At 49.9% G+C, this 66,596-nt stretch overlaps 7 protein-coding genes across 23 annotated transcripts in view; 4 read left to right on the top strand and 3 right to left on the bottom strand.

Moving 5' to 3' along the window:
- Positions 1–7,546, bottom strand: part of CIDEC (cell death inducing DFFA like effector c) — a 15,170-nt gene extending 7,624 nt beyond the window's left edge. The window contains exons 1-4 of one of the 4 annotated variants that reach the window (XM_034996579.1): positions 7,442–7,523; positions 6,263–6,350; positions 5,898–5,975; positions 4,590–4,743 (exon numbers count right to left, since the gene is read on the bottom strand). In XM_034996579.1, the coding sequence (XP_034852470.1) occupies positions 4,590–4,743; positions 5,898–5,975; positions 6,263–6,267 (237 nt within the window). In that variant the 5' untranslated portion in view covers positions 6,268–6,350; positions 7,442–7,523. Of the gene's footprint in view, positions 1–4,589; positions 4,744–5,897; positions 5,978–6,262; positions 6,351–6,426; positions 6,517–7,441 lie in introns of those variants that run through there. The other 3 variants (XM_034996580.1, XM_034996578.1, XM_034996582.1) reach the window with 3 other exon arrangements.
- A 6,935-nt stretch (positions 7,547–14,481) lies between these two features.
- LOC118005251 (intraflagellar transport protein 20 homolog) lies at positions 14,482–15,612 on the bottom strand. Its single transcript, XM_034997087.1, has one exon. It carries the CDS (start codon positions 14,914–14,916, stop codon positions 14,569–14,571), a length of 348 nt encoding a protein of 115 aa, XP_034852978.1. The 5' UTR covers positions 14,917–15,612; the 3' UTR covers positions 14,482–14,568.
- A 2,647-nt stretch (positions 15,613–18,259) lies between these two features.
- Positions 18,260–21,376, top strand: JAGN1 (jagunal homolog 1). Its single transcript, XM_034998394.1, has 2 exons — positions 18,260–18,484; positions 20,428–21,376. Exons 1-2 carry the CDS (start codon positions 18,396–18,398, stop codon positions 20,888–20,890), a joined length of 552 nt encoding a protein of 183 aa, XP_034854285.1. The 5' UTR covers positions 18,260–18,395; the 3' UTR covers positions 20,891–21,376.
- Positions 21,377–26,450: 5,074 nt separating this feature from the next.
- On the top strand, positions 26,451–38,538 carry IL17RE (interleukin 17 receptor E). Of its 5 annotated transcripts, XM_034998380.1 has the most exons (16): positions 26,459–26,858; positions 27,209–27,224; positions 27,800–27,919; positions 28,742–28,839; positions 29,087–29,246; positions 29,342–29,481; positions 30,346–30,414; positions 31,348–31,414; positions 32,364–32,539; positions 32,625–32,672; positions 32,755–32,800; positions 32,972–33,120; positions 35,371–35,439; positions 35,939–35,990; positions 36,075–36,173; positions 36,690–38,530. In XM_034998380.1, the coding sequence occupies exons 1-16, from the start codon at positions 26,727–26,729 to the stop codon at positions 37,283–37,285; spliced, it is 2,037 nt and encodes a 678-aa protein (XP_034854271.1). In that variant the 5' UTR covers positions 26,459–26,726; the 3' UTR covers positions 37,286–38,530. The 5 variants fall into 5 exon arrangements, with proteins under 5 accessions (XP_034854272.1, XP_034854269.1, XP_034854268.1 ...); XM_034998377.1 differs by having other exon boundaries at positions 26,453–26,858; positions 32,755–33,120; positions 36,690–38,536; XM_034998378.1 differs by lacking the exon at positions 27,209–27,224 and having other exon boundaries at positions 26,452–26,858; positions 32,755–33,120; positions 36,690–38,537.
- A 58-nt stretch (positions 38,539–38,596) lies between these two features.
- Positions 38,597–50,203, top strand: IL17RC (interleukin 17 receptor C). 8 transcript variants are annotated; one of them, XM_034998382.1, is made up of 19 exons: positions 38,598–38,904; positions 39,195–39,216; positions 39,414–39,566; positions 39,853–39,927; positions 40,019–40,128; positions 41,083–41,194; positions 41,533–41,577; positions 43,285–43,424; positions 43,649–43,708; positions 45,468–45,522; positions 45,609–45,790; positions 45,887–45,937; positions 46,796–46,841; positions 47,005–47,126; positions 47,313–47,435; positions 47,956–48,004; positions 49,220–49,315; positions 49,407–49,445; positions 49,541–50,203. In XM_034998382.1, the coding sequence occupies exons 1-19, from the start codon at positions 38,800–38,802 to the stop codon at positions 50,158–50,160; spliced, it is 2,205 nt and encodes a 734-aa protein (XP_034854273.1). In that variant the 5' UTR covers positions 38,598–38,799; the 3' UTR covers positions 50,161–50,203. The 8 variants fall into 8 exon arrangements, with proteins under 8 accessions (XP_034854276.1, XP_034854273.1, XP_034854279.1 ...); XM_034998386.1 differs by having other exon boundaries at positions 38,599–38,904; positions 47,376–47,435; XM_034998385.1 differs by lacking the exon at positions 41,533–41,577 and having other exon boundaries at positions 38,597–38,904.
- A 169-nt stretch (positions 50,204–50,372) lies between these two features.
- On the top strand, positions 50,373–58,537 carry CRELD1 (cysteine rich with EGF like domains 1). 3 transcript variants are annotated; one of them, XM_034998391.1, is made up of 11 exons: positions 50,373–50,462; positions 50,984–51,176; positions 51,410–51,492; positions 53,860–53,970; positions 54,304–54,395; positions 55,102–55,278; positions 55,363–55,458; positions 56,361–56,444; positions 56,651–56,746; positions 56,952–57,086; positions 57,895–58,537. In XM_034998391.1, the coding sequence occupies exons 2-11, from the start codon at positions 51,003–51,005 to the stop codon at positions 58,107–58,109; spliced, it is 1,263 nt and encodes a 420-aa protein (XP_034854282.1). In that variant the 5' UTR covers positions 50,373–50,462; positions 50,984–51,002; the 3' UTR covers positions 58,110–58,537. The 3 variants fall into 3 exon arrangements, with proteins under 3 accessions (XP_034854282.1, XP_034854284.1, XP_034854283.1); XM_034998393.1 differs by lacking the exon at positions 50,373–50,462 and adding an exon at positions 50,492–50,549; XM_034998392.1 differs by lacking the exon at positions 50,373–50,462 and adding an exon at positions 50,631–50,784.
- A 617-nt stretch (positions 58,538–59,154) lies between these two features.
- Positions 59,155–63,272, bottom strand: PRRT3 (proline rich transmembrane protein 3). Its single transcript, XM_034998376.1, has 3 exons — positions 62,252–63,272; positions 61,883–62,038; positions 59,155–61,297 (listed from the first exon to the last, which is right to left on the bottom strand). Exons 1-3 carry the CDS (start codon positions 63,270–63,272, stop codon positions 59,532–59,534), a joined length of 2,943 nt encoding a protein of 980 aa, XP_034854267.1. The 3' UTR covers positions 59,155–59,531.
- Positions 63,273–66,596: the final 3,324 nt, after the last annotated feature.

The following is a 66,596-nucleotide window of genomic DNA, read 5'->3' as shown; positions in this document are numbered from 1 at the left end:
AAGCCCTAGTAAACTAATAGAGTGTGTCTGTCTTTCTTTATGTCAATACCACAGAGTTGATTACTGTAGCTTTGTATTAAGTTTTGGAATCAGGAAGTGTAAGTCTTCCAACTTTGTCTTTTTCCAAGATTGTTTTAGCTATTTTTGGTCCATTATATTTCTATATAAATTTTAGCATCAGCTTGTCAATATCTACAAAAAGAGTAGCTGGAAGTTTGATGGAGATTGCATTGAATCTACAGATCCAGTTGGGGAGTATTGCCATCTTAACAACATAAAGTCTTTCAATCCTTGAGCACATTTGTCTGTCTGTTATTTAGGTCTTCTTTAAGTCTTCCTTCAATCTAATTTATTTTACCAATGTTAATTTTCAATCTAGAAGTCATATATTTTTGTTAAAGTTATTCTTAAACATTCTATTCTTATTGATGCTATTATGCTATTATCACTAATTTTTTTTTTAAGGTAGGCTCCACACCCAGCATGGAGCCCAACACAGGGCCTGAACTCACGACCCTGAGATCAAGACCTGAGTTGAGATCAAGAGTCAGACGCTTAACCGATTGAGCCACTCAGGTGCCCCCTCATTTTCTTAATTTTATTTTCAGATTATTTATTGCCAGTGTATAGAAATACAATTGATTTTTGTATATTGATCTTATATCTTGCAACCTTATATCATGCAACCTTGCTGAACTCATTTATTAGCTCTTATTGTATGTGTGTGTGTTCTATAGGGTTTTCTAGCTGCAAATAGGAATAGTTTTACCTCTTCCTTTTCAATCAGGGTGCCTTTTATTTTATTTTCTTGCCTAATTAGCCTGGCTAGAACCTCCAGCACCATGTTGTATAGAAGTGGCAAGAGCAGATATCCTTATCTCATTCTTGATCTTAAGTGGAAAGTTTTCAGAATTTCCCATTGAGTATGTTGTTAGCTGTGAGTTTTTCATAGATGCTCTGTATCACACATATGTAATTTTAAATTTTCTAATAGCTGCATGATACTTGTAATATATTTAATTCCATCTAAAATACAATTTCAACATAAAATCAGGATAAAAATTTATGATTTTACATTTTTTTATATTAAGTCTTCAAAATCCTGTATGTAACTTATAATTAAGCACATCTCAGTTTCAACTAGCCTCATTTCAAGAGTTCAGTAACCACACGTAACTAGTAACTACTGCATTGGATAGTGTAACTCTGGAGTTAAAGAGACCTGGGTTTGAATTCTAGCTCCCTTACATTATTATTCTGAATTTAGGAAAGTTATCTCATGAATCTGAACTCGTTTCATCATCCAAAAAGTTGAGGCAAGTATAGTCTTAGAGTCTTCACAATGGTTAAATGCAAAAGTGTATGAGATGACAGCCTGGGTTTAGATCCCAGTGAATGAACCTGGCTTCTGCTTCTAGAAAATGAAAATAGTAGTAACTCCCTCAGGGTTGTAATTACAAGAAATGCTATAAGTTACCTAGAAGAGTACATCATCTATAATATGCATTTACTAAATTAACACTGTACTGATTAAAATGGAAGGAGGGGGGCGCCTGGGTGGCTCAGTCGTTAAGCGTCTGCCTTCGGCTCAGGTCATGGTCCCAGGGTCCTGGGATCGAGTCCCACATTGGGTTCCCTGCTCAGCAGGAAGCCTGCTTCTCCCTCTCCCACTCCCGCTGCTTGTGTTCCTGCTCTCGCTCTCTCTCTCTCTCTCTGTCAAATAAATAAATAAAATCTTTAAAAATAAATTAAAAAAAATAAATAAAATGGAAGGAGGGGCGCCTGGGTGGCTCAGTTGGTTGGGCAGCTGCCTTCGGCTCGGGTCATGATCTCAGGGTCCTGGGATCAAGCCCCGCATCGGGCTCCCTGTTCAGCAGAGAGCCTGCTACTCCCTTTCCCTCTGCCTGCCACTCTGTCTACTTGTGCTCTCTATCTCTCTGTCAAATAAACAAATAAAAAATATCTTTAAAAAAATAATAAAATGGAAGGAGACCCATGACCCATTCATGCTAGAGAATGAAAAATCAGGCAGCATACTACATAACCTCATTTAAGTAAGTGATAATATAAGGATAGACTATTTAGGACATTCACAACCACATCATTAGCTATCTTGGGATCACAGAATTCTCACTTTACTTTTCTTGCTTGGATTCACTAGAGAGCATGTGTTTCTGCTTAAAATCCTTCAGTAAAGTTCTGGGATCAGCAACACATCAATAACAATGAACACACCTAACTCTCAGATCTTGGTTTCTGAATACCATTCTCCCCTAAAATGAAGCGGATTTCCTTAGGAAAAATGGCCAATTAAAGGGCTGGGGCAGGTAAAGTACAAGATGAGCTTGCAATACCTCGTTGTGATTGAAAGTCAGAAAGCACTGAAGAATGATAGGGACATGGGAAAAGGACAGTAGTTGGGCTGAAGGGAGTCCCACTGGCTAAATCTTGGACCATTTGAGCATCAATAAATAATCTGTTACCATCCTCATATCCCATTAAAATAGGAATATTTGAATCCCTTCTGATATAAGTAAATGAGGAAATTAAAAGTTGGATGCAGAATGAGATGTATATTTAATACAAAGTACCTCTCTAGAAAATAATTAATACAAAGGGAAAAATAGTAACTTTACATAGGGAAGCCTGAATATACCTCCTTATTCAGATAATCAAAGTTAAACAGCAATGTGACAAATCAAAATCATATGCAATTTGGCAGTGACAACCTATTTTTATCATATTCCTGCCAGATATACAGGCTGAATGGAGAAAATAAGCAATTCCAAACTGAAGAACAGTAAACAAAACAAGAGGCTTATAATATTCAAAACAGTCAAGGCCATGAAAGTTCAGGAAAATTGATGAACTGTTCCAGATTGAAGGAGACTAAAGAGACAATTAAATAAAATACTCAATCCTGACCTGGATCCTTTTGCTATTAAGGACTTTATTGGGATGATTAGTAACACTTGAATGAAGTCTCAGGATTAAATGGTAGTCATGTAACATTGGATGTTTCCCGATTTTGATGGTTGTAATTTCAATTATATAGGAGAATATTCTTGTTTGTAGAAAAGACACACTGAAGTATCCAAGAATAGAAGCATCAGGTTGGCAACCTCCTCTCAAGTGATTTAGGAAGTCTTATATTGTTCTTACAACTTTTGTTAGTTTGAGATTCTTTCAAAATTAATTTTTAAAAAATCCTCCAAAGGTTTACTGTGGTCTTTTAAAATGAATCCCCTCTGTTCTTTGCCATGGCCAATAAGGGACTAATAATCTGGTCACTGCCAACCATATCAATTTGCCCTTTTCCCCTCACTCTCTCTGCTCCTTTCTTTATATTGCCAAACTTGGAAAAGCAGTCTACACAGGTTGATGTCCTCCCTGCTTGACAGGTGAGATTCACCTTTAACCTTTGTTCCATGCTGGAAAGATGGACCCTCACTGTTGTTCCTCCCTGCATCCTTTGGAGTTAGGACTCTAACTTGGGGTCCCCAAACTCAGTGGATAAGAATCTCCTAAAGAACCTGCTGAAAATGACAACTCCTGAGCCTCACTCATGACCTAATCAGTCCCAGGGAGTGCAGTCTGGGAAGTCATGTGCAACAAGTCCATTTTGGTACAGGAGGTGGTCGTCAGACCTTAGGTGAAAAACACTAGCAAGTCTAGACTCAAGTGCAAAAGAGACTTTCTGATTCAGGGCATAAGAAATTGGTGTGTCCAGCCCCAAGCCTCACAAGAGGGGAAATGGGCTCTCACAAAGAAAAAACAGACCTAATTCACAGAAACAGGGGAGGGACTCTGGAATAGAGGTTTAGGTCAGCTATGATTTCTATATGTTAAACTCTAGACTCTAGTAATCAGAAGCCTAATCCAAATGTATGATCTGTGCCAGACAACTGGGCTTGCATAGGAACAGGGAGCTTATTAGCTAACAAGCTAATGGGGCAGTGAGGCACAAGATTAATACGGAACCAGATTAGATGAGGCTGTAGGAAACGCAATGGGAGAGAGGAAGCATGGAAATGGGGAAGGGTGTCATTCTTGCCTGCTATTAACTGCTATCCACAAGAGCCGTGTGTCTTTGGTTTCCTGCTCTGGAAGCTTACCTGATCAATAGTTTGAAGAAAATCTTACACAGCAATTAACAAAGCCTTCCATGGAAAGCCAGTGTAGGAGATGGATTGAAGACCTGCCCTGGCTGAAGGGAGAAGATGAGGAAGAGAATCTCTAAAATCTCGCCTATTTCCCCAACTTCCAGGTGTGTGTACAATGGAAAAGGGAACCTAAGCGTCCTCCCAATAAGAAAAATATACTCTGAAAATACCACTGGCCTACTGTTAGTATAGGATGACAATATACTGCCTTCCCCTGTCACTAATCCACTGAACAGCACTCCAGGCAGGCACTACCAACTCATTCGGGCTGGCATCAGAAAGGAAATCTTCTCACCATCCAACTCATGCACTCCATCCCGGCTGAACTCCCAGCTCATGACCCAGAGGACAGAGGTAGCTGGCAGGGCCAGCTCTCAGCCACGGTCCCAGGGGTTGGGCTGTGCTGAGGGCAGTCCTGACCCTCACCTTGTGCTGGAGGTCCTTGAGACTGTGCGCCATGATTCCCTTCCGCACACTCCGGTCAGCAGTGCTTACTCTGCAGGGCCGGGCCTTGGGGGCCTCCGGGCTGGACTCAGACAATAGCTCCTGGGTCACCCCTGAGGTGCTCACGGCCACATGCCTGGGGACAATTTGGAGCATTAGAATGAGCTGTCTGCTGCCTCCTAGCCCTTACCCCACTGCAGGAAACTGACTCCCCTACTCCTGTAGGTTGAGCTCATCATATTTCTCCTCCTCTACCACCCACCAGGCCTGCTCTAAGTCTTACTAGTCTTACTCAAAGGCTGCTAGATCAGTACATCTCAAACTTTAGTGAACATATATGTCCTCTGGGGATCTGAATCTGATTCAGTAGGTCTGGGTGGAGTCTGGGATTCCAAATGTCTAATAAGTTTTTTTTTTTAAGATTTTATTTATTTATTTGACAGAGAGAGACACAGCGAGAGAGGGAACACAAACAGGGGGCAGGGAGAGGGAGAAGCAGTCTCCTGCTGAGCAGGAAGCCCAATGTGGGGCTCGATCCCAGGACCCTGGGATCATGACCTGAGCCGAAGGCAGAGGCTTAACAACTGAGCCACCCAGGCGCCCCTCAAATGTCTAATAAGTTCTGAAGTAGCATTGACGCTGCCTTTTGGCACTGATCATGATGAGTAGGGGACACATCCCACATTCCGCCAGTACCACTTTCCTCTCTTGGCCTCTCTCTTCCCACCTGTAAAGTGAAATGAAGTGGCGAAGGGGCCTGGGTTTTTGAGTCAGACCCAAGCCTGCATCCTGGCTCCACTACCCATTTGCTAGGAGATTGAGAGCACCCACTCTGTACCTCAGTGCCCCCATCTATTAATTTGGTATAATAATCCCCACTTCCCAAAGTTGTGATCAGGTTTAAATGAGATCCAGAATGTGGGTGCCTGGGTGGCTCAGTTGGTTAAGTGTTCCGACTCTTGATTTCAGCTCAGGTCATGATCTCAGGGCCGTGAGATTGAGCCCTGCTTTGGGCTCTGCGCTGAGTGTGGAGCCTGCTTAAGATTCTCTCTCCCTCTCTCTGCCGCCCCCCCACCCCCGCCGCTCAAGCATTCTGCTCTCTCTCTCTCTTTCTCTCTAATTAAAAAAAAAAAAAGGGTGCAAAATCTTGGGTCTCACTCCAGACCTACTAAATCAACATCTGCATTTAACAAGATGCCCAGGTGACTTATGAGCCCATTGAAGTTTGAAAAGGTCTGCCTTACAGCTCACAAGTAGCTCTCCTTTGCTTCCACCCTTGGCTCTCCTCACCTGGACAAGGACTTGGGGCAGAGAAGGCTAAGGGACTTCATGGCATATTCCATCCTTGTCACCTGGATAGTGTTGGACCTGGGAAGGAAGCAGAAAGCTAGTTAGGGTAGGAATAGAAGGCTCCCTCTCACTCATCATTTGACATAGTGCAAATGTGTCATTCCTACCCCCCACCCCCCACCCCCCACCCCCGCCCAATCCAGCTAAACTCCACTCTGGTCTCTCCTCTCAACTCCCACACACACCTTTCCAGCCCTTCTCTGGTCCAATCCCACACATGCCAACTGGGACCAAGCTGGAAACCCCCTCAGGGCCCACGCTCAGCCTCACTCAGCGGCTGCTCCTCCCTCCCCAGGACTACTCACTCCATGTTTCTCTGACTCTGGCTCTGGTCACACTGATCAGGGATCCCCAGTTGGGGCTGAAGAGGCCCTGCCTGGTTGGGTCCTGTCCCTGGGGGCAGAGTCCATGTTATGCTGACAGGAAGTGAGTCACATCACCCCCCCTCTTCTGGAGACTGTTTCCTTACCTATAGCCCAGAGACCTCAAAGGCCAGGCTCACACAGGCTCTCTCCTGTGTCCTTAAGCAATCCGGACCCCTTCTGAGGCTTCCCACTGGCCAAAGGGACTCTGTGATGATGGATGTTGGAGATGTTCTATATCCTTTCTCCCCAGTACCAGAACTGCTAGGCTTCACTGGCTACTGAGCACTTGAAATGTGGTTAGTACAACTGAGGAGCTGCATTTTTAACGTTGTTTAATGTTAACTAATTTAAATTGAAATAGCCACTGTGGCTTACGGCTACTGGCAACCACTGGCAACCATCCTGAACGCAGAGATAGCTGATACCTGGGCGCACCTGCCGCTTTCTCTCCTTGAACCTCTCTGCATCAGCTCTTGCATGCTCCAAGCCTTTGCCTGGCAGCTCTCACCGCCTGCAGTGTCCTCTTCCAGCTCAGGGCTAAACATATGCAGCCTTGAAGCCCTGGTTTCACTATTTTCCACTCTTTGGAAAGCCTTTTATTATTTTAATTAATTAATTAATTTATTTATTTATTTATTTATTTTTTACTGATGAGAAAAGTTTTACATGGACAACACGGACCGGACAAGAACACTATAAACGAAGGAAGCAGAGGCTCTGGAAAGCCTTTTTAGATGGCTCCCACAGTTCCCCCTTCGTCTTGCCCTTCCTACTTCCAAGCCAAGCGTGCCTCAGTGTCTGTTTCTGCCTTAGCCCCACCAATCCTTGGGTGCCTCACCCTGAGATGTTCTCTCTATTCCCAGTACAGAGAGGGCCTGGAACAAGGCAGGGAGCTCAGGGAGTGGTCATGGAACAAGGAACCCCCTTCCCAGTCGGGTACAATCACTCTTTCCTTCTAACAATTTGGGGAATTTCCTAGGCTAGCCTATCTGTGAACTCCCCCACTTAGTACTACCCAAGTCCGCTTGTCTCAGCCTCACTCTTCACTCCCCATGCCAAGCCCACCTCACCTGCTCTCCAGGAGCCCCCTCCCCCCAAATCCCAAAACAAAACACTTACCTCCCCCTCACAGCCTCCAGTAAGACAACTCCAGTAAGATACTGCCCAGCACAGCCCAGCCCTCCCTCCATTTTATTTCCAGCGCCCAGGGAAGCCCCTCCCCTGGCCTCCAGCCCCAGCTGGGGTAAAGAGCGTGGGGAGTGAGTGTGTCTAGCTCTCACCCTTGGGACTTCAGGCCAGCCTAACGTCCAGAAAAGGCCCGAAAGGAGGGGAAGAGGCAAGTTTCGAAAGTTTTGGGACAGGGTATGGCTCAGGACGTGATATCAGGCACAGAGGGCACAGAAAACAGGCACAATGTGGGTTGTGGTCCCAGCTGCATTAGAGTTCACTGAGTGTAGACAAGCTGCCTCCACTTCTGTGAGCCCCAGTTTCTCTCACCTGTATAACAGCGACAATGATTTCTGTGTTAGGGGATTGAGGTGAGGACTTGTGATAATAAAAGTAAAGGGCGGGGGCGCCTGGGTGACTCAGTTGGTTAAGCGACTGCCTTCGGCTCAGGTCATGATCCTGGAGTCCCGGGATCGAGTCCCGCATCGGGCTCCCTGCTCAGCAGGGAGTCTGCTTCTCCCTCTCCCGCTCCCCCCTTCTTGTGCTCTCTCTCTCTCACTCTCTCTCTCAAATAAATAAATAAAATCTTTAAAAAAAAATAAAAAATAAAAAAATAAAAGTAAAGGGCGTTACAACAGAGATAATTCATAGGTAGAAGTGAATATGAGTGTGATAATATAATTATTTAATAACAGTAGAGACTAAGGCTAGCTGAAATGTGTAGTGGTTAATAGTGTAAGGTCTTACCCTTGACCCAGCAATCCTGCTCCTGTATACATTATCCAAGAGAAATGAAAACATATGTCCACACCAAAACATATACACAAATGTTCATAGTGTTATTCACAATAGCTAAAAGACAGAAACAACTCAAATGTTCATCAATTGATGAACGGATTTCTTAAATGTGGCATATCCATAAGTGGAATATTATTTGTCAATAAAAGGATTACATGCTACTACATGGATAAACTTTGAAAACATGCAAAGTGAAAGAAGCCAGTCACAAAAGAACACATACATATTTATATGATTCCAGTTATATGAAATGTCCAGAACAGGCAAAACTATAAAGACAAAATAAATTAGTGGTTGCTTAGAGCTGGGGAAGAAGAAGGGATGGGGAATGATTTTAATAGGGAGTGATGGGGTTTCTTGTAGGAGAGACAAAAGGGTTCTAATCAATTAATCTAATCACAGTCCATTTTGGCTACAGTTGTACAACACTGAAAATATACTAAAAACCATTGACTTGATCACTAGAGTGGGTGATCTGCATTATATCTCCAAAAAGCTGTTATTTTTTTTTTAAGATTTTATTTATTTATTTGACAGAGACAGAGATAGCGAGAGCAGGAACACAAGCAGCGGGAGTGGGAGAGGGAGAGCAGGCTTCCCGCCGAGGAGGGAACCCGATGTGGGACTCGATCCCAGGACCCTGGGATCATGACCTGAGCCGAAGGCAGACGCTTAACGACTGAGCCACCCAGGCGCCCCAAAAAGCTGTTATTTGTTTATTTCTACTTTTATAAGTGATCCATAAAGCTGTTAAAAAAAAAAAAAGAGTTTGGGCGCCTGGGTGGCTCAGTCAGTTGGCGTCTGCCTTCGACTCAGGTCATGATCCTGGAGTTCCAGGATCAAGTCCCGCATCAGGCTCCCTGCTCAGCCGGGGGTCTGCTTCTCCCTCTGGCCTTCACCCTGCTCTCTCTCACTCTCTCTCTCTCTCTCTCTCTCAAATAAATAAATAAAATCTTAAAAAAATAAAAATAAAAATAATTTTTAAAAAAGAGTTCAAGCTCATCTTTTTTTACCTTAAGGTGTTTCATTCTGTGTGTCATCACCTAGAGATCTTGATAAAATTCATATTGCTGGGCTCCACCCCAGAGTCTCCGACTCAGTATGACTGGGGTGGAGCCTAAGAAACCACTTCTAAGAGGTTCCTAGGTGATCCTAAATGTGTGACTGCTAGGAACCCCACTCTGAGGGCCAGAGGTCTAGCATTGGCTGTGTGACGTAACTCTTCTAAACTTCAGTTGAATCTGACAAATAGGGATTAAAAATAGCTCCTACCCCATTGGGTTGTCATTAAAGGTTGAATGAGATAATCATGAAATGTACCTGCTGCAGAATTTAGTGCATCCTTTGGGCTCAATAAATCACTATTGTTATTATTATTATTTTAAAGATTTATTTATTTATTTGAGAGAGAGTGAGCATGCATGTGAGCGAGTGAGCGAGCAAGCAGAAAGTGAAAGGGAGAAGGAGAGAAGCAGACTCCATGCTGAGTGTGGAGCCCGATACCAGGAACCAGAGACCACAATCAGAACCGAAATCAGGAGTCGGACACCCAATCAAGCCACCCAGGTGCCCCTATTATTAATATCTAAACCCCTCCCTGGACAAGCTCCCAGACAGCCATCATTCATTCATTCAGCAAATATTTATTAGGCACTTACTATGTGCCAGCCCTCCCAGGGGCTGAGAATACAGCGGGAAAGAAGACAGCCTTGTCCCACACTTCAAGGAGCTGACATTCCTAGGGCAGAGGGGAACTCAGATCTTGTACAAATATGCAAATAAACAAAAGGATTTCAGATAATGATGTTCTAGGAAAAAAAACAAACAAAGTGGCATGATAATAAATGGCTAGAGAGCTACATTGGCTTGTGGGTTCAGGCAAGGCCTCAAAGGAGGTGAGCTTTGAGCTAAATCCTACTGCTGAGAAGCCAATCTTTTGAAGTCCTGGGGAAACATTCAAGGCAAAGGAAACATCAGTGCAAAGGATCTGGGATAGGAATGAGGAGGGTTAGGAGACAGCAACACAAGTCATTAAACTTGAAGGCAGTCCAAGAGCCAGAAGAGAAGTACAAATACTTCAGATAAGAAGTTCTGGGGAACAGGTTGGGCCCCTCCCTTGGACATTCATGCTTCAAACATTTATTGAACATCTAACATGTGATTGTGCGTCAATGGATGACTCAGAAGCAGTCAGGCCCTGATGATGAACTCCCAAGGCATCATGGGAAGCAGACACAGATTTTAAAAAAGATAACTGCAGGCTAAAGCCAAAGGTCATCTGCCTTGGGGCTCCATGAACCTGAGGATTCTTCGCAGTACTTAGGAGAAGAGGATGGTTTTGAACCAGTTGGGATTTACTTATTCAACAAGCATTTTCTTGAGCATTTACACTATGCCAGGCACTATGGGCTGCTGGGGACACAGATGACTCAGTTCTTGTCCCTGTCTGGGGACCTTACATTCTAGTGGGAGAGGCAGATGTCTGAGCATGGTTCTCAAACCTTAAAGTGCCTAGAAATCATTTGAGATACCTCGGAGTGGAGAAGGACTTTAGCTATGACTCAAAGTTGAGAAGCCATAAAAGAAAAGATTATGCATTCAAGTATATTTAAAAAGTATTCTGGGGGCACCAGGGTGGCTCAATCGGTTAAGCGTCTGAGTCTTGATCGCAGCTTGGGTCTTGATCTCAGGGTTGTGAGTTCAAGCCCCTCATTGGGCTCCACACTGGGCATGGAGCCTAGTTAAAAAAAAAATGTATTCTGCATGTTCAACTTGTCATACCTGAGCAGAGTTAAATGACATACAAAAAGAAAGCTATATTGCACCTAAAATAGGCAAGATGCTGATCTTCTCTCTCTCTTTCTCCTCCTCTCTTCCTCTCTCCCGACCTCTCTCCCTCTCTCTGTCTCTATCTTTCTCTCCCTCTTCCTCATTCTGTTCTCCCTCCTCAGGGAAATGAAATACAAATGATCCTTAAAAATATGAAAAGACATTTAATCCCACTTATAGAAATAAAAAAAAGAAATAGAAATGCAACATAAAACTACGCAGAGATGTGATTCTTCACTCATCAGACTAGCAAATGTTGTTGGCAAAGCTGTGGGAAAGCAAGGAGTCAGACGCACCCACACATTGTTGGTGAGAATGTAATTGATCTAACCTCTGTGGAAGGCAATGTGTCCAGATCTAACAAAATTACAGACACCATATATTCTTTGACCCAGCAATACCACTTCTGGGATTCCAGACTATAGATCTACTTGCCCATGAATGAAATGATACATATACAAGGTTATTAACTGAAGCTGTTTGTAATAGCAAAATATTGGAAATGATCCAAATGTCCTACAAGAGAGACAGGTTAAATAAATTATCTTATATTCATATAATGGAATAACCCTAGGAAGCAAAAAAAGAAAAAAAACAGTAAGGATGTTCTTTATGTACCGATCTGGGGAAAATCTCCAAGATATATTGTTACATGGAAACAAAAATCAAGGTCTTTAAGTGTGTATAATACAGTACCCTCTGTATTTAAGAAAGAGTAAAATAAGAATATAACTTTACATTTGCTTGTATGTGCTTAAAGAAACTCTGGAAATACATACAACTACACTAAAAAACCCACAAAGTGTTTCCTTGGTTGGGTGGAGTCGGGTGGACTGGGTTGAGACCTGGGAAGATGGGGAGCAGAGTTGAGAGGAGGAGTTTTCACTGCCTATACTTTTTTAAATTGGAGAAGTTTATTTTGATACAATTTGCTTTCACTGTAATCTTATATATTTTATTTTGTACATTCAAAAACTTCATTCTGGGGGCGCCTGGGTGGCTCAGTTGTTAAGCGTCTGCCTTCGGCTCAGGTCATGATCCCAGGGTCCTGGGATCGAGCCCCACATCAGGCTCCCTGCTCCACGGGAAGCCTGTTTCTCCCTCTCCCACTCCCCCTGCTTGTGTTCCTGCTCTCTCTGTGTCTCTTTCTGTCAAATAAATAAATAAAATCTTAAAAAAAAAAACAAAACAAACTTCATTCTGAGAAAGGTTCCCCAGGCTGCCAAGGATGTCCATGGCACAAAAGCAGTTACAAATCTCTGCTCTAGGGGAGCCTGGCTGGCTCAGTCAGTATGGTATGTGACTCTTGATCTTGGGGTTGTGAGTTCAAACCCCATGTTGGGCATGGAGCCTACTTAAAAAAACAAAACAAACAAAAACAAATTGCTGCTGTAAATGATCACACCTTTCCATTATTGCCCTTCCCTGTGACCATTTGCATTTTAAAATAACAGCTTTGGAGAGCCTGGGTGGCTCAGTCTGTTAAACGTCTGCCTTCGGCTCAGGTCATGATCCCAGGGTCCTGGGATCGAGCCCCGCGTAGGATCCCTGCTTCTCCCTCTGTCCCTCACCCGGCTCATGCTTGCTCTCTCTCTCTCTTTCTCTCAAATAAATAAATAAAATCTTTAAAAAAATAAAATAACAGCTTTATTGAGATATAATTCCCATACGATTAAGTTCACCCTTTTAAGATCTACAATTCAATAGTTTTTAGTATATTCACAAAGTTCTTCAATGATCATTACTATATAATTGTATAATATTTTTATCACCCTCAAAAAGAAACTGCATACCTATTACAATTACTCCCTATTTCCTCCTGTCAACCACTACTCTACTTTTGGTCTTTATAGCTTTGTCTATTCTGGATATTTCATATAAATGGAATAATAAAATATGGGGTCCTTTATGACTAGCTTTTCACTTAGCGTAATATTACCCATGCAGTAATATGTATCCTTCTTCATTGCCAAATAATATTCCATTTATGGAGATGCTACTTTTTTATCCATTCATCAGCTGATGAATATAGGGTTGTTTCCACTTTTTGACTATTATAAGTAATGCTGCTATGAACGTTTGTGTACAAATTTTTTTTTAAGATTTTATTTATTTATTTGCCAGAGAGAGAAAGAGCACAAGCAGGGGGAGCGGCAGGCAGAAGGAGAAGCTGGCTCCCCACCCAGCAGTAAGCCCAATGCAGGCTCTTTTCATGGTACTGAACGTCTTATCATGTGCTTATTGTGCATAAATTTATTATATTGTTTGATTTCTAAACCACATAAATGCATTACCTAGTCAACATTTTAGATTAAAAATAGTCTAGGGGCGCCTGCGTGGCTCAGTCGTTAAGCGCCTGCCTTCGGCTCAGGTCACGATCCCAGAGTTCTGGGATCGAGCCCTGCATCGGGCTCCCCGCTCAGCGGGAAGCCTGCCTCTCCCCCATCCACTCCCCCTGCTTGTGTTCCTCTCTCACTGTGTCTCTCTCTGTCAAATAAATAAATAAAATCTTAAAAAAAAAAAAGTCTCAGGCCCAACTCTGAAGAATGATCTATTTGGGTAAGGGTAAGGCCCAGAAATATATGTGGGGTTTTTTTAAGATTTTTATTTATTTATTTGACAGAGAGAGACACAGCAAGAGAGGGAACACAAGCAGGGGGAGTGGGAGAGGGAGACACAGGCTTCCCGCTGAGCAGGGAGCCCGATGCGGGGCTCGATCCCAGGACCCTGGGATCACGACCTGAGCAGAAAACAGATGCTCAATCAAGTGAGCCACCCAGGTGCCCCATGTGGGTTTTTTTTTTTTTTTAAGATTTATTTATTTATTTGGGAGAGAGAGAGAGAGAGTGCATGCACAAATGAGGGGAGGGCCAGAGGGAAAGGGAGAGAGAATCCTTGAGCAGACTCCCCACTGAGTGCAGAGTCCCACATGGGGCTCGATCCCAGGACCCTGAGACCATGACCTGAGCCAAAATCAAGAGCCAGCCGCTTAACTGACTGAGTCACCTAAGTACCCCCAGATATATATGCTTTTATTTTTATTTATTTTTTTAAACAATAATTTATTGCTCTTTCTTTCCAAAGCTTTGTGAATTTACAAAGAAAAAAAAAAGGATCAGCATTTACAGACTGCTCAGTTCAGGCTAAGAATGCCGAGAGGTGAAAGCCTGGACCACCGTGGCCACTGGGTGTTCACCAGCAGATGTGCATGGACATCTGCAACAAGCTCCCCCAGATTTGTTTACCGCCTTTAGAGATGTTGCGTTCCTTACGCACTATCTCTCAGGACATATGTGGGTCATTAGTCAAGTCACTGGAACAGTACAGAGGTTTTTTGGGTTTGGTTTTGTTTTTTGGCCCTCCAGCTATAAAATGAAATTTTCAGTTCATTTCTGAAAAATAAATTGGTCAATAAATTCATTTTGTTCTGCTTCTACTTTACACAAAGCTTCCTATTCAACCTGATACCTTTCAAGCTGCATTTTCTTTTCTGCTATCAGCGCTTGCAGTTGCTGCTGTCGGGCTTCTCTCTGTTTTGCTATAGATTTGGGCAAGTTCTGAGCACCAGTGGCCTTCATCTTCTCATTTTTTGCTTCTTTTGCAAGGTGGTCAACAAGCTCAAGTAAACCAGCAACTATTTTCTGAAACTGGCCAATTTTTCCCACAGAGTCCTTGTACTCGTCCTTGAGTTCTATGGTCTGCTGGGTAACCTCAGGGTCCAACATGTGCAGCTTGTCCAGCTCATCAAAGTGCAGCCCCGCTTCACTGAGGATGTCCTTGGCCATAGCTGCCAACCCCATGTGGCGGCGGGCTACCGCGCGGGCTGAATCCGGCAGCGGCTTCTCTCCCGGGTCAGCCGCATCTTACCTCGCCCGCCGGCCTCAGCTGCTGCCACCAAAATATATGCCTCTACTAAGAATCCTGGGTGATTAAAAAAAAAAAAATCCTGGGTGATTCTATCACAGATGGTCTTAAACCAGGCTTAACAAATACTGCAACTTACTGAGCAGGAGCCGTGGGAGCTGATGTCGGAGTAGGTGATTTTTGCTGGAGTAATAAGATGGATTCTAAAGGGTCAGCAGAATTTCCAGAGGGCAAGAAAAGATGTTCTAGAGAGTGTACGGGGAGGAGACAGATACAGGCTTACTTTACTTCACTGCGCTTCACTTTATTGAGCTCCACAGATACTGCATTTTTCATAAATTGAAGGCTTGTGGCAGCCCTACATTGAGCAAGTCTATTGGTGCCATTTTTCCAGCAGCATTTGCTCACTTCATGTCTCGGTGTCACATTTTGGTAATTCTTGCAATATTTCAAATTTTTTCATTATTATTTTTTTTATTATGGTGGTCTGTGATCAGTGATCTTTGACGTTACTATTGTAATTGTTTGGCGGCACCACGAACCATGCCTATATAAGACAGAGAACTTCATTGACAAAGGTTGTGTGTTGTGATTGCCCACCAAATGGGCATTTCTCTCCCCATCTCCCTCCTTCTCCTCAGGCCTCCATATTTCCTAAGACTAAACAATATTGAAATTGGGCCAGTTAATAATCCTACAATGGCTTCTAAGTGTTCAAGTGAAAGGAGAATCACAAGTCTCCCACTTTATTTTTTTTTCTTAAGATTTTATTTATTTGAGAGAGAGAGAATGAGAGACAGAGAGCATGAGAGGGAGGAGGGTCAGAGGGAGAAGCAGACTCCCCGCTGAGCAGGGAGTCCCGATGCGGGACTCGATCCGGGGACTCCAGGATTATGACCTGAGCCGAAGGCAGCCGCTTAACCAACTAAGCCACCCAGGCGCCCACAAGTCTCCCACTTTAAATCAAAAGCTAAAAATGATTCAGCGTAGTGAGGAAGGCGCGTTGAAAGTTGAGACAGACTGAAAACTAGGCCTCTTGCACCAAACAGCCAAATTGTGGGTACAAAGGAAAAGTTCTTGGAGGAAAGTAAAAGTGCTACTTCAGTGAATACAGGAATGATAAGAAAGTGAAACAGTCTTACTGCTGACCTAGGGAAAGTTCTAGTAGTCTGGATAAAAGATCAGACCAGCCAGAACATTCCCTTAAGCCAAAGCCTAATCGAGAGCAAGGCCCTAACTCTCTTCAATTCTGTGAAGGTTGAGAGAGGTGAGCAAGCTACAGAAGAGAAATCTGAAGCTAGCAGAGGTGGTTCATGAGAGTTAAGGAATCTCTATAACATCAAAGTGCAAGATAAAGCAGCAAGTAGAAGCTGCAGCAAGCTATCCAGAAGATCTAGCTGAAATCATTAATGAAGGAGGCTACACTAAACAACAGATTTTCAGTGTAGATGAAACAGCCTTCTACTAGACGAAGATACCATCTAGGACTTTCAGAGCTAGAGAGAAGTCAGTGCCTGGCTTCAAAGCTTCAAAGGACAAGCTGACTCTCTTGTTAGGGGCTAATGCAGCTGGTGACTTGCAGTTGAAGCCAGTGCTCATTTGCCAGTCCGGAAGTCCCAGGGCCCTTAAAAGTTATACTAAATCTACTCTGACTGTGGTCTATACATGGAAGAGTAAATCCTGGATGATAGCATATCTGCTTATAATGTGGTTTACTGAATACTTTAAGCCCACTGTTGAGACCCACTGCTTAGAAAAAAAGATTCCTTTCAAAATGTTACCGTTCACTGACAATGCCCCTGGTCACCCAAGAGCTCTGCTAGAGATGTATAATGAGATTAATGTTGTTTTCATGCCTGCTAACACAACATTCATCCTGCAGCCCTTGGATCAGGCAGTCATTTAGACTTTCAAGTCTTATTATTTAAGAAATGCAATCTTCGTGGCATCTGGGTGGCTCAGTAGGGTAAGCATCCCCTTCGGTTCAGGTCGTGATCTCCAGGTTCTGGGATCGAGTTCTGCATCAGGCTCCCTGCTCAGCAGAGAGTCTGCTTGTCCCTCTCCCTCTGCCCCTCCCCCCACTTGTTCTCTCTCTCTCTCTCTCTCAAATAAATAAAATCTTTTAAAAAAAGAAAAGAAAAAAATTGTGTATTTTTAAAGATTTTATTTATTTATTTGATAGAGATAGCACAGATAGGCAGAGCAGCAGGCAGAGCGGCAGGCAGAGGGAGAGGGAGAAGCAGGCTCCCCGCTGAGCAGGAAGCCCAACATGTCCCAGGACCCTGGGATCATGGCCTGAGCCAAAGGCAGCCACTTAACCGACTGAGCCACCCAGACACCCCATAATTTTCTTTTTTCTTTCATAGCCTTGACATTTTTATTTTTTAAATAAGCTCCACACCCAGCCAGCATGGAGCCCACCACGGGCTTGAACTCACCACCCTGAGATCAAGATCTGAGCAGATAACAAGAGACTGGGCTACCCAGGCACCCCCATAGCCTTGACATTTTTAAAAATACAGTCTAGTCCTTCAATTTATCTATCATTGCTTCATGATTAGATTCAGGTTAAATTAAGTATCTTTGGCAGAAATATCACAGAAGTGATGCTGTGTCTTCAGTGTAACAGGAGACAGATGTCAAGTTTGTCTCGGTACTGATCAAGTTAACTTTGATTACTTCGTTAAGGGAGTGCACCCCAGGTTTCTCCACTGTAAAGTTACCATTTTCTCTTTGCAATGATTAAGTAACCCATGGGGAGATATTTTGAGACTGTGTCAATCATGTGTCCTATTGAGAGTTACAGAACCCTTCTCAATATCACTTCCCCATCTGTGAAGTGGGGACAGCGGTGTCTTGAACTCATATTAGAGTTTAAGAAGGTGAAAGTGTTGGGGGCCTGGGTGGCTCAGTCGTTAAGCGTCTGCCTTCGGCTCAGGTCATGATCCCAGGGTCCTGGGATCGAGCCCCGCATCAGGCTCCCTGCTCAGCGGGAAGCCTGCTTCTTTCTCTCCCACTCCCACTGCTTGTGTTCCTGCTCTCGCTGCGTCTCTCTCTGTCAAATAAATAAATAAAATATTACAAAAAAAAAAGGTAAAAATGCTCAACAGTCTAAGTGATATGGTCCAGTCAGAGAGCAAAAAGATGCCATCCCTACGGATTAATTTCTTGGGCACTCCAAACCGACAGAGGTAAGCCGGGGCCGCGAGCGCGTGCGCGTGCGCGTGCGCGAGGGCGGGACCACAGAGTCGGTCCTCCCGAGACAGAGAGGCCTGAGACAGAGAGGCCGGAAGTTGGCCTCACCGAATCGCGCGGGTGTTAGGGTGGCAAGCCGAGGCGGCGTTATCGGGGTGTGCAGGGTGCTCGGCACGGTAGTGGGTCGGCGTGAGGGGCTCTGGGGTTCTGGGCGGGGATAATGGCATCTCGGGCAGGCCCGCGAGCGGCCGGTACCGACGGCAGCGACTTTCAGCACCGGGAGCGCGTCGCCATGCACTACCAGATGAGGTATGAAGTGAGGCGAGGAGCACGGAGGCCTCCCCCCAGCCAGAGCCCGGAGGGCCTGGAAAGCGACACAGGCCTGGCCTCGGGGTCTTACCCACCCAGCCGGCCCTCGCGCACCTCCTCCCGTGACGGCCCAGGCCCTGTCCCCAATTTCGGGAAGCCCCTTCGCTCCCATAAGCGCCACCCGTGATCCGCCCTGTGCCTTGGGAGGGTCCAGTCCCTGCCTCCTAGGCTCTGGAGTCTTGAGCGATGCTGGCCTTGCTGTGACCTCGGAAACCCAATTTTTATTCGAAACCCACTTTCCTCATCTGTGAAGGGAAGAGCAATCCATTATTTAGGTTTGGGGAAGAATTAGTGAGCTAGTCATTCGTGTAAAGGGTCTGCCCAATACATGGTAGCTGTTGTCTTTCGGGCCATTTTGGGGAATGTGGACCATAAAGTCCAGCCTTTCCTCGCCTAAAATGAATTTTAGGAACACTCCCATGTAAGGGGTGTTTCAACTTCGGTATTCGTTCAACAAATATTTATTGAGTTTCTACCCATCAGGCATTGTGCTAGGCACTGAGGATATAATAGTAAGCAAAAACAGATCTGGTCTTTGTATGCATGTTATACCTTCAATAAAAAAAGTTTCTTTAGGGCGCCTGGGTCGCTCAGTTGGTTAAGCGACTGCCTTCGGCTCAGGTCATGATCCTGGAGTCCCTGGATCGAGTCCCGCATCGGGCTCCCTGCTCTGTGGGAAGCCTGCTTCTCCCTCTCCCACTCCCCCTGCTTGTGTTCCCTCTCTCGCTGTGTCTTTCTCTGTCAAATAAATAAATAAAAAATTAAAAAAAAAAAAAGTTTCTTTAAAAAAGACAAAACTGGTCCCTGCCTTCATGGATCATGAAGTCTACAGGTGACTGGCTTTCCCCCCCTACCTTTCCTCATTTTCTATAATGAATATTTTTAAAATAAAAATATTGAAAAAAAGATTTTCTTTCCTTAAATCCATCAAACTCTCCCAGAATGTTTTTCACATCTTTCCAGAGTTTTGAAGAATGACAAGCTCTTTGGATCTTCATTTCATTCTTATCCTTAGACCCCCACCTAAGAGGATATCACAACCCAAGCAAGTGTTTTGATGACTGTCCGGAGCAGAAACTGCCCTCGGGGGTGTGAAGAGAATACATTTAGGACCTGAGAGAATTAGAATAATGAGAGAAATATGTGTGCTTGCTTTGGCTATAAAATCTAGTCTAGCTTGGGAAGTATGGGCAGCCTGAGTTGATTTTCTTGCTGCCAGTATCTCCTTCCTGTAGGCTATATTCTTATGGTGCGATCAAAGTCATCTCTCTAAACACAGCACTGAGTTACTCTTTTGCCTTTAATCTGACTCACTCTTTGCAACTTCACATTCTGCTCTTCCCTTCCCACTACGAAGTATTCCTGCCACACCACCTGCTTTCCTGGAACACAATGCTTATGTCTTTTTGCCTGCATGCTCTTACCTCTGATAATTACCACCCACTCTTCAGAGCCTATCTCAAATATCCCTGTCCTCTAGATAGCCTTCTCAGACATCCCATCCTAAGCTGAACTGATTACTCCTTCCTGTGATATTCATATATCTGGCAACCTATATTTACTAGAGCTCTTCCAGTTCATTTTCTAATTATTTTTTCTTTTTATTTTTTTAAGTAGACTCCATGCTTAGCGTGGAGCCCAACGCGGGTCTTAAACTCACAACCCTGAGATCAAGACCTGAGCTGAGATCAAGAGTCAGACGCTTAACTGACTGAACCACCCAGACACCCCTTATTTTTTCTTTTGTTCCTTGTCCCCAAGCGTCCAGGCAGGGACTATATCTTACTCATGTTTGTAACCCAGTGTCCAGTATAGTTGCCTGGCATATAGCTGGTGGTCAGAAAATTTTGAATGAAAGGTCCTTCTTCTGCTCTGCCCCACAGTGTGACTCTCAAGTATGAAATCAAGAAGCTGATCTACGTGCATCTGGTCATATGGCTGCTGCTGGTTGCCAAGATGAGCGTGGGACACCTGAGGCTATTGTCACATGATCAGGTGGCCATGCCCTATCAGTGGGAATACCCATATTTGCTGAGCATTGTGCCCTCTCTCTTGGGCCTCCTCTCCTTCCCTCGAAACAACATTAGCTACCTGGTGCTCTCCATGATCAGCATGGGGCTCTTTTCCATAGCTCCCCTCATTTATGGCAGCATGGAGATGTTCCCCGCTGCACAGCAGCTCTACCGCCATGGAAAGGCTTACCGCTTCCTCTTTGGTTTTTCTGCCGTCTCTGTCATGTACCTGGTGTTGGTGCTGGCGGTTCAAGTGCATGCCTGGCAGTTATACTACAGCAAGAAGCTCCTAGACTCTTGGTTCACCAGCACACAGGAGAAGAAGCGTAAATGAAGCCTGCCTGACGGACTATTCTGTGGGGTGAAGCCTGGGCCTCTTACTGAGCCTAGTGAGAAGGTAGAGGAGCTGTTCTGAAATTGTTGGTGATTTTGGCAGCTAGTGCAAACCAGGCCCACGTTCTGGAAAGCTCCTGTTGCCACCAGCTGAGGTGGCAAAACTATATTTAATTTATTCCTGGTTGGCTGGAACTGGGTGATCAACAACTATAAAGCAAACTTCAACTGGTTGAAGTTGAGGCCCTTCAGGGTTTTTCTTTAAGACGGAGTCTCATCCTTGCCTCTTCTTGGTCATTCTCTCCGCTTCCATCCATTACCCCGGAGCCGTCAAGACTGAAAAAGATAGGGAATAAATCAAATTCTACTTTCATCTGTAGGTGGTGGGACAGGAAACATTTGGGAGGCTCCCCCTGCAGGCTGTGGTCTCTACTGCAAAGCATTTTAATTAAAAAGAACTTCAATAAAATTACAACTGCCTTGTCAACCCTGTGCCTTGTGTTGGAATTTGATAAATTGTGAGAGGTGTGTTGCCTGAGTGGCCATAGACACAAGGAGGTAGTTAGAAGTTTCCCAAGAAACCTGGAAGTAGCAGTAGAGAAGTGAACTGGGTGTAGGGAACCTAAGTCATAGTAGCAGCCTTGCGGCTGATTGACAGAAACTACCACGGGCCATACATTTAATCTCTCCACCTGTAAAATGGTCCATTCTCATTTACCCTGCTTGGGTTATGGGCTCTTCTAGGATATTCATGTTTATCATTCAGTGTTAACAAATTGTCATTTATGTGTCCAATAATATGGTATCCAAAAGAATTTTAAAGTATCCCTGCATGTAATCTGGGTGAAACATGATATACATGTGAAGCAACTAATAAACACAGTATCTAATGGCGTGGAGCAGATAAGTTAAAAATGGAAGTGGGAAAGAGATGTGTGAACTCAAGTCCCTTTTCACATCTAAAAGTCTGACACAGTAAATGTTTACTGCAGGAAAGATGCGTGTCCCTTTGTTCTTGTCCACTTGACTTTATTGTCTCTGGATGATGTCCAGATCTCTAATTGCAGACCTCTGTCCTGTCCAGAGTTCTAGCCATCTTTGTTTGTTTGTCTGTTTTTAGTCCTTTTATTCTATAAACATTAGGTATATACTCGGTCACTCTTAGATACTGGCAGTGCTTATACTGGAGAACCTCTTCCTCTACATGTCCTGACTGTCATCTCAAACTTCGTGTGTCCCAGACTTAACTCCTTGTCTTCTACCTCATACCCATACCTCTTCCTGCATCCCTGTGTGCAAGTGAGTATAACAAAAGCACAGTTCTAGATCATCATCAAATCTCTACTAGGTGCCATTGTTTTTTGAACAATCAAAATACCTTAATCTCTCAGACATTTCCGAGGTGTGATTTCAGTGCACACCAGTATTGTCTCACCATACTCTCACAGTCTCTCAGTCAATAGAACCTCATGAATCCCCATATCACTTTCATGTTTTCCTAGTTTGTTTAAAAATTCCCCTTTTAGACCTTTATATGCCTTTCTTACTTATCCTTCAAGATTCAGTTTATATGGTAATTCAGGAGCCTTCCGGTTGCTTCCATTCAAGGAGTAAGAGTTCTTTGAATCCGTGTGACATTTTTATTTTACCTCTTATTGACAATTATTTGTTGATATGTCTTTTCCTCACCCCTTGCTCGGTACCTGATGCATAGTGTGCACTCTATTGAATGAAGTAACTTGTCCTATTCTAGACCGAAGACAGGATGTATTGCACAGAGGAAAGAATTAGACTGAGGCAGGGGTAGAATTTGGAGAGCAAAGGAAAGCAGATGGAAATGTGTGAGTAATGGAATTACGTGCACCAGGCACAAATTGCTAATTTTCAAAGTATTGGGATGCAAATAATTTTTTTTAAGTTAAACTTTTCTTTGATTATTGGAATGATACTTTACAGTCTTAGAGTGCTTTTGAAGACCCATTATGGAAATTACTGTCAATGCAAAAAAAAAAAAAGCCATTTGGTTTATTTTAGTTTTCTTCTTGTTGGGTTATTGGGATTCTGCTTTTCCAATCATTTTTTTCCTGCTTCATGGTTGTAGTGTTAACATTCAGTGTTAACACTACATTCCCTGAAGCAAACAAGATCCCCTTTGAAAGAGATCTTGATTTAGTGGGAAGAATGCTGTATTTGGACGGCGGAAGACGGGTTCGAGTACCAGCACACCTAATCGTATGGCTAAAATCAACACTGCCTATTTCACAGGATTGTTTTGAAGTTCAAATAAGGTGAAGTATTATGAAGGTGCTTTGTGAACTATGTAACACTATATAAATGTGAGGAATGGTTGTTCCCTCATGTTTGCAGATTTAGACTATAGGTATTGGAGGGACTCTTAAAGAGCATCTAGTCCATGAGAAAGGGAGTGTGGCATAGTGGAATGAATATAGCTTCTGATATTAGACTGACTTAGGTTGGAATTCTGCCTTTTGCCTTAAGCAAGATACTTGAGTCTCTGATTTTGATCTGACACACGGGGATCATAGTAGCTACTGAGATTGTGAGGATTAAATAATGTATATGAATTGTCGAGTACATAGCAGCTGCTGAGTAAATACCAAAATGCCTTCCCTTGATGAGCATTGTTAACTTTCCCCTTTCAGACTGGGAGTCCCTATCTCCTCTTAGGCATAATCTCTTGCCTTGGAATTCTGGAGGTTGATCCCTACTGGAAGAGCAGAAGTAAGGAAGGAACACTTCGTCCACTCTTGGTTTACATTGGTCTAATGTGTTGGCCCTTCCTGCCTAAGGTGCGCTAACAGGCCCAGTTGCCCCAAGAGACTTTAAGAATCAGCTGTTACAGAAAGAGCCTAGAGATGCTGCTGCATGGTCTGACAAGAGTCCACGTAAGGGTAAGGCTCAAGAAAAACAGCTGTCCAAGGCCCCCACAGTGTGCTCTCTCTCTGAGCATGTGCAGGGGCCTGCCAAGACTTCCGGAGCTCCTGGCTTGGTCCCCAAGTAAAGGTTATTAGAGCATGAAGTCTGAGTTAGCTTGTTCAGACACAAACCACAGGTAAGATAGGCTTCGGCCATCTTCCAAAAAGACAGGGCCTCTGTGCTGCAGTTGGCTTTTATTACAGTTGGCTACCTTGAATTCCAGCCACAGATACTCCTCCCTTGTTGACTCTTGCCAAACAGTTCCTACTAGTCTGGGAGTCTGAACCATTAACTCACTATAATAAGACCTACTTTCCCTTTGTTCTTTTCAACTATTCCAAATTCTTCCTTCACATTGTTAACCCTGCCAACTACATTGCACTGCTAAATCTAGTAATTCTGTGGACTCTAGGGCTCACAAACCCTCTGACTTCTCACAGATCTCCCCAAGCAGTATGTTCTGGCAGACACGGTGCTGAGTCCCAGATCTCCATTTTTGTGTTTGGACAAGTTACTTAAACTTCCTAGTGTTTTCCAGTCTGTAGAATGATTTAAAAAGACTGACCTCAAGGGTTGTAGTACTAATAAAATGGGATAAGTGGGCAAAGCATATGGCCTCCAGTCTGATAGTAAGAGTTTAGCAAATCTTGAACTGATTCCCTGCTCTTTCCCAGATGTGCCTGAATTCGCCTGGAAAATTAATTACCCTAAATCTTTTTTTAGGCTCCACAATCAATAATCAATAGGCACAATCAATAGGCAAACCAGCAAGACAATAAATAAAGCACAAACCTTTTCTCTCTTCTTTCCCCCTTTCTTCCTCTCCTTAATTCCTTTTCCTTTTCTATGCTCTCATTTTCTTCCCTTTCTATTCTTTTTTTCTTTTGTATGTGTGAATGTGGGACACTTTATTTCTTTTCTGCTTCTCCTACCATACCTTAGCCAGGGTCAGGAGCAATTAAGGAAATATTTTCAGTGACAGATCAGAAAATACAAGAGGTCAAGAAAGAGAATTATTCTAGGGATGCCTGGGTGGCTCAGTTGGTTAAGTGTCTGCCTTCGGCTTGGGTCATGATCCCAGCCAGGGTCCTGGGATTGAGCCCCACGTCTGGCTCCCTGCTCAGTGGGGAGCCTGCATCTCCCTCTGCCCCTCCACCCCCGCCCGTGTTCTCTCTCTCTCTCAAATAAATGGATGAAATCTTTAAAAAAAAAAAAGAAAGAAGTATTCTAGAATGGAACCAAGTTTCTCACTTCATGCCCTCAGCATTGAAAAATGCATTATTTATGTAGATCTAAACCACTGTGGGTTAGGTAAAATTGAGGGGGAAGAGTCCCTAACCATTCTTAGTATGGCCAGACCACCCTTTTCTTCCTTTGTATCTTACTGATCTATTTTCAAAGTGATGGGCTCCGAGGCCAAAACACAGAACTGTGCCAGGCAAAGCCTTTTGGGTTCCCAGGAGCAGAAGGAGGTGAGGCGGTGGGAAAAGAAACCATAGGTTGGTAGAAAGAGAAATGAACTATGCGAGGTGGCAGAATTGGAGCTCTCTGGGCTAGAGACCTTGACAAAGTCACTCTTCTTTCTGCTTCCTGATTCCTCTCTTTACTAAATGAAAAGAAAAATTCTCACTTACCTGTCTCATAAGATGATTAGGTGGATCAAACATGAAAGTGCTTGTAAAATGTGAAGCAGATAAACTGCTGCTTAAATGAAACGTACCATTATTTACAGTTATTCAACTACAAAAACACCTATTTCTTGACATCCACTGCTAGGCATTGGAGAACGTAAAGAATAGGAAAGGGTCCTTATCTTCTAAGGAACTCAAAAGCCAGAGGGTATTTCTAGGATAATGAGTACGATGGGTCTTCAGACAGTGGACCTGAAGACTCAGGACCTAGAATCGGCTTCAGGGAAGCTAGGACCAGGCTACTGAAAGGTGCAGAGGGACAATAACAATATCAAAATGACTTAACCCCGTACGTGTGCCCCAAACTTGCTTTCTATGTGTGTCACCAAGGTAAGGACAGAAGCAGCTCAAACGCTCCATGAGCAGGAGGAAGCTGTGGGATGATGGGGAGGGTCCCCACAAAGCCTGGAGCCTCGTCAGCATCGGAAACCACAGGAAACCAGGTCAGTGCGTGGGGCCTGCTCCCTCAGCTCCAGGGCTCAGCTATGTGCTCTGGGGCTTCCTGAGCAGATGGTACTGATTAGGGGATCCTTGAAGCTGGAGGCCCCTTTGGCATGGAGCCCTTTGCCCAGAAGAGCTGGGTGGAGACAGAAAGCTGGGCTATAGTCTTGAGGGTCAGCCAGGTGGGGAGTAGGATGCATATGGGGGCATGTGAGGTTTATGTGCATCCTACAGTGACTTTTTGTTGCTCTGCTCAACTCTAAATGGTGCCTCAGTCACCTCTGTCTCCAGACCCCATTGTAGAATAGTGCTTAATAGTTCCGTTAATTCTCTAAGTGAGGGGATGAAGCAAATCTCCAACGAAGTTCCAAGTCCAAGAGCGTTAGTGGGCGGGTCAGATCTGCAGGGTGTTGCAGGAGTAGGAGGGGTTAAGAAGTGGGGACAGCCCTCCATCCCCCTAACCCTGTGCTGGCCTCTTTCCTGTTATTTCTCTGCCAGAGCAGGAGCCCTTTGCCCTCCAAGTGGGAGCAGTAGGGCTTTCTGGGGGGCAACCGTCCTTCTGTCCCTCCACTAGGAGAAGAAGGAATGTGGCCTGGCTGGCTGGTTAGGATCTAGGATGGAGGAGGAGCTTTGGGGCAGGGCGGGGCAGGGGCAGGCAGAGACGAAGACTCCTGCTCGCTGCCCTCCCCGCAGCTGCACAGCAAGGGCCCGCTGCCCACCTTCGGGCTGTGCAGCCATGTTCTGGGCGCTCTGACCCCACGGAAGTCCATGGGGAGCCCCAGATGGGCAGCTTCGCTCCTGCTTCTCCTCCTGCTCCTCATTGGCCTCTCTGCCTCGGCCGGAATTGGCTGCCCCTACCTGCCCCGCTGGAGCACCCACTGTCTGCTGGCCTCCCACATGGTAAGGTAATGCTGCCGCTGCCCAGTAGGGACATCTCCCTGCCACAGGCTGGTAAAGCTCCCCACTCTTCTGCCTGTCCTCTCATGTTTCCCAATCCCCTGTGCCCTGGTAGCAGCCCCAGTGTGTCCTCTATCTGGTCTTGAAGGGGTAGCCAAGGTTCTTGTGTGCTGAGGGCCTGGGCAGGGTTGAGCTGGGAAGACAAGAGCCAGAGTGGATGGGCTATTAGGTTATGGGCCTTGGAATTAGGTGATTTGAGGCAAAGACCCCAGGGAGAATCCCCCACCCCCATAGGAATCCCTACTAATAATTCTTCTCTCCTTTCTTGCCCCTACTGGGCCCTGTGCCTTCAGGAAGACACTCTCACTGGTGAGTCTCATTCCCTGCCCTGCTTCTCTTCTGCGTCCCTTTTGTTCCAGATCCCTAGCGAACTTTCCATTCAAATTTTTGGCTCCCAACTTGGGAAGTAGCATATCAAGGAAAAAACACAGGGTTTAGAATCAGTACAAGCCTGGGTTTGCATTGCGTTTCCACCACATACTCCACATGTAGCTGAAGGCAGTGCACTTAGCCCCTCTGACTCCCCGTTTCCCAGGGGTAGAGCAGGGTTGTAGAAATGATTGCACCTCCCCTAAGCTGTGGGGAGGATTAAAGGAGAGACAGGATAACCTCTAGGCACTCGCCCTTAACTGGTTCCTCACTCCTGTCAGTGCTACAACAACAATCTTTCATATCTAATGGTACATTCTGATTTACAAATCATTTTCCCACACGTTACCTCACTTGATCTTGACAACAGTCCTACTTTATAAACGAGGAAGCTGAGGCTTAGAGCAGTCCGTAGCTTGCCCAAAGCCACACATCTCAGCTTCAAGTCCACCTTGTCGGAGGCAGGAGGGACCTCCTTGGATCTTACCATTTGATTTACTTTTCATCTTTCCCAGGAAAGTTTGCCCATATTCCTTGCCATACCCAGTTGGCCTTTCCTGTGTCCCTAAAGCCTTGGTGTGCTCAGCTCTGGCTCTGCCCCTATCTGTGCCTGCATCTGGTGTCAGACCCTTCAGGTATGAAAAACAGCCCTTTGGGCTACTCTCAGTGGAGATGTGAATTAGGGGGTTTTTTTGGGGGGGAGGCCCAGGCTGAGGAAAGTGGGATTTATCATACTAGAACAGATGTCTCTCCTATCGTCAACCTCAACAGAGACAGGTCACCCTAAAATAGCATACCACGAATTATATTCATGGGTTCAGTTGTATCATTTTGTGAAGGTATTTCTCCTTTCCACTGGTATGGATGCTTGAGATTAAATTGTTTTAGTTCTATGAGTTTACTATTATTACATTCTATTTGCAAAGTAAGATCTTTTTTTTAAGATTTTATTTATTTATTTGACAGAGAGAGACACAGCAAAAGAGGGACACAAGCAGGGGGAGTGGGAGAGGGAGAAGCAGGCTTCCCGCTGAGCAGGGAGCCTGATGCGGGGCTCAATCCCAGGACCTTGGGATCATGACCTGAGCCGAAGGCAGACGCCTTAACACTGAGCCACCCAGGCGCCCCGATCTTTCTTATACAACTCTGTATTTTCATTGCCTAGCTCAGTGCCTGGCACATGCTAAATGTCCAAACACTGCTTAAGAATTCGCAGTTTCTAATTGTTCACTGTTGTAAATAGTGCTACAATGGACACTTTTGTGTATATATAGCTTTTTCTCTACTTAAGGAATTAGTCTTTTTTTGGCTGTATCATAACTTTCAAGACTAAAGAACTTGATACCATTACAATGCTCCATGATCTGAAATGACTTACTATCTAACATCAGGCCACATTTCCAGGTAGGAGAGGGGCAGTGAAGGGCTGGATAGTAAATATGTCCTTTCCTACACAGGCCTCCGGGAGGGCTGGTTCCACCTCCTGGTGCAGAAATACAGAAAGTCCTATAAGTTCCGGTTCTGTAGGAGACACAAGATGCCAACATCTGCTCAGGTACTCCCCCTGCCAGTTCCAGCCCTGCCCTCCACCCCACAACCCTTTCATTCCCAGCCTCTTGTTTTGTTCTCTAGCCACGTGAAAGGTAGAAAGCATGGCAATGAAGTAGACTATTCTGTCCATTACACAGTTAGCGAAAGCAAGGTCTAAAGATTGAGTGACTTGCCTGTGGTGCCTCAGGTTCCAGAAGCAGGAATAAAAGCCTGATTCCTGGCCTAAGGCCAACCATGTTCTCTGCCTACAGAGGAAGCTGCTGAGTAGCTGTTGCCTGTCTCATAAGGGTCATCACATCGCTGTCTCCTCCCCAGACATCTCTCACAAGGGGTTGCGCTCTAAAAGGACCCAACCTTCAGATCTAAAGGCATTGGAAGTTCTCCCCAGACCCAGCTCACAAAGGCATGAAGGTAGGCATAGGGTGTGACCGGAGATGGGTGCAGCCAAGTATTGGTGCCTAGGCCTAGGCCAAGAGACAAGGCTACCAGGTCTCTCTTCTCCCCAGGGCCCGAGTTCTCCTTTGATTTGCTGCCTGAGGCACGGGCTATTCAAGTGACCATTCCTCCGGGACCTGAGGTCAGCGTGCGTCTTTGTCACCAGTGGGTACTAGAATGTGAGGAGCTGAGCAGTCCCTTCGACTCCCAGGTATGGACTGTTGTCTCCCTTTAAAAAGCCAGATCACACAGTTCTGGAGCAAAAAGAACCTCCCCATTGTATACATGGGGAGACTAAGGCCCAGAGAGGGACAGTCATTGTCTAAGACCTCCCTACAAGTCCAAAGTGCCTAGCATTAAGCCTTCTTTGGATTAGACAGAAAATGCAGGGGTCCTTGTCACCTAGGAGGAGAGGAAGGGAAAGGGCAAAGAGAGACTTGGAGCAACCATGAATGCCTAGCAGAGAAATGAATACAGCATATATCCCCAGTGAGAAGACCCTCAGCGAGATCCTGGTTGCATTTAGAAGGCTTTTCAGTTCCCCCAAGAAGCGGTCACATCTGTCTTGGTACCCTTCCATCTCCCTCCTTTTGCTGCAGCCCCTCAGAGAATGAGATGTTCCCCATTCACTCAGCCCAGGCCTCATACCCCTCTTCAACCTCCAGTTGCTGTAGATGCCCTGGTATGTGGTTGGTACCATTTGCAGGGACTGAGATGTACCTCAGAGGCTCTCAGCTCTCTTCATTTCTAAATGAAGATCACTGTGATGCTAGCGTTCAGTTAGTTGAGTTAATGCTTCTAGCACCTAGCACCCTACCTGGCATACAGTAGGGGCTCCATAAATGTATCGTCCTTTCCCTATTCTCTCCCTCTCCCCACTCCATATATTGAGATACCTAGAGCAAATAATAGACTACAGAGCAGGGACACGCCCCCCCACCCCAAAAGGAAATTTCTCAGATAAGAGGAAAAATAGGGTGTGTTGGCCAAGGTCCCAGCTTCCTACTGCCCTTGTCCAGGGTGCCTAAGCTCTTTATCAGGCCTTTCTTCTCTCCTTTTGCTGCTTCGTCAACAGAAAATTGTGTCTGGGGGCCATGCCGTAGAACTGCCTTATGAATTCCTTCTGCCCTGTCTATGCATAGAGGTGAGCCGAGGAAAAGGTCTGGGTTGTCCATGGCTCCACTTCTAGGTCCCCCAGAGGCACAGTTGGCCAACCGTATCTCCAGTAAGTCAGGTCTTAAAAAGCCTGGGTGCTGAGTTGATGCTTGGGAAGATGGCTACCAGCTTGACTGTGAGCCACACACGGGGTCAGAGATGGAAGTGTCCTGCTGAACATGAGATATTTGGGGTGGGTGATTCCAACCTCAGTCCTACCCGAACCCAGCTTTCCTGGGTTCAGACTGGCCTCAGCCCACAGAGACGGAATACACAGTTGCCTTCACCGTGTGTTCTGAGGAGTCACGGGGGGAGGGGGGACGGGGAGGGCACGTGTGGCTACTGCCACGTCCCGTATGGCTCGTCCCCATGAGCCCTCAATGGCAGTCTCCCACTCCTTACAAAGCTCAGGGGCCTAGCATTAAGATTTTTGGGGGGGGGGGTGGACAAAGAAAAAAAAAAAAAAGATTTTTTTGGACTAGACAGAAAATGCAGGGGACTTTGTCGACCAGGAGGAGACAAAAGGGAAGGTACAGAAGGACACGTGGGGCAGGGAGCAGCTGCCGGGGTGAACAACCCCCCGGGTGTTTGGGCGGCCCAGAGGGAGGGGTCCATACAGGGCATTCCGTGGGAAGCCAGGGAAGCTAAAAGTGGAGGAATGTGGACCTCCCCTCTTTCTGGGGAGGATAGGTTCTCCTGTCGAGGGAGAAGAGGACTCAGCCTCCCATTTACTGATCTTGCTCCTAGACTCTGGTCATGCCCCACCAACCCTCACCCACACCCTGCACAGCTTCCCGTCCTCCATGCCCCACCGGCTCAGGCAGCTTGCATCAGAGCGAGGTCAAGCCAGGAGTTTCAGGTCTGAGTGATAGAGGAGAAGAATTTCCTATGACCCTCCCCGACTGTTCCCCTGTCTCCCCAGGCATCCTACCTGCAAGAGGACACCGTGAGGCACAAAAAATGTCCCTTCCGGAACTGGCCTGAAGCCTGTAAGTGCTGCACATGTGCATTCACAGCCTCTCCCAGTCTCTCTTACACACACGCGCACACACATTGCACACCTGTGTTGTGGAGGAAGCCCCCAGAAGGCATGCAGGCACTTTCCCTGGAGCTGGTTGGGGGAAAGGGCTACCATATCTACCAATCACCTGCCAATAAATCAGAGTATTGAACATTGTACTAGGCGCTGTGAGAGGTTCAGGAATATGAGACCCGGGAGGTAGTGTCCTAAGAGGATGGCCCCAAAGTCCTGGGGTCACATCTCACTTATTCTTCTCTGAACCTCAGTTTCTTCATCAGTAAAGTAGTGATACCTGCCCTGCCTTACTTTCCAACCGTTGATGAGGCTTGCATTCGATACTGGATGTGAAAGTGGCTGGTGATGTCTGAAATGCTCTGTGCATGTTGTCATCCCCAAGTTAAAGAGACAGGGCCCTGAAACACAGCAAATGAATAGCGTAAAGCAGCCTAAAGTCCAGGGCACTGTTAGAATTGAGGACTGGGCTGTAGGCCATGAGCTCAGGAAAGGGAGAAGCCCATGAAGGCGGTCTGATCAGAGGTCTCTTACAGGAGGTGACATGTGAGGTGGGCTCAGAAAAGGGGCAGTATTTCCAAAGGAGAGTAGCAAGGGGAACATCCCTGGTTCTGAGAAGAACCTAAGCAAAGATCTGCAGATTTTGACTTTGGGGAGCAGCAGAGAGCTGGCCAGAATGGAGGCACAGGAAGGAGGTGAGACAATGAAGTAGAAAAGTCATAAAAGGTCTGGAGAAGGCATACTCATTTATTGGATACCTAGACATACCAGCAACCGTGCTGGGCACCTTCACAAAGTCATCCCCTGGTGCCCCCAGGGATGGGGATGCAAAACGACGCTGAGGCCAAAACAGGGCCCAGGCCTCCCCGGGCCTCACTCTCTGTCCCTGCCTGCCGCCCGCCCAGATGGCTCGGACTTCTGGAAGTCAGTGCACTTTACAGACTACAGCCAGCACAGTCAGATGGTCATGGCCCTGACCCTCCGCTGCCCGCTGAAGCTGGAGGCCTCCCTCTGCCAGAGGCAGGGCTGGCACACCATCTGCGAAGACCTCCCCAATGCCACGGCTCAAGAGTCAGAGGGGGTGAGACAGGCCCCCCCGGGACTTGAGTGGGCAGGGCTGGGGCCCAGGGCCCTGCTCCCTGACTAACCCCCTTCTCCTACCACAGTGGTATGTCTTGGAGGGCGTAGACCTGCACCCCCAGCTCTGCTTCAAGGTACAAGCGTGGGTGACAGTGAATGGGGAGGGGTATGGATGGTTCCTGGAGCTTGCTGACTTGCCATTCTTGGATTTCTCAGTTCTCGTTTGGAAATAGCAGCCATGTTGAATGCCCCCACCGGACTGGTGAGCCGTTAAGTGACCCTGGCTGGGACCCCCTTCCACCATTGAACCCTTACCCAACTGTGACCAAGCCAGACTGGAGCCCTGTTCTGATTTCTCTGGCAACTACAGCCCAGCTCCTATCACCTCCTGCAAACAGAATGTCTCCCATGATGCCCTTTCCCACCCTGGCAGCCCCATCCTGGAATGTTAGCATGGATACCCAGGCCCAGCAGCTGGTCCTTCACTTCTCCTCAAGGATTCACGCCACCTTCAGTGCTGCCTGGAGCCAACCAAGCTTGGGGCAGGACAGCTTGGTACACCCTGTGTACAGCATCAGCCAGGTATGGCCTAGCCAGGGCCCCACCCCCACCCCCCTACCCACCCCCCACCCCCCGTCTTGTTGCTCAGAGCACAGCAAGTGGAGGCCAGCAAATATTTAACTTATATCATCTGGTTATTTATTTACTTGATCAGCCTTTTTTTTTTTTTTTTAAAGATTTTATTTATTTATTTGACAGAGAGAGACCAGCAAGAGAGGGAACACAGGGGGGAGAGTGGGGGAGAGGGAGAAGCAGGCTCCCCGCAGAGCAGGGAGCCCGATGTGGGGCTAGATCCCAGGACCCTGGGATCATGACCTGAGCCGAAGGCAGACACTTAACGACTGAGCCACCCAGGCACCCCGATCAGCCTTTTTTCAGCTCGTTCCTCTGCCAGTCAGTGAGGCCTTCCATGGAGCAGTTTCTAATCCTTTTAGTTTCTGAACTTACAGGAGATAAACAGAGGCAAGAGACTGGCCGTCCCACATCCAGCTGTCCTCTGACCCACTCAATCTGTCGCCACATTTTGTACCAATGCCCTCTCTTGAACCCAGCTTTCCTCTACCCCTGTGTTCCTGTTTGTCTCCACAAGGCACTTGGCAGACTTTCCCTGACTACCTTGGGAAGCAGAGCCCCTGGAAGCTGAGGTGCTCTTTGCAGAATACTGTGAACTACTAACAGATTTAACTTTATTATGTGAACTGAGAACAGTTTGACTAGCAGACTCTCTTCTGTGTATCTGATATAAAAACCACAATTAAATATATCCGTCAAACCACAGCACCAATCTGACTAAGCATGACTAGCTCTTTCCAATTCTTTCTTAAACGCTCACTTGTAGCTTGCGTATTTGTCTTGCATTCTATGAGAGCTCCCAAGCAGATAGGTGGTAGCAAATGTTTAAGAATGTTTAAGATTTAACACCAAGCATTGCTTAAGATTTAAGACAAAGTCCCATGGGATAACCTAAAATTGAGAGCTAAATCCATAGACTCATTTGTTTCTGTGAGCTGGGAGAAGACCACCTTCATTGAGTTCAGCCATGGTTTGAGAGTCACTGCGTTAGCATCTGCTGGATGAAGATTCTGGTCAACTCCCTAACCAACACCCAGAACACAGGGTGGAGCCATATCCTGCCCGTATATAGATGGCAATCAATTCTGTCCAATTTAGCATGCATTTATTGAATCCCTACTCTGTGCCTACCCTGTATTAGGCCCTGGGAGATACAAGAAAAGTATATAACACAGTCTCTGCCCTTAAGGAGTCCACAGTGCAATAATAACTACTACTACTGAAGGAATACACCCTGCACTGTGTATGATAAAGGGTGTTAACATGCATATTCTCATGGGATGCTCTCAATAACCCAGTAAAATAAAGATTATTAGTCCTCATATACAAATAAAGAAACTGAGGGTCAGGGAGGGAGGGAACCTATCTCCATACAAAGATCACACAGCTAGGAACCACAAAGGCAATAGTTAAGCCTGACTTTTTAAACTGTGGTCTGACTTCACAACTTAGGTTCTTTCCAGTGAACAAGCCATCCCTTCAGATATGCGGGACAGAGAAGGAAGGCAGGTTATATAGTTAGGCTCCTTGGTTTATGCGCTGCTGGAGGACAGAGACAACATCTGTGTGTTCTTATTCAGGGCTTGACGCAAAGTAGACACCCAGAGCATGTTTGTTGATGTGTGCCTGATTGCCTGATCTGGGAATGATCAGTGGGATGCTTGAGAATGAAGCAGGGGGAAGACTTCTTTCTTTTTTTTTTTTAAATTTATTTTGGTGGCGCCTGGGTGGCTCAGTTGTTAAGCGTCTGCCTTTGGCTCAGGTCATGATCCCTGGGTCCTAGGATCGAGCCCCGCGTCAGGCTTCCTGCTCGGTGGGAAGCCTGCTACTCCCTCTCTTTCTGCCTGCCTCTCCCCCTGCTTGTGCTCTTTCACTCTCTTTCTCAAATAAATAAAGGCAGAGCTAGAAGCAGGCAGAGGGAGAAACAGGTTCCCCTCTGGGCAAGGAGCCCCACGCGGGACTCGATCCCAGGATCCTGGGATCATGACCTGAGCTGAAGGCAGACGCTTAACCCTCTGAGCCACCCAGGCATCCCGGAAGACTTGTTTCTTGTCAGCAGTGGCACTTGGCCTTAAGCCTGGGTAGGATTTGGGTGAGGGGGGTAGGGTAGAAAGGAAGAAGAGTGTGGGCAAAGACTCAGACTGGACAGAGCCAGATTTGACTCTATGGGGACAGTCATTCTGCTCTTTGTTCCCACAGACTCAGGGCTCAAGCCCAGTGACACTAGATCTCATCATTCCCTTCCTGAAGCCAGGGAGCTGTGTCCTGGTAAGGAATCCTGCCCTCACTCTGTACACAGCCCCCTAGCATCTACTCTACAGGTGGCAGATGGGGCAAATCCAGTCTGCAAAAATGTTTGGTTTGGCCAGCATGGTGTTTGAAATTGGAATGAGTTGCTACCATTTAAATATTGGAGAGGTCATATTTTAAAAAGCTGATTTCTGGCTTCTCCTGGAAAAATCAGAAAACCTGGTACTCTGTGTCCACATTCAGGCATGGTGACAATGCGCTTGAACTCAGTGGCATCTGATTACTTCATTCAGGGCCTGTGCCTTCCCGGTCCTCATGGACGCCCTGGCCAACTTCAAGTTTATTTTTTGGGTTGCCACTCTTGACCTGTTGTGTGCCCAGCCAGAGCTGGACCAAACACAAACCCTGCGCTGGAGAAATTCCCTATCTAGGAGGACTCCCCTTCTCTGTCCCCACTCAACTTCCCCTGGGAGGAGGGGCTACCCTGGCTCACAGTCGGGGGGCTCTGTGCCCTCAGGTGTGGAGGTCAGATGTTCAGTTTTCCTGGAAGCACCTCTTGTGTCCAGATGGTGAGTTCTTGGGAGAGGAGGGGTGGGATAAAAAGGAGGTTGGGCCCTGAGGAGCCTGGCTTGGCCTCACCCTGCTGGACTCAGTCTCTCATAGACATCTGGGGCTCTTGATCCTGGCACTGCTGGCCCTCGCCACCCTGTTGGGCATTGTTCTGGTCTTCACCCGCCGGCGCCCACTGTCAGGTAAGCTCACTCTGGGGGTAACCTGAGGATTCAGATCTGCCCAGTGCCTAAGCTAGTTGCCCCCCCACCCTTCCCCTGCCTAGGCTCCCTTGCGGAAGAGCCATGCCCCTGATGCTGCGGCAGGCTCTCTGCTACCCAAGGTGGTGAGCCTCAGGCCCCCTAGTGGTCAGGAGTGGTTAAGGCAGAGCAAAAGTCCCTCTGAGCAGATGGTTCACTGTTCGTGGTCTCTGGGAAGAGACCAGTAAGGCTTAAATCCAGCGGGCGCTGCACCTGCCAAACCTGGCGCCCTAGACCTGGCCCCTTCCGGACGCTTTTATCTAATTAGGCCAAAGACACCCTATAGGCTAAAGTTGCCTTGGGTACTCACCCCCAGTGCAGATAAGGAACCAGGTGGGGCACCGGATGAGTTAGCCCCAAGGCGGGGAGGAGGGGTAGAATGGGGGTGGAGTAGAGGAGGGGAAGTGCTGGGCTCTCCCTTAGCCCCCCACCCTGTTCATCTGCTGCTCCCGCCCCCAGGCCCTGGCCGAGCGCGGCCGGTGTTGCTCCTGCACGTGGCGGACTCGGAGGCGCAGCGGCGCCTGGTGGGAGCGCTGGCTGAACTGCTGCGGGCGGCGCTGGGCGGCGGGCGCGACGTGATCGTGGACCTGTGGGAGGGGACGCGCGTGGCGCGCGTGGGCCCGCTGCCGTGGCTGTGGGCGGCGCGGGCGCGCGTGGCGCGGGAGCGGGGCACCGTGCTGCTTCTGTGGAGCAGTGCCGGCCCCAGTCCAGCCCGCGCCCGGGATCCCCACTCGGCGCCCCTGCGCGCCCTGCTCCGCGCCGCCCCGCGCCCCCTGCTACTGCTGGCTTACTTCAGTCGCCTCTGTGCCAAGGGCGACATTCCCCCGCCACTGCGCGCCCTGCCCCGCTACCGCCTGCTGCGCGACCTGCCACGCCTGCTGCGGGCGCTAGACGCACGGCCTTCCGCCGAAGCCACCAGCCGAGGCCGCCTCGGGGATCGGCCTTGCCTGCGGGGTCGCCTGGAGCTGTGCCACCGGCTGGAACGCGAGGCCGCCAAATTTTGCCCACCGAGGCTGAGCAGAGGCAGACGTAGGGGTACTGGCTGGATCCCCTGAATGAGCCTTCTACCCTAGAATCCTTGGGGTGCCTCCTCAGGACTACTGGCCAAAAATCCTTATGCTCTGTCTGCTAGCCTGGGAGCAGAGCACCTCCCTCGCTGTCCCAGACCCTTCCCTACGTGTCTGGCTTCTTCCTCCTGTTTACCCTTTCGGAACCAGCAGGGAGAGTCGCTGTTTACTGAGGGCTCCACTGCTCCCAGTTCTGTTGGGGGTGGGGGAATCTTCCCACTTCTTTTCTTCAAAATTCCAGGAAGAGTAGTCTGCACATGCTCCAGTCCAAGCGAGAGAGGTGTGGGACAGAGGTAGGGGAGGCCGGAGCGATGGCCATTCTGAGTGAGGCGTAACTCCAGTGGGGGGAGGGGGAGAGGGGAGAAAACCCCTTTGGTGGGGGGCGGGGCAGGGATACTGCTTTCCCGGACTGGAGCCCTGCCCAGGGGATGGAGGGAGGGAGGGAGCCTGACCCAGGTAAAGAGGTTTTGGCCCTGGGTATCCAGGGCGGAGGTGGGACAGTAGAAACCAAGATCAAGAAAAATGAATAAAGGCCAACATAATGGATAAGCTAAGAGACACGGTGTGCTTCTCTAGGGTGCCCAGGGTACTGAGTTGCAGGAGGGGTCAGCACAGCCCTGCCTGGGGATTGTTATGCCTCTGTTTGTGGGCTCCAGTCTTCCACGTCCACACCCACAACCACATCCTTCACATTCTCACAAGCAAAGCCTCTGAAAAGGCAAAGGAGGACCTGGAAATCTTGATCCTCACTGTGAACAGGTTCAGAAAGGTCCATTTGTCATGCAGCCAGCCCATGGCAACAGCACAAATGGGACCCCTGTCTGCCTGGCTCTGAGTTCTGAGTTCCTTCCCTCCCTACCACACTTGAGCAGAGGCCAGGAAGTGGTGAAAAGCCCACTTTCTGATACCCTTTGTCCCTGCCTTTAGAGCTCCTGTCCCATAAAGGGTCACTGAGTCCCAGGGCAGATGTGTGAAGGGACCGGGGGTGCCCTGTATGAGGGAACCTAATGGGCACCAAAATCCCGGATTCACGGTGGCAGTGGAAATGCCCCAGCATTGCCCAGGCCCTCTTCCTTAGGGACTCCCAAGGTAAGAGCTCCCTCACTCAGCTGTGATGCCGCCACCCTCTTCAGGGGCCCCTCCCAGCCAGGTGTCAGCGGAGAAGGAGGAGGAGGAGAGGGAAAGGAGAGGAGGCCACCACCCCAGTCCAAGGCTGCTGGCTCCCAGGCCTGGTGTTGGTGGGAGGGACAGGGCGGGGCGGGAACAGCCAGCTGCCTGCCGGGAGCCAAACCGAAAGCACTCCGGCTGGACGGGGACAGGATTCAGGACTCCCGGGAGAGGGGGTGCTCAAGCCCGCACTGGGACCCCAGGCTGAAGAGGGATTCCGGCCCCTCGTGCCCACAGGCTTGGGGCTGAGTGGGAGCAGAGGTACCGTGTCTGCCCCCCCCTTTGGGGGGGGCAGGACAGGGCCTTGGGCCTTGGTGCCTCCTGGTACCTGGAAGATGCCTGTGCCTTGGTTCCTGTTGTCCTTGGCACTGGGCCGAAGCCCCATGGTCCTCTCTTTGGAGAAGCTTATGGGGCCTCAGGACACTGCCCGCTGCTCTCCAGTAAGTCTGGGGTACTGGGAGGGTTGGGGACAGCTCAGGGTTCAGTCTGCTGCCTATCGGAGGCCCTAGCCTGGCTCCTGTCACTGTCACTACCACCAGAACTGCCCTGGCTGGTCTGTCTGGTGCTGATGGGATAAGAGAAGAATGGGGAGGGGGCAAGAGCTGGATTTGTCCTCTCCTGGGAGGGGCTTGAATGGGGAGCCCCAGAAGGGTGGGCAGGTATACAAGGCAGGGAAAAAATGGCTAGATTCAGTGGCATAAACTCTGACTTGTCTTTACCTCCTTCCCAGGGCCTTTCCTGCCACCTCTGGGGTGAGTAGCTGTACTTTTGGAAAGGAAAGAACTGCCCAGGTTGGCGGAGGGAGGGGAGATGTTCCAGTTCTCTGCCCCCACCACCCACCCTCAGCCCAGGAAAGAGCCCAAAGCTCCTTGGCCCTCTGGGGGTGTCAGGTGCAACTAACCTCTGGATGATGAATAGCTTCAGCTCCCACCCCACCCTTCGTGCACAGATGGTGACGTGCTCTGCCTGCCTGGGAGCATCGTGTCTGCCCCGGGCCCTGTGCTGGTGCCCACGCGCCTGCAGACAGAGCTGGTGCTGAGGTGCCACCAGGAGACTGACTGTGACCTCTGCGTGCGTGTGGCCATCCACTTGGCTGTGCATGGTGAGCAGGTCATCCCCTAACTGTATGTGCACATGTCAGCGTGTCTGGGATGGGCACAAGGACTGGGGAATCTGTCAGGCGGTCCTGTGCATCCTCAGTGTTCTCCTGGAGAACACCGGCCAAAGGACCCCCAGGTCAGCCTGGTCTCCCTGTCTCCCCCCACCCCCACCCCAAGGCCCCAGGCCTGGCCCCTGCTTCTCAGCACTGGGCTTTCAGGAAGGAAGCCAAGCCCAAAGCCGGCCCAGAGCTGGGGCCTGACCTGGGCCTTGTTCTCGGGTCCTTCTAGGGCACTGGGAAGAGCTTAAAGATGAGGACAAGTTTGGAATAGCAGCTGATCCAGAGCTTGAGGAGCCTAGGAACGGTGAGGAGAACCCGGCTGGCCCAACTGCCCCAAGCCAGGGCCTTGTCTGCGGCCCTGGAGCCTGACCAGTGCCCCGCCCTGTTGCTCACAGCCTTTCTCCAGGCCCAAGTGGTGCTCTCCTTCCAGGCCTACCCCACTGCCCGCTGCGTCCTGCTGGAGGTGCAAGTGCGTGCTGCCCTCGCGCAGCCTGGTCAGTCTGTGGTATGCGAAATAATAATCGTAGCAGTAGCCGTTTTCTAAGTATGATGTCCTGAAGTGCTCTCATGTGCGTGTTATGTCTGTATGCTGACTGGCAGGGCTGTAGGCAAGCCCTTTCCGCCCTTTCCGCCTCTGTTTTCCTGTCTGTAAAACGGGAATAAGAATAATCCTACCTCATATGGCTGTTGTGAGGAAAAGATGAGTTGGTATGTGTAAAACAGCTGATGTAATGCCCAGCACTGAAGGGTCTCAGGAGATTTCATTCTCCCTTTCTTTTGTAATCGTCAGAGGTACACATGAACTAGGCATTATTATTACCCTCATTTTCCAGAGAGAGAAACTGAGGTTGGAGAGGGGAAGGCTGTGGGCTGGATCCACTTCTCTGGACTTCCTGCTATACCATGTCTGCCCTGTGTGTTGACCGTGGTGCAGGGTGTTGGGGCTTCTCCCTACTTCAGGAGGCCACATGTGTTTGGAAGATGTAGCTCCACTTGGGCCAAATCACTCAAACCGTTTGACTTCCCCTCCTGCCCCCAGCTCCCAGCCAATCTCTTCTTGCCTGGAAAATTGTAGAATGGGAGAAAATCTGCTGGTCCACCTCAAAGGGTAGTTGTGAGGACCACTGAGGCATTGGGTGTGGGAAGGGGTGTCCCACATTTGTGTTGGGGTATCTGATCACCTTAGCTTTGGCCACATGATGTGGGACAACAGAGGTGGGGACAGGGACTCAGACAGCTACGGCCCTTATCCCTGCCCAGCTGATACCCCTACTGAGGGTGTGTGCTTTAGAGCTGGGGGCTTTTAAAGGAAACACTAGTGGGAGAATTTGGGGCCTTACAGTATAGAGTCATTGGTTGGGGGAGGAGGTGAGTGGAGTGGTCCACAGAGAAGCTCAGAGCCCTTGGCCCGTATTCTGAGCCCTATACCACCAGCCTTCCGCCACTCCTTTCCTCACAGGGTTCTGTAGTATTTGACTGCTTCGAGGCTGCTCTGGGGGCTGAGGTGCGACTCTGGTCCTACACTCAGCCCAGGTACCAGAAGGAACTCAACCTCACACAACAGTTGCCTGGTAAGTGGCCCCAGAGCCTCAGGGGCCCCAAGTCCTGCCCCTCCCCACCAGTCTCTTTCTCCTCTGGCCACTGCCATTCTGCTTTCACCCCCTTCCTAGTCCCATCCACTCATAGGCAGGGGTCTGAGCTCCCATCTTCCCCAGAATCTGTTCCTCTGTCTCTTCTCCCCAGGTGATATTGCTTCCCAATGCCTGAGGAAGGTGCTTTGGGCACTAGATAGATGGGGTGGTATTTAAGGGACAAGGAGCCCTTCCCAGTGCTCCCCATGGGTTGGATTGCCCCCCTTCTTTCTTTGGCCCCCAGCCCCACTGGAGGCTTTTCTGTGATCTCTCCTCAGACTGCAAGGGGCTTGAAGTCCGGGACAGCATCCAGAGCTGCTGGGGTAGGGGCTATGGCCAGTAGGGCTGGAAGGAGGGAGGGGCAGGGTCTGGAGTGTGAGGGACCCTTGGAGGTGGCTTCAGGTCTGGGCTTGCCACAATCCAGATGCTCATAGCGCTCATTAATTCATCACACATCTGCAGTAGCTCCTACTCTGTGCCAGGCGTTGGGAATATGAAGGTGAATCTCTCACTCTTTATAACAAATGTATTTACTAGTACCAGGGACATCGAGAGGCCCAAAGTATTGTCAAGATTATGGTACACCCCACTATCTACTATATATCAAAATAAAAATAATATTAAACCATAAAATAAGGGCTAGGAAAATCAAGGCTCTGATGATTTTTCCCAGGCACTATTTGAATTTTATTTTAGCTTTGTTCATTTTTCGTGTTGTATTTTCTTTTTTACTGTGGTATAACACACATACAGAAAAGTGTGTAAAGTGCACTACTTTTAAAGTCCAGCTCAGTTAATTTTTACATATGTATACACTTGCGTAACTATCAAGATATAATCAAGATATAAGCAGTGTTGTTTTTGAACTCTTAAATATTTTTTTTTAAAGATTTTATTTATTTGTCAGAGAGAGAGAGAGCACAAGCAGGGGCAGCAGCAGGCAGAGGGAGAAGCAGGCTCCCCGCTGAACAGAGAGCCTGACGTGGGACTGGATCCCAGGACCCTGGGATCATGACCTCAGCCGAAGGCAGATGCCCAACCAACTGAGCCACCCAGGCACCCCAAACTCTTAAATTTTTTCAATTTTATTTCCTTTTTCGTTCCTTAAGTTTGGCCTGCCTCTTTGGTAATTCATTAGAGACTACTCAGCACCAGAGCTTTGAGGACACAGATACACATCATGCATCTCATGTCTTCATTCATTCAGTAGACACTGATTCACTTATTCAACAGGATATTTATTGAGTAGTTACTCTGCCCAAGAAATAATCCTAGGCACTGGAGATAAGTCAATAAACAAAACCGACAAAAATCCTTGCCTTACAGAGAGGACATTCTAGATGAGAGTCAGAGTCAGGATAGGGGTGATGGAGGACACAATAAACACATGGAGGTGTAAGCTATGCAATAAGATGTGACTAGTGTGATGGAGAAGATTTGGGGAAAGGAAGGAGGATAAGGGAGTTGGGGGTTGCAGCAGTCAGGGATGGCTTCCCTCTGGTGAGCAAACCCCTGAGGAGGTATGGGAGGAGCCCTGTGGGTATCTGAGGGAAAAGCATTCCATATGCAGAGGGAAGAGCCAGTGCAAAGGGCCTGAAGCAGGAGTATATCTGGTGTGTTTAAGTATGAGCAAAGAGGGCAGCGTGTCTGTGGCAGATTAATTAAGGACAAGAGTGCTAGGAAATGAGGTTAGAGTGGGTAGGGTCTCGCAAGCCATTGTAAGGACTCTGGCTTTTACTCTGGGAGTAATTTGGCAGGGGGTCATCAGAAGGTTCTGAGCAGAGGAGGATGATATATCTTACAGTGGTTACAGGATCCTTCTGGTTGCAGAAGGAGAAGAGTTGTGTCAAGATACTGGGCTGGCTGCTAGGGACAAAGTCTGGTCAGAGATGAGGACACAGGCTGTCACCTCCAGGGGTCTTCCGGTCTCAGGGATATGAAGGAAACTAAAGGGTCAGTCGGAGGGGCATGGCCAGGGGTGGGTATGCAGAAGAGGTGAAGGAAGTCCCCCTCTCTTTGCCTCCCCCCAGCCCTGCCCTGGCTCAGTGTGTCTGCCGATGGCGATGATGTGCACCTGGTGCTGGACGTCTCTGAGGAGCAGCACTTTGGCCTCTCCCTGTACTGGAACCAGGTCCAGGGCCCTACAAAACCCTGGTGGCACAGCAACCTGGTGAGGCCTCCCCCTCCCCAAGTCCACTCCCACTCTAGGCTGAGGCCCATGCTAAGGATGCGAGCGCATTATCAGAGGGGACCCTTGAGGAGGATATAGCGACCCACACCCCAAGCAAGGAACCTTGGTGGCAGCACTGCTGCCTGCCTGGTTTCCTCAACTTTGGCTTCCGGCCTTCCTGCTCCTCATCTTCTCCAACTTCTCGCCTTCTGTTTGTCCCACAGACCGGGCCACAGAACATTACTTTGAACCACACAGACCTGTTTCCCTGCCTTTGTATTCAGGTAAGAGAAGAGTCCAGCTAGGTGCCAGGGGAAGGGGATTGGGGAATTGGTGAGGGGGGTGGCCGTTACCCTCCTTGTCTTGCCATCCTCCATATTCCTCTTTGAGGTCAGAACTGTTGCTCCCTAAGGTGACTAGTCCTTTCCTGACCTTTGCTGTCCTGTCTTCTGCCTCTTGCAGTCTCTGAATGCTCTTCCTGATCCTCTATCCACAGGACTCCTACTTGTTCTTCATGGCCCCATTCAAATGCCACCTCCTCCTTGAAGGCTTCCCCTAATCCTCCAATTGCCTCTTTGTACTCTTCTGGAAAGTAGAGCATGTGCTGTGAACTCAGACAGTTTGAATCCTGACTCTTGCCATTTGCTAACTGTGTGATCTTGTGCAAGTCACTTCACCTCTCTGAGCCTGTTTCTTATTTATAAAATGGAAATAACAATACCAGCCTCATAGGACTGTTAGAAAAGGAAGTATCCAAGCTTCTATATGTTGGCTCTTTCCTCTTCTTCTTCTTTTTTTTTTTTTTTAAGATTTTATTTTTAAGTAATCTCTACAGCCAACGTGGGGCTAGAACTTAACAACCTTGAGGTCAGAAGTCACATGTTCTACCAACTGAGCCAGCCAGGCACCTGTCTTTCCTCTTCTGATTGCACATTTAAATGGTGATCAGGTCCCATCTAGTTTATCTCTGACATTAATGCCTGTCATTTCCACTGCCTGAAATGCCCTCACTTCTTTTCTATACAACCAAATCCTTCCAGCTCAAATGTTACCTCTTTCCCAAAGCTTTTCCTCAACTGTCTGGCCTCTCCTGTCTTCCAATCTTCTTGCACTTCTATCTTTTCTTGTTCATTTATCACTTCCTTTCTTATTTGGGCACCTGTCTCATTTCTTCTTGCACACAACAGATGCTCAATAAATGAGTGATCAGTTTATTAATTTATACATGTTTTATCCTTACTAACTTTGTAATTTCCTTGAAGGCAAGGAAATAATACCTAATTCAAATTTAGTAACTCCCCTAGAAACTTGCACAATGTCTAGCATGTAGTGGGTGCTAATTAAGTCTGTTAAAGGAATGAATGAATGAATGAAACTCTACTAACTAGCACTGTGATAGAACACATAACAGATGTTCATGAAATGTTTGCTCTGATATAAACATCCCTACTCCCAAGCACAATGCCTGCCACATAGTAGGTGGTCTTAATTAAAAGTTTGCTGAATAGATTAATGTATTATCTGTACTGCTTACCACAGGGCTAAGCACAGAATAGATGTGCTTTAAAAGTTTATTGAAAGAAATGGGGTGCCTGGCTGGTTCAGTTGATAGAGCATGTGACTCTTGATCTCAGGGTCATGAGTTCGAGCCCCACACAGCGGGTATAGGTTACTATATATATATAGTTTACTATATTTATATATGTATATAAACACTTAGCACAGTACCTGGCATATAGTAGGTTCACATAAAGTGACTGTGGATTTATCAACATCCCCACTGCCTACCATGGTGCTTAGACACATAGTAGGTACTCATTAAAGGTCTGTTGAATGAAGGTGTTGCCAGATATTGGTATAGGGTTTGCTGGAAAAATAAATGTGTGCAACTCTAGGGCTTTACAAAGGGCAGAAAGACTGGGCAAGTGTTGATTAAATATTAGTTGAATGAATGCATCCCCAGTGCCTAGCAGAGGGCCTGGCACATACTCTTGGAGGGTCAGCTGGGTTGAATGGACTAATAGAACCCTGTTTCTTTTCCAGGTGTGGCCTCTAGAGCCCGACTCTGTCAGGACGAGCCTCTGCCCCTTTAGGGAGGGTGAGAAGACCAGGGCTGGGGCCAGGGTAGGAATGGTGTAGGTGGACACATGCTGGGCGCCCAGTGACCCAGCCCTTTCCTTGCAGATCCCCGGGCACACAGGAACCTCTGGCATGCAGCCCGGCTGAGGCTACTGCCCCCCCGGGGCTGGCAGCTAAATGCACCCTGTTCACTGCTTGCTGAGGCCACTCTGTGTTGGCAGGCACCAGGCGGCGTCCCCTGCCAGTCGCTGGTCCCACCGCTGTCCCGAGCAAATGTCACTGTAAACGTAAGTGAAGCGGTGGGAGGCTCCTGGGATCAGGAAAGGAAGGGGAGCTCAGGGGAGCACATTTCCTGACCTCACCCATGACCCTTTTTTCCACAGAAAACACTTGAGTTGCCATTGCTGAATGCCCACCCCAACCTCTGTGTCCAGGTAAGAAGGGGCAAAAGAGCTCTGGGCTAGGGGCAGGACCCCAAGTGGACCCCCCCAGATAATTCACTGTCTTCTGGACCCAATTTATCCTTGGGTCACTGGAGCAAAGTTGTTATGGGCTACCTCTGGGAGTTGTACTATTTATTTAGCAGTGCTGTGGGACCCTGAGCAAGTCACTTCACCACTCTGAACATCAGTCTCCTCATCTGTTTAATGGGGATGATAGTAACTACTTCACAGTAGTGAATAAAACCAATAAATATTCCCACCCTATAGAGCTTATGTTCTAATGGAGAAAGACAGGGGGGCCTGGATGACTCAGTTGTTTGAGCATCTGCCTTCGGCTCAGGTCACGATCCCAGGGTCCTGGGATCGAGTCCTGCATTGGGCTCCCTGCTCAGCGGAGGAGACTGCTTCTCCCTCTGCCTGCCACTCCCCCTGTTTGTGCTCTCTCTCTCTGACAAATAAATAAAATCTTAAAAAGAAAATAGTGGAGCAAGACTCAGACTGAGTGAATAATACAGTATCCAAGTGGAGTGGTCACATGAGGCCTCTTGGTGAGGGTGGTTAGATGAGAAAGGAGTGTAGGAAGTGCTTTGCCAGACATGAAAAGAGCTAATGTAGGGTCATAAGACTCATTAGCACAGATGCCCTCACAAGGCTGAGGCTGAGAAAAACAAAGTATCTCTTAATCACCTAGCCTTGAACCCGATCTGCCTAACATTAGGTCCAGGATGCAGAACCCCGCGCCCACCCCGCCAGAGAGGCCTCCCCTTACTGTCCTTCTCTTCTCTTCTCTTCTTTGTGGCCTTGCCTCTTGCTTTTCCTGTGCCCCTAACCTTGGCTCCTTCTAAGCAGGTGAGCAGCTGGGAGAAGCTGCAGCTACAGGAGTGCTTGTGGGCTGGTGAGTGAAGCCTGGGGAAGGCTGGGGCAGGGCTATTGCAATAGAGGTGAACCCTAGAAGAGCCACCTCATGGGGGTGAAGGTCAGGCATGGGAAGGGGTGGGGGCAAGTGGCCGCCTCCAGCATAGTTGGGTCTCACTCAGAATGGGCTCTCACCCCTCCAGACTCCCTTGGGGCCCTCAAGGATGATATGCTGCTGGTAGAGACACGAGGCCCCCAGGACAACAGATCACTCTGTGCCTTGGAGCCCAGTGGCTGCACCCCACTACTCAGCAGGGCCTCCACGGTGAGGATGAGGGGACCCTCCTCCATGTACCTTTCCAGTTCCATCTCAAGCCTGGCCTCAAATTTCCCCTCCTCTGTGCCAGACCCTGTGCTGGCCTCTGGGAATGTGGGGGTGACTCAGACCTAGACCCCGTTCTTAGTGACCTCTTACAAGTCTCTAGCCCCTCCCCACCACTATTCTGCTCAGCTGCAGCTTGATGGTCTCCTAAGTGTGGTGCCCCTAAGTGACAGCCTCCCTTTGGCTTGGCAGAGGGCCGCTCGCCTTGGAGAGCAGTTACTACAAGACCTGCAGTCAGGCCAGTGTCTGCAGGTGAGTAGGTGGCAGGAGGGCCCTGCCCCAATGCCCAGGGCCAATAGGCCTAAAACTCTGTATTTAACTTCTTCCATCTCTTCCTGTGCCTAGCTGAAGGTACCAGAGAAACTCTCACTATTCCTAGGCAGGGGCCTCCTCACTGTCCCTCTAGTACCCACTCACCATCTATTTCTGCTTATTTTGTGTCCAGCCCTGGGGAAGCCAAGAATTGAAGAAGCATAGTTCCTGTTCCCAAGTTGTTCACTGCTGGCTAGAAAACAGTAAACAGATAACAAAATTCATATGTGCTAAGTATTGGGTTCCAGGGAGAGCTTCAAGGAAGGGTGATTTCACATGGGCCAGATCTGGCATGGAGTAGGCATAGCGTGATCAAAGGCAGAGCAGCTTGCAGGGACCTACTGTATGTGTGTATGTGTGTGAAGTATGCATAGTTGAGGCTGGGCATTTGGAGATCAGGCTGGCCAGAACTTGGTGGGTGTTCTGGGGCTGTGGCCTTGGTTTTGTTTGTGTCTTACAGCTGTGGGAAGATGACCTGAGAGCACTATGGGCCTGCCCCATGGACAAGTGTGAGTATTACAAGAACTGCCCTTCCCCTCAGTACCAAGAGTTGGAATCTAGACATTCCTACAGGGCACGTGCAATGGCCTTGTCCTTCTCTGGCTCAGATCAGTCAGAGGGACATTCCTTCCTTCATTCAAAAACCAAGAAGAGAGCTTACAGAGATTCAAGCATCACCAAAAAGACACAATCCCTGTCCCCACCGCAGCCATAGAAGGCTAGAAGACATTAGCTAAACAATCACTTACATTGAGTAAATGTGAGCTATTGAAGCATTCACTATAAAGTGTCCAAATCCATAAATGCATATACTGGGGAACTGATTTAGGTGGGGTGAGGCCAGGAAAAGGTTCTGGCTGTTCTGAAGGCTGAGCTAGGTGAAGGGGGGAGAGATGCTTTTTTGAGGAACTCCAAGGTAGCCAGAGTGGCTGGAAGATCTTAGAAGGCAGACCTCTATCACAAGGATGCAAAGGCCATCTAGGACTTTGGGAGCTGATGCAAGGAATTGGATTTTTTTTTTTTTTTTTTGAAAGAGAGGGGAGGGGCAGAGAAAGAATCTTAAGCAGAGTCCACATTCATGATCTCACAACCTTGAGATCGTGACCTGAGCCAAAATCAAGAGTCGGACCCTTAACGGACTAAGCCACCCAGGTGCCCCCTTGGAAATTGGATTTTATGTTAAGAGCAGTGGGAGTTTCCTGAAAGGCTATAATCAAATTTGTATTTTAAAAAGATCTCTGGGGCTGCCATGTAGTGAAGGACTTGGAGGTAAAAAAGAGGTTAGGGACTCCAGTTAGAAGGCTGTTGCGGTCATCAAGAGAGTGAGTTCAAAGGCCCAGCAACCCTAGGCTCAGGAGACAATATTAGCTGACATTTGAGCACTTATATGCCCAGCATAAGTGCTTTGTGTGTATTAATATATGTAGTCCTCACAACAACCCTATGAAGTAGGTACTATTGTGAACCCAGTTTTACAGAGGTGAAAACTGAGGCAAAAGGTGAAGTGACTTGTCCAAGTTCACCCAAATAGATGGATCTATGTCCATATATTGACTCTGACACTATATGCTGTGGATTTGGGAGAAATCTTTCCATATTCCTCTGAGCCAGTTCAGTCACCACATGGCAGCCCCAGAGATCTTTTAAATGAGTTTGCTCCTTCGTGAAGTGGGTTGAAAGTGTGAGGTACCTAACTAGGCTGTCCTCTCCCCTGGGTCGCCTAGACGTTCACCAGCGCTGGGCCCTGGTGTGGCTGGCCTGCCTACTCTTGGCCTCTGTGCTTTTCCTTCTCTTCCTTTTCAAAAAGGACCACGTGAAAGGTGAGCACTTCCCGACCCCCCAGGGCTGGGAGTTCCCCTCGAGAAGGTGGCGGCGGAACTCATGGGCCGCCCCGCCCCTCTCCCCTAACAGGGTGGCTGAGGCTCTTGAAGGAGGACCTCCGCGCGGGGGGTGAGTGTGAGCAAGTGCCGGGCGGGGGGCCGCCCCCAGCGGGCCGGACCTCGGGCCCTCTCACGTCTTCCTTTCCCCTCTATTCTCTCTGGCAGCTGCCCCCAGGGGCCGCGCGGCTCTGCTCCTCTACTCGGCGGAGGACTCGGGCTTCGAGCGCTTGGTGGGCGCCCTGGCCTCGGCGCTGTGCCAGCTGCCGCTGCGGGTGGCCGTGGACCTCTGGAGCCGTCGTGAACTGAGTGCGCAGGGACCCCTGGCCTGGTTCCACGCGCAGCGGCGCCAGACCCTGCAGGACGGCGGCGTGGTAGTCCTGCTCTTCTCGCCCGGGGCCGTGGCGCTGTGCCACGAGTGGCTGCAGGACGGGGCGGCAGCGTCCGCCCCGCACGGCCCGCACGACGCCTTTGCCGCCTCGCTGAGCTGCGTGCTGCCCGACTTCCTGCAGGGCCGGGCGCCCGGCCGCTACGTGGGGGCCTACTTCGACGGACTGCTCCACTCGGAGGCCGTGCCCGCCCTTTTCCGCAGCGTACCGGTCTTCTCCCTGCCCTCCCAGTTGCCCGACTTCCTGGGGACCCTGCAGGGGCCTGCCGCCCCCCGTCCCGGGCGGCTCGGGGAGAAGGCGAAGCAAGTGTCCCGGGCCCTGCAGCCCGCCCTGGCCCAGCTGCTTCAGGCTCCCGGGGCTCCCGGGGCCCCTGGGGACTGCACGCGGGATGGCACGTGAGGCAGGGGAGACGACTCGAATAAAGGCAGACGCTATTTTTCTACCCGTGTCTCCCGCATGTGTCTGTGACCGCGTCGCTGGCCTAGCACGACGCCCGCGGCCCTTTAACACCCGGACAGGTGCAGCCCGGCACCGCCGGCGGGTGGCTGACGTGAGGTGACGCAATGGCACATGGACTGCCACCATTGGCTGGGGGCGGGCCCCGCCCCCCAGGCTGCGGAGCCGCCCGAGGCGGCACGTCTTACGCAGGCAGCGGCTGCTGCGGCGTTGGGGAGACTGAGCGGTCGGCGCCAGCGGGCTGGGTGGGTCGTCTCTTCCTCCCACGCAGCCTACGCGGGTCTGGATCCTCCCCTGCCTGCTAGCGGCCGCGCTTTTGCAGCCTGCCGGCCGTGAGCCTCACCCCCTTCTCTTCCTATCCGGATCCGGGCTCCTCCCCTCTAGACCCGGGTTCCTTTCCGGACTCCTCCCCCCCGAGACCGCCCATCCGGCCTCTACTCCGCTAGTACTTGGACTCTGACCCATTCTCCCAAATTCCGCTGATCCTGGCCCTAATAACCCATATTCAGACTTTAAAACAATGAGTTGACTTCTTCCTTGCTAAGGATTCAGGCCACCTCTCCCACGGTGAGGAGGATAACTTATTCCCGTCTTGGAATTGCAGAACAGGCTCCTTCCTCACCACTTCCCCTCCCCCGGCTGTCCCCCCAAGTCTAGCCTCCTTATAACAACACACATCTGGGCTCCCAGACCCGCGGCACCCCCGAACCAACCCTCTCCTTTCTCACCTGGCTCCTCCAGTGAGTCATTCCCATTCCCTTTACAGGTTCCCAGCCTGGGAAAAGATGGCCTCATTGCCCCGGAGGGGCCTGGTCCCACCTCTGCTCTGGGGCTTGAGTCTCTTCCTTAGCCTCCCAGGCCCCGTCTGGCTCCAACCCTCTCCGCCTCCCCAGTCTTCTCCGCCAACTGAGCTGCACCCATGTCATACCTGCCGGGGACTGGTCGACAGCTTCAACAAGGTGGGTGCACCAGCAGCCTTGTGGGAGATGGCCGAACCATGATAGCACAGGGGTTTGAGAGGAGTTGTGGAATGCAAGTCTGCATGAGTCAAGTACCAGCTTGGTTGCTTACTAGTTGTATGACCTTGGGCAGGTTGCCTCTCTGTGCCTCAGTCCCCTGGTCAGTGAAATACTGAAGTGCTAGAATGTGCCAGGCACTGTACTTAGCTATTACTCATGTTCTCCATTTCCAGGGCCTGGAGAGAACAATCCGGGACAACTTCGGAGGTGGAAATACTGCCTGGGAGGAGGAGAAATTGTCCAAATACAAAGACAGGTAAGGGGCTGGAGAGGTGGGTTTGTATACCTCACCTCCCAATCTCTGCTCTACTGGTGGGAGCCTAGAGACTCTCAAATATCACTGAGCATCTGTAGTACAGCAGTAAATAAGGCAAGCAAAACCCCATCTTCACGGCGCTTACATTCTAGTTGAGAAGACAGTGAATAAGTAAATAAATAATGTCATACCAAGTGAAGAACAGGAAAGCAGGGTAGACTACAGAATGGTGGGGGTGGGGTGGAGTTCAAGGTGTGACGTTTGAACAGAAACCTGAAGTGAAGAAGCAAGCTATGTGACAGGGAAGGGATTTGGACAGAGCGGGACTGAGCTTGGTGTATTTGAGAAGAGGCTGGCTGGGACTGAGTAGACGAGAGTGGTAGAACATGAAGCCAGAGTGCCTGGAAGGTCACAGAACAGTGTTTAGATTTCGTTCTGAGTGTAATGGGAAGCCATTGGAAGGTTTGGAGCAGAGAAGTGATGTGGTCTTATTTTTACCTTTAAAAGATCACTCACTGCGATGTAGCAAAATGGCTGTAGGGGCTGGAATGGAGGAAGCAGGGAGACCGTTTGGGAGCTAGTGTGGTGTCTAGTGGTGGGCATGGTGAGAACGGGTCAGATATTAGGTATATTTTGCAGCTGGACTGATAGGGCTTGATGATGGAATCATTATGGGGTAGGAGAGAAAAAGAATAACAAGTACTTACTAGGTTTTGGGCCTGAGCAATATTTTCTGGTATGGGTGAAGGTGAGGCAGGAGAGGATTTGGCAGGGGGTGGGATTAGGTGTTCTTGAACATACTGGGCTGTGATGTCCATTATACAGCCTAGTAGAGTTAAATTTAGGTGTCGGAGGTTCAGGGGAAAAGTAGGAGCTAGAAACCCGAGTTTGGGAGTCATTAGCATAAAGCCATGGGATGAGATGAGACCATGAGATGAAAGGCCTGAGTCCTAGGCTCTCCTGCTCTTCAAAGTCAAGTTAAGGAGAAGGAATCAGCAAGATTTGGAGTTAGACAGACCTGGTTGTCAGTTCTGACCCTGTGTACCCTTGGGAAGGTCACTTAACCTCTCTGAGCCTCAGTTTTCTCATCAGTAAAATGGGGATATTAATACTTGCTTTGCCTATTTCATAGGATTGTGGTAAGGATTAAACTGTGATGCCCACTAGATACAAAAGATTTTGTTATTATGTAACATTGGTCATTTTCCTTTCCCTTAATGGACCTCAGTTTCCTCATTTAGGAATGAGGGGAATGGCCAAGGATAACCCAAAGGGCACATCTAGCTGTATAATGGCTCCTGTTTTTTGTTTGTTTGGTTTTTAAGTACTCTCCTCCTATATGCCAGGCACATGCCAGACCCTTTAAATACGTAATATATGTGTGTATGTATATATGTATTTTTAAAAAATTTATCGTAGTAAAATATATATAATGTAAAATTTACCACTGGAGACATTTAGTACATTTACAGTGTTTTGCAACCTTTACCACTGTCTCATTCCAGACCATTTTTAATCACCCCACAAAGGAACTTCTTACCTATTAAGCAGTCACTCCCCATTCTCCCCTTCCCCCAGCCCCTGGCAACCATTACTCTGCTGTCTGTGTTTGTGGATTTGCTGATTCCATTGGAATCTACAGGTGTCTGGCTTCTTTCACTTAGTGTATTGTTTTCAAGGTTCGTCCATAACAGAACATATGTCAGTAGTTCATTCCTTTTGAAAGCTTAATAATATTTCATTGTATGGGTTTACCACATTTTGCTTATTCGTTTTTTAGTTGATGAACATGTGGGTTGTCTCTACCTTTTGGCTATTGTATATAGTATTGCTACAAATGTTTGTGTACAAGTTTTTGTTAGAACACCTGTTTTCCATTCCTTGGGGTATATAACCAGGAGTGGAATTACTGATTCATATGGTAATCCCATGTGTAACCTACTGAGGAAGCCAAACTGTTTTCCACAGTGGCTGCACCATTTTTCTTTCCCATCTTCAACGTAGGAGGGTTCTAATTTCTCCACATCCTTGCCAACACTTGTTATGTGATGTATTTTTAATCACATATACCCAGCAAGGGTATTATATTCCATTGTGCAAATGCAGGAACTGAGGTATCCTACAACAAATCCGCAGGGCAGATATTGTCTCCATTTTACAGATGAGAAAACAGAGGTTCAGGAGAGGTTAAGTGACTTGCCCAAGGTCACTCAACTAGATTCAAACCCAGTATCTGACTCCCCAAATCAGTACGCCCTCTCGCCTTCCCTTTGATGTCATGGCATGAGGGGGGTGGGAGAGGAGACCCTAAAGGAGGGTGGTGGATGGGGTAGAACATAGTCCTATCACCCCAACCTGTCTGGTCAGCGAGACCCGCCTGGTAGAGGTGCTCGAGAGCGTGTGCAGCAAGTCAGACTTTGAGTGCCACCGCCTGCTGGAGCTGAGTGAGGAACTGGTGGAGAGCTGGTGGTTTCACAAGTGAGTTGCTGGGGCGCTTCCCAGGGAGGGGGCCACAGGCAGGGCCTGATGGTAAAGGAGGGGGTTGCATGCTTGGGTCTATGTCCTGGTTTGGCTCCTTCTTCCAAACCTAGATCTGCTAAGGACTTGGGGGGGGGATCCAGGTTCTCACTCTGAGCTTCAGTTTACTCCTCTGCCAAATGGGGAGAGGGTGTTGGTCAGGTAGCCTTATGGGTCTTCTATCCAAGGTGGGTTGTATCACAGATTCTTTGGGAGGCTGGGGGCTGGGCAGCAACTCTGGCACAGTCTCAGCCCCCCTTACTGTCATCCCCACCCCACCCCCACCCCCTTCAGGCAGCATGAAGCCCCAGACCTCTTCCAGTGGCTCTGCTCAGATTCCCTGAAGCTCTGCTGCCCCTCAGGCACCTTCGGGCCCTCCTGCCTTCGTGAGTTTTCAAGCTCCTCTCGGGGTATCAGAGGGGACTGCCAAAGCCAGGGATCCAGTCCTGGCTCTGTCCTATAGCTGGCTGTGTGAGCCCAGGTTGCTCAGATAATTTCTCTGGACGTTAGTTACCTGCTTCACAGGGCTGTTGAGATGAGCAAATCAGGGGGGAATGGCTGTGAAAAAAAGATAAGAGGGCTAGACAGTCAGATGGGACTGGGGTTTTTATCATGCCTGTGAGAAATGCCCCCACCCCCACCCCCATTTCCCATGCCTGGATCAGATCAGGCCCATCCCCTGGACTAAAGTGACCTCCCTAGGGACAGGCAGGTGCTGCTCTGAAGCCCCCATGGTCACCTTTTTCTACACACAGTCCTGAGGGAGGAGCTGTACCTACTACCAGCCCCTTTTAGAAAAATCTGTCTGGAAGCTTCAGATAAACACTTAGTGACACAAAGAATAAAAAATAAATAAACTGAAAACAAACAAAAAAGGGAGTTAGTGACAAAGATGATTAATTCAGTCTTTCTAAAAGGAAAGATCTGTAAATAATCTGTTCCACAGGAGGATATTGGTTAACAACGTGCCACACAAAGTATTATGCCATGAAAATTAAGTTTCCTCTCCAAAAATGTTTAATGATATGGGGGAATATTCTCTGTATTCACGATTGTATTTGTGATGTTACCTGGTTTGGTGTCTGCCCACAGCCTGTCCTGGGGGCGCAGAGAAGCCCTGCGGTGGCTACGGGCAGTGTGAAGGGGAAGGGACGCGAGGGGGCAGCGGGCACTGTGACTGCCAAGCCGGCTACGGGGGCGAGGCCTGTGGCCAGTGTGGCCTCGGCTACTTTGAGGCCGAGCGCAACTCCAGCCATCTGGTATGTTCGGGTAGGTAGCCAAGAGGTGCGGGGCTGGGCAGGAGCAGATGGGGTGCCTGTCTGCCCATCCTCACACTTTCCCCGTTGCCCCCAGCTTGTTTTGGCCCCTGTGCCCGCTGCTCTGGACCTGAGGAATCAAACTGTTTACAGTGCAAGAAGGGCTGGGCCCTGCATCACCTCAAGTGTGTAGGTGAGTGAGGCCTGGCCCTAGGTGTGGGGAGGTGGTCCCCATCAACACACACATCTCTGGGCTAGACCACCACAGTCCCCATCTTCATGGAGATCTCAACTTGGTTGGAAAGGCAGGCAGTTAGAGTACAGACTCATCTTTGTGCAGTTAGAGATGTCCCTGAGCCAGCTCTGTGGTGGTGGGGAATCAGGAAAGGCTTCTTGGAGGAGGTATCACTTCGGCCGAGTCTTGAAAATTGAGGAAAGGATTAGCCAGGAAAATGAAGATACTTAACTTGGGATCAGGAAGCCTGGGTTCAAGACTTGGTTTGGTCTCTGTCCTGCTATTTATATAGACGAGAGTAAAGGCTAAGCTGCTATAACAAAAAGATCACCAAAGACTGTGGCTTAAAGAATATAGAGGTTTATTTTTATCTCTTATCACAGTCTCGAAACAAGTGGTCCAGGTTGGCAAGGAAGTTCTGCTTGTTAGAATCATTCAGGGACCTAGTACTTCCTGTCTTACTGTGTGGTCATCCCCTGGGGATGTTTCTGTTGTTCGAGGTTGGGTTACAGGTACCCCCATGTTCCCAGACCTGACACTCAGGAAGTGAGAAAGGGAAGAAAGTGCATGGAGGAGTCCAATTCTGTAGTTTTAAGGCCGAGCTAAAAGTGGAGCACATCACTTCTGTTTACATCCTGTTGGCCAGAACTCAGGTTCAGGCCACACTTAGCTTTGAGGCAGATTAGAAAACGCAGTCTCTGGCTGGGCGGCCCGAAGCCTAGCGGCATCCGTGCATCCGCACAGCCCGCGCTCTCGGGCCCACTGTCAGTGTGGGCAGGTCCACTCCCCGACAACGCTGCCTCAGCTTCCCTGCCAGCGCAGTAGGGACTGAAATTCCCACCTTGCTGGCCTCTCTGCAGACATCGACGAGTGTGGCACAGAGCGAGCCAGCTGTGGAGCCGACCAGTTCTGTGTGAACACGGAGGGCTCCTATGAGTGCCGAGGTAAGTGCCAATCCTGTAGGGGAGGGGTGTGGGGAGGGTAGGAGGAGCTGCTCCATGCCTTTCCCCCCGAATTTCTGCCTTCTCAGGCACCGACCCATCCCCTCCCCTCCCACTCCTGACCTCTTCTGGTCTAGGGCTTCCCCCTCCGTAATCCACACTGGGCCCAAGGGCAGCTCTCAGCCTTTTCTCTCCTCTTCCTTCTCCAGACTGTTCCCAGGCCTGCCTGGGCTGCATGGGGGCAGGGCCAGGCCGCTGTAAGAAGTGTAGCCCTGGCTACCAGCAGGTGGGCTCCAAGTGTCTCGGTGAGTCTCCTGCCAGCGGGGCGCAGACACCGGGCAGTGCCTTGCCCACCACGAACTGAGAACAGCTGGGGGCATATGGACAGGGCATGGGAAGGAAGGGTGGAATGTTGTCTGGAGTGTCTGGATGTGAGCGAGATGGGAGTCAGGGCTGCTGTGTGTGGGACCCTGGCAGTGGGGGCCTGACCCCGCCTCACCCTCCCTCCAGATGTAGACGAATGTGAGACAAAGGTGTGTCCAGGAGAGAACCAGCAGTGTGAGAACACCGAGGGCAGCTATCGCTGTGTCTGTGCCGAGGGCTACAAAGAGATCGAGGGCGTCTGTGTGAAGGAGCAGATCCCAGGTGAGCCCCCTAGTGGCCCCCAGAAGCCTTAGGAGGGGAGGTGCTCATCCAAGGGGCAGGCAGGCAAGCCCCTTCTCCAGGCAACCACAGGCCCTGCCCGATCCCCACGGCCACGCCGCCCCGGAGAGGCTGCACTGAGACCCAAACCCTACATCTTATTCCAGGCTGACTTTTAGCCACCTCACACCTCCCAAGGTAGAAAGAAAATCCCACTTGGTGTCAAATCACCCTACCTCCATTCTTATCTGTCCAGTGGGACCAGTCCTTGCCCTGGACTGCTGAGAGCGGTCGCAGGCCGTAGGTGTGATGAGATGAAGGACAATCACAGTGATGACAATAGGTACCACTTGCACAGCTCTCACCGTGTGTCAGATGCTATTCCAAGCATGTTGCATGTATTAACGTCCTTCACTTTTAAAACAAATCCAGTGTTGTTAGCGTTATTCTCATCCTCATTTTACACAGCGGAAACTAGGATGCAGAGAGATGAAATAACTTGCCCAGGGCCACATGACAAGCAGGTCGCAGAGCTGGGAGTCCCAAGCCAGGCAGTCTGGCTCTGGAGCTGGGCCTAGTACACATGCTCTGTCCCGACTTGCCTACTACATGGCCTTGGGCAAACCTCTTTCCTTTTCTGAGCCTCAGTGTCCCACTTAGTGAGATAGGGATGACTGCCCCTGTTGGCGTTGTTCTCAGCAGTGAATGACATCGTGCGCCAGGCGGGCAGGTATGTGGCAGCAGTGATGAGGTATGTGGGAAGCTCCAGGAATAGGAGAGGAGTAACAGGTGCTTCTCTTGTTCTTCACAGAGTCAGCTGGCTTCTTCTCGGAGATGACAGAGGACGAGCTGGTGGTGCTGCAGCAGATGTTCTTTGGGGTCATCATCTGTGCGTTGGCCACACTGGCCGCCAAGGGCGACTTGGTCTTCACCGCCATCTTCATTGGGGCTGTGGCGGCCATGACTGGCTACTGGTTGTCGGAGCGCAGTGACCGTGTGCTGGAGGGCTTCATCAAGGGCAGATAATCCCTGCCACACCTGCAGGATCTCCTCCGATCCAGGCTGTCCCCAGAGGTCAGGCCTCTCTCCCGCCTGGACACTTGAGGCAGCTTGCTTTATATTTGAGCGGGGTAAGCACACCCTACCCACCAGGCCTGGGCAGGTGAGGCCCTTGGGGTGAAAAAGTAGCTCTAAATATGGATGCCATGAGATCCTGGCCTGGGGGAAGTGGGCAGGCTTCACAACATGTGTGAATTTTTAAAAAGTATCTCCTTGCGATGGCTGCTGATGGGCTTTGGCCCCTGCCCAGGATGAGGGGGGTTCCCTCCAGGGGCGGGCCCGTCACAGCCCCTCCTGCCAGCAGCATGCCACAAGTTCCTGTCCCGTACTCACGCCCTGCCCCTCAGCCACTGGTTATTTATTCATCTCAGGAAATAAAGGTCTTGGAAAAGAGAGACGCTTCAGTCTCCCTGCCTGCCTCCTACTCCCCATCGGTTGGCCTGAGCTACTGAGAGCCCCTGCCCTTGGGGAAACTTTTGAAAACCCTGGGAAACTGAGGGCTATCCTGACGGATGAGCAGTAGAGGGAGGACAGAGAGGCTTGGCCTAAAGTAGTGTTAGGAGAAGGGGGATGGAGGAACCAGGCTTTGGAGTGGGACTCCTGGGTTCAGTGCCAGCTATCATTTGCCAAAAGACCCTGGACAAATGACTTTTGTCTCTGAACTTCACTCTTCCCATCTCTAAAACGGGCATGGTAATGCTTTCGACTCAGGCTTAATATGAGAAGTAAGATGATGGATGTGAAGAGCTGAAGACAGTGCACGACAGACAGATGTGCTATGAAATATTGGTAGCCGTTACTCCAGAAGCCTCCCAGGGTCAGCACAGCGTATGGCCAATGGTACTGGAATAGCCTTGTAAGGTGACAGACGGCAGCTACACTTGTGGTGTAGCTTTCCTTTTTAAGTCATCCCCTCCCCAACATACACAGAGAGGACTTGGGACTGCTGGAGGGTGGGGACTGCTACCTCTTCTCTGAACAGGATCCTGGCATGGCCAGAGGGAGGCATGAGCCAACTCCTAAGGGTTTATTTCTTTGGCACAAAGAGGAAGGTCATTCTGGACAAGCAAGCCTCATCTCTCCACACTGGGGAGCCTGGAGGGGTGTCTGGGGGTTCATGGACCCCATATCCCACACCCAAATCCATGCATGTCCACCCTGTACTCCGCATAAGTTACAGACTCTGTGCAAAATACCCGCTGGGAAAAAAAAAAAAAAGATTAAAAAAAACAAACAAAAGAACGGGGGTAGGTTCATGCCCGGCTGTTTCCAGGGGTGGCTGTCAGGTGGAAGCCCGGGAATGCCAGTTTTTGAAATGTTCCTCTGTCCCAATGGGCCACGCCATATGGCCATCGAGGGTGGGGCCCTGGTCCTGCATTTCTGGACCCCTCAGAGCTCAATGGTGTCACTGGAGGCGCTGCGGGAGTCCCCGGGCTTGCAGCGAGGCTGGACCTCGCTCTCAGGTTCCCCGGGCCGGGCGGGGGGCGGGGCAGGGGCTGGGGCTGGGGCAGGCAGTAGCTGCACCGTGCTGGGCAGCTCATCCAGGGGCAGACTGTCCACCGATGACAGCCCGTGACGCCACGGGTTCCAGCTGATCTTGAGCGAGCCCCGGGAAAAGCTGTCCATGGAGCTGCGAGAAGCCGCCCCGTCAGGGTCATCGGCGACGTGTGGCGGGACCGGGCCGCGCACGCGCACGTCGCTGAGAGAGTGGCAGCGGCCTCGCAGGAGCGAAGAGCCGGCGCCGTCGAGCTCGGCGTCGGGGTGGCTGCCCCGCCGCGGCCGCAGCGCGCCCCCAGGCGGCGGGGAGGCCAGGCCGCGCAGGCCGCAGCGCCGGAATACGCTGTCTCGCACCAAGTGCTCTCGGAAGAGCGCAGCGTCGATGCTGCGGCTCAGGTTGATGGGTGATGGCGGCCGCAGGTCCAGCTCGCTCATCGACGGCGCCGGCCCCACGCTGTTGCGGGACAGTCCCGGGCCACCCTGGGGGCCGCGGCCCAAAGACGCAGCCGAGCCCCAGGCGCCTGAACTGGGCGTGGCAGGCGGCCCACCCTCCGCGGGGTTGCGGATGAGGCTCTTGCTGATGTCCAAGCCGCCTGCGCCGACGCCACTGGGCCCCGCATAGCAGTTGTTGGGTCGCTCAGGCACCTCACTCTTGCCCGAGGGCGTGGGGCACGCCAGGCGGAGCAACTTCGCCCAGCAAGCGTGCTCCGTGGGCGGCCGGGGCCGCACGGCGGCCACAGCGGCCAGCGCCAGGGTGAGGGCCCATGTCAGCTCCAGCAGGCGCAGCCAGAAGTGGACGCCCCACCAGGCCCACGAAAAGCGACCCACCCGGCCTGGGCCCGGGTATAGCCAGAGCGCAGCCGCCAGCTGCAAGCCACTGGCCAGCAGCCCCAGCGCGCCCGCCACGGCCAGCAGCCGCGGGCCCGGGCTGGCATCCCAGCCCCGAGGCCCGTCCAGCAGGCGGCGACGGCAAAGGCAGAGCGTGCCCAGAGACACGGTCGCGCCCCAGGCGCACGACAAGCCCTGAGCCAGGAGGTTGAGCGCAGGACTCACCGACAGCAGGTCAGTAGTCAGCAACCCCACGCCGTGCACCAACGCCAACGCTCCCAGCAGGAGCGGGCTCTGCAGCTGCTGTGGCAGCCCCGCGCCCAGCCCGAGCAGGGTCAGGGCCGCCAGCGCAGTGAGCAGCAAGGGGAAGGGCAGGTTGTAGAGTACCAGGCCGGCGCGTAAGCCCAGCCGTGCCTGAGAGCCGTACGGGTCGGCGAGCATGTAGGCAGATCGAAGCCCAGATGCTAGGAGCACCAGCACGGCCGCCACCAGAGCCAGCCGCGGCCCCGCAGGGGCGGCTGCCAGGGAGGCCAGTGCCAACAATGCGGGCAACAGGAAGAGCACCCCCACCCCATAGACGTGCAGCTCCCAGGAAAAGCTCAGCACCCGCCGCAGGGGACCCCAGCGCAGAGGGGGTGCGGTGGCATTGGCCGGGGGACTGGTGGCTGGGGCTGATGCCACGGAGCTGGCTGAGGGCTCCGGAGGGGGTGGCTGGCCCAGGGCGCGCTGCGTGGTGACCCGAATGAGGCCCCGGCGTGACGTCGAGGGGGCCTGGACTGGGGGTGCTGGGGGATGGCTTTGGGGACGCCCCGGCCACTCCTCGGCTTCATCTGCAATAACAATATCAAAATAGCCCTTTGAAAAGTGCTTTTGATTTTTCACACTCTCTAGTATGGTGGGCAAGTTATTTAACTTTTCTAAGCACATCTATAAAATGGGGATGGTAATAGCGCCTACCTCATTGGGTTGTGGGGAGGATTAAGTGTTTAGCATAGTGCCCAACACCCAGTAATGTTAAACGATGTGACCTACCGCTTGTACTAATAATGTACCAGCAGTTCTCAGCATTGGCTGCCCATTAGAATCACCTGGAGACCAAGTGAATCAGAATTCCTTGCGATGGGGCCTGGGTATTGGAATTTTAAAAAATCTCCTCCACTGATTTGCAGGGGTTAGAGAAACTGCACTAAATATATCCAAGTCACATTTAAGAATATTCTAGCCCCCAAAGGGCAAATGACTTGTCCCAGAGTACCCAGTGAGCATTAGTTTATTTATCCTGAGTTTTTTGAAGGAAGTCCTGGCCAGTTCCTTTAAGCAGGTGTTTGTCCCCATTCACTCCCTCCATAAACCCCACACAGGTTTTTAGTTATTAGAGTACCCACTGTCTCCCAAACCCCTAGCCATGCCCTCACCTGGCTGCAGGGCCCCCACAGGGCTCTCTGTTCGATTTGTAGCTGGGCCAGGGTCCAAGGGGCCAGGGATGAGGGACTTGGGGGTACCTGGGGTCTCCAATGCTCCTCTCACCCGCTGGGGGGAGATGGGGTCTGCTCCATTCATTGCTGCTATTTCTGAAATAACAAAAGCAGTCATCACTTTGCCTGACCTTCCAGCAGTCCCCAAGGTCTAATCCCCCAAAAGGGAGGCACAATCACCCTCATTTGCCAGAATGAGGAAAATGGTACCCAGATGGACCAGAGGTCACACAGAAACTGGGGCATCCAGTTACCCTGTAACACTGTCCCCCTCCCAGCACTGCTCAGCACCCTCACGTTGATACCCACCTGGCTTAGACCCATCAGGTGTCTCTGTGGCAGGGGGACCTGAGGGCTGGGGTCTTGGTGAGTCCCTAACATCAGGAAGATCAGCCTGTTTGGGCGAGGGGCTTGGAAGACTGACTTCCCAGGTCTCTTCACCTCTGGTCTTCTTGGGGAGCTCAATTGGCAGCTCCTCAGCAGGAGGAAGGCTTTTGGTCAATACCAGGTGTGGCTGGGACCGAGGCTCCTGAGAGGATGCCACCTCAGCTGGGGATACCAAGCCAACATGAGGGACCGCTGGATCCTGTTGGGTGAAGAGGGGGCCTCGAGCTGCCTCCTGGAAGTCCTCACCCCCACCCTGTTCTTCCAGCACTGGCCTCCTGGTAGTTCCCAAGTGGGGAGCAAGAGTGTGAGGAGGGCCCTGGTGCTCTAAGGGGGATATCTCTGAGACTCTGATCATGGCTTTGTCCACCAGACCCTCATCTCTAGGTGGTCGTTGCTCCACTTGGCCTCCAGGCTCCTCTGGCCCTGGGGAGGGAGGAACTGTGGCTATCCTAAGTTGGAGTCTGGGAGTTATGGGGATGAAAGTGAGATGGGGGAGGCCTACTGGATGGGGGGCTGGTGCTTCTTGCTCTATAGGCTCCTGTGAGTCAGGAGGTCCTGTCCAGCCATGAGAACTTGACCCTCGAGCCATCTGGAGGTCATCAGTTACTGGGAGTCCTCCTCTCTGAGCCCTGTGGGATGCTTTAGGTCCATGCAGGGCTGGGCCAAGGGGAGAGTCTGCAGGCTCCTCGGGTACTTTCTCGGCAGGGGCCTGGGGAACATTGGAGTTCCAGGGGCTCTCATCCCTGGACTTCTCCCAGAGGAAGTCGCGGGCCTGGGGCTCTGTGCCCATAGGGCCCTGGGGGTGGTCTCCTGGGATCAGATGTGGTTCCGAGTCCTCAAGTGGCTTGGGAAGGCCCTGGCCAAGGGCAGGGCCAGCCCCCTGGGACAGCAGCAGCCACAGCAGTAGGGGGCCACGGACACGGCCCCACGGGCTGGGAGCCATGGTCCACTCTGATGCCTGGGCCCAGAACACTCAACGTCCAGTCCTCTCTGGATGAGCCTGAAACAAGGAGAAGGGGGATGACTTGTGAACACTGGGAGTGCCCATAGATGCCCCAAGAGGGATGGTGGGAAAGAAAGAAGAGAGACACGAGAAACTCCCCTTCCCGCAGCCCCTTCCTGTTCAACCTCTTCATGCTGCCCAGAGTGACCTTTTAAAACTGCATCTCTGGTCATGCCACTTGCCCTACTTCAAAACCTTCAATGGCTCCCCATCACCCTCAGGAAAGAATATAAGTTCCTCTCCTAGCCTTCCAAGGCCACACCAGGCTGCTCACCTATCCTTCAATACCCACTGGGCTGTTCAATGCCCCAATCCTTTGCTCCTGCTGTTCCCTCAGCCTGGAATGCCCTCTCTCTTCTCCTTCACTGGCTGAAATCCTGTTTTTTTAATGATTTTATTTTATTATTTATTTGACAGAGAGAGCGAGAGAGCACAAGCAGGGGGTGGGGCAGAGGGAGAGGGAGAAGCAGACTCTCCGCTGAGCAGAGACCCCGATGTGTGGCTGGATCCCAGGACTCTGGGATGCTTAAGCTACTGAGCCACCCAGATGCCCTCTGAAATCCTATCTTCAAAGGCCTGGCTCAAATATCAGAGAGGTGGAGAGGGAGAGGGACAGAGCGATCTGGGTTTGAATCCCAGCTTTGCCATTTCCTGGGTGAGTTACTTCACCTCTCCAAATTGTGGTTTTTTCCATCAGTAAAATGGGTACCTAACTCAAAGGAGCTCTTACAAAACTTACCTAACAAAACACATTATAGGCCAGGCCCATAATAGGGGTTTAATAAGCATTAGAGCCCTTTTGCTTTTCCCTTTGTCCAGAAAGCTTTCTTTCCCACCAGCCCCCTTCACTATTTCAACAAATAATTTGAACGCATACTCTGTGCCAGGCCCTGGGGATAAAGCCGTGAACAGACCGACAAGATTCCTGCCCTCACGGAGCTGGCATTCTAGGGTAAGAGACAGACAATGACTAGTTTTAAATAAGGGGAGCTATGAAGAAAATAAAACAGGGTTAAGAGACAGACGGATGGGGGGCTACTTTACACAGTGGGTAGCAGGAGGCCTCTCTGGGGTAACATTTAAGCTAGATGCTGAATGAGAAGGAGCCAGCCATTTGAAGATATGGGGGAAAAGTATTTGGCAAAGGGAACAGAAAGTGCTAAGGCCCTGATGCAGAATGAACGAGTGAATTCAAGAAATGAAAAGGCTAGTGTGGCTGGAGCATAGCAAATGAAAGAGAAAGTAGCAGAGGGAGATAAAATCAGGAAGGTAGGGCTAGATCACAAGGGGCTTTGTAAACCACAGGGAGGCACCTGGATTTTATTCTAAGTATCACAGAAAGCCAATGCAGATGTTAAGCATGGGGGCAACAAGGTCTGGTAAGAGGGGCTCTTGGGTGGCTCAGTCGATTAAGCGTCCGTTTCTTGGCTTCGGCTCATGTCATGATCTCAGGGTCGTGAGATCAAGCCCCACGTTGGGATCCATGGTTAGCACAGAATCTGCTTGAGATTCTTTCCCTCTCCCTCTGCCCCACTCGTACGCACAAACGCGCTCTCTCAAAGAAAATAAATAAATAAGATCTTTAAAAGGGGGAGAGAGGCCAGTCCAGAAATCCAGGTAAGATATGATGGTGGCTCTTTTCAGCTTAGACATTTCTTTCCCTGACACCCCCTCTACCCTTTCCCATCACTCTGGCCACATAATGTAATCTCCTGTCTCCTCCACTGGCCTAGGGCTTCTCAAGGGCTGCATCTGCATCTTTATTTCTTATCTCCAGCCCCCTGCATATGCCTGGCCCCAGGTAGATATCCCCTAAAGGTTCCTCTTCCCGAGAGTCCCTAGTTAAGCCAGGGAGGCTGGAAGGGACCCGATGGCTAGGAGACAGAGGGCAGGAGCACAGCAACCATGAGAGAAGAGAGGCCGGGGTGTGTTTCGGAGCAGAAGCCCTGCTCCTTTTCTCCCTGGGAAGCAGGTGTGCCCAGAGCTCCCTGGCTCCTCATCCTTGGTGGTTCACATGCACCTTGAGAAGCCAATGAAAACTCCAGGAAATGCCCAGGTTCATCAAAGGTTGTGGACAATTTCAGGGGGTTCAAAGATCTCTTAAACCCATCCCCCAAACTGAGTTTAGATTCTGCCTTAAAGTCTTGTTAGTTCATTTCTCAAATGTTCACCAGCCCCATGCTCTGCTCCTGGCCCAAATTAGGTGCTGGGGACCCGCAGAGAAGCCTCAGTTGGTGTCAGGAGTTGGGGCCAGCTGAGGAGGAAGGACTGAACGGCCACTAACGCATGTCCTGGTTAATAATAGTGCTCCTGTGTTGAGCACTTACCCAGTTAGGCTCCTGCGCTAAGATTAGCTGCGTGTCCTCCATCTCATCCAACCCTCCAAACCCAAGCAGGTGTGGGTATAACCATATCATAGGGGAAGAAAGCGAGGTTCAGAGAGGTTTAGCAAATCGCCCAAGGTCACACAGCCAGCGAATGGCCACACGAGGCGTTGTGAAACCCGCAATGGCTCATTTTGAACAGGGGGTCCAAAAGCTTTCCAGAGGAGACAGTTGATTAGGCCTTCAATAAGCATATGCCATCTGCTCACCACCCGCAATTCAAACGAGATGTAGGCATCTGTGGACAAGGAGGGGGCTGCCCAGTCCTGGGTTCCCGCTACAGGAGAGATTTTTTGGGTGGTGGGGTGAGGGATGGGGGTATCTCTCTGCCCTAGGGACTGGGGAGAGGCCGGCCTGGGGGCAGGGCGAGGGCCGCCGCAGGGCAGCCTCGGGAGCTGGTCCATCTCGGGTTACCTCTCCTCCTCTGGCTTCTCTCCGCTGGCTCCGCGCCTTCCCGCAGTGTCCCGGGTGGGGGTGGGAGCTGGTGCAGGCCCTGCCACTCGTGCCCAGAAAGGGGGCTGCCGGCCACGCTCCCTGCCTGGGCCCCGCCATCGCCCCCTCCCTGGGCCAGCTCCTCACCTGGGCGCCGCGCCGGCAGCCCCCGCGTTCACCTTGCGCGCGTCCCTGCAGCCGCTCGCCGCGCCGCATCCTCCGAGATGCTCAGACTTGGCTAACAGAGCCCGGCGCTGCCGATCGCGGAGCCCGCCCACAGGAAGGCCATCCCCGCTTAACCCTTTCCCCTTAGGGGTGGATTCTTCTCCCAGTCCCGACCTCCCCTCTCACAGAGATTCTCAGGGCTAAGAGGGGAACCGAGTACCTCCGAGAGATTTGGAAATCCCTTCCGCAGCATCCCTGAATAAGGGACAGCCAATCCTGGTTT

The sequence above is a fragment of the Mirounga leonina genome, unplaced genomic scaffold (assembly GCF_011800145.1).
Source record: "Mirounga leonina isolate KUSES-001 unplaced genomic scaffold, KU_Mleo_1.0 Mir_94, whole genome shotgun sequence".
Lineage (NCBI taxonomy): Eukaryota > Metazoa > Chordata > Mammalia > Carnivora > Phocidae > Mirounga > Mirounga leonina.
The sequence above is the reverse complement of the archived record's forward strand: the minus strand, read 5'-3'. Positions and strand labels throughout refer to the sequence as shown.

What these genes read in the sequence shown, in the direction of transcription:
- LOC118005251 (XM_034997087.1), bottom strand. Translation starts at nt 14,916, where the DNA reads ATGGGGTTGGCAGCTATGGCCAAGGACATCCTCAGTGAAGCGGGGCTG.
- JAGN1 (XM_034998394.1), top strand. Translation starts at nt 18,396, where the DNA reads ATGGCATCTCGGGCAGGCCCGCGAGCGGCCGGTACCGACGGCAGCGAC. An exon ending in GCCATGCACTACCAGATGAG is followed by an intron (nt 18,485 to 20,427) that starts GTATGAAGTGAG and finishes TCTGCCCCACAG; the next exon opens with TGTGACTCTCAAGTATGAAA.
- IL17RE (XM_034998377.1), top strand. Translation starts at nt 26,727, where the DNA reads ATGGGGAGCCCCAGATGGGCAGCTTCGCTCCTGCTTCTCCTCCTGCTC. An exon ending in CAGCTCACAAAGGCATGAAG is followed by an intron (nt 29,247 to 29,341) that starts GTAGGCATAGGG and finishes TCTTCTCCCCAG; the next exon opens with GGCCCGAGTTCTCCTTTGAT. An exon ending in CGGCTCAAGAGTCAGAGGGG is followed by an intron (nt 32,540 to 32,624) that starts GTGAGACAGGCC and finishes CTCCTACCACAG; the next exon opens with TGGTATGTCTTGGAGGGCGT.
- IL17RC (XM_034998382.1), top strand. Translation starts at nt 38,800, where the DNA reads ATGCCTGTGCCTTGGTTCCTGTTGTCCTTGGCACTGGGCCGAAGCCCC. An exon ending in CATCCACTTGGCTGTGCATG is followed by an intron (nt 39,567 to 39,852) that starts GTGAGCAGGTCA and finishes GGGTCCTTCTAG; the next exon opens with GGCACTGGGAAGAGCTTAAA. An exon ending in GGCCTGCCCCATGGACAAGT is followed by an intron (nt 48,005 to 49,219) that starts GTGAGTATTACA and finishes TGGGTCGCCTAG; the next exon opens with ACGTTCACCAGCGCTGGGCC.
- CRELD1 (XM_034998391.1), top strand. Translation starts at nt 51,003, where the DNA reads ATGGCCTCATTGCCCCGGAGGGGCCTGGTCCCACCTCTGCTCTGGGGC. An exon ending in TTGTCCAAATACAAAGACAG is followed by an intron (nt 51,493 to 53,859) that starts GTAAGGGGCTGG and finishes CTGTCTGGTCAG; the next exon opens with CGAGACCCGCCTGGTAGAGG. An exon ending in CTTCGGGCCCTCCTGCCTTC is followed by an intron (nt 54,396 to 55,101) that starts GTGAGTTTTCAA and finishes GTCTGCCCACAG; the next exon opens with CCTGTCCTGGGGGCGCAGAG.
- PRRT3 (XM_034998376.1), bottom strand. Translation starts at nt 63,272, where the DNA reads ATGGCTCCCAGCCCGTGGGGCCGTGTCCGTGGCCCCCTACTGCTGTGG. An exon ending in ACCTGATGGGTCTAAGCCAG is followed by an intron (nt 62,039 to 62,251) that starts GTGGGTATCAAC and finishes TTGTTATTTCAG; the next exon opens with AAATAGCAGCAATGAATGGA. An exon ending in TGTGGGGGCCCTGCAGCCAG is followed by an intron (nt 61,298 to 61,882) that starts GTGAGGGCATGG and finishes TTGTTATTGCAG; the next exon opens with ATGAAGCCGAGGAGTGGCCG.